General features: G+C 36.3%; 3 protein-coding genes and 1 non-coding gene across 4 annotated transcripts; 3 read left to right on the top strand and 1 right to left on the bottom strand.

The window, feature by feature from the left end:
- Nucleotides 1-16,827: 16,827 nt before the first annotated feature.
- LOC149002023 (CDPK-related kinase 1-like) lies at nucleotides 16,828-25,860 on the top strand. Its single transcript, XM_089136839.1, has 11 exons — nucleotides 16,828-18,187; nucleotides 18,816-18,946; nucleotides 19,953-19,994; nucleotides 20,087-20,195; nucleotides 21,138-21,216; nucleotides 21,296-21,592; nucleotides 21,678-21,787; nucleotides 22,850-22,957; nucleotides 23,036-23,098; nucleotides 23,203-23,370; nucleotides 23,854-25,860. Exons 1-11 carry the CDS (start codon nucleotides 17,693-17,695, stop codon nucleotides 23,989-23,991), a joined length of 1,740 nt encoding a protein of 579 aa, XP_088992965.1. The 5' UTR covers nucleotides 16,828-17,692; the 3' UTR covers nucleotides 23,992-25,860.
- A 4,414-nt stretch (nucleotides 25,861-30,274) lies between these two features.
- On the top strand, nucleotides 30,275-46,257 carry LOC149002022 (uncharacterized). Its single transcript, XM_089137807.1, has 6 exons — nucleotides 30,275-30,805; nucleotides 31,118-31,210; nucleotides 31,370-31,600; nucleotides 31,997-32,099; nucleotides 44,325-44,554; nucleotides 45,103-46,257. The coding sequence occupies exons 1-6, from the start codon at nucleotides 30,480-30,482 to the stop codon at nucleotides 45,317-45,319; spliced, it is 1,200 nt and encodes a 399-aa protein (XP_088993933.1). The 5' UTR covers nucleotides 30,275-30,479; the 3' UTR covers nucleotides 45,320-46,257.
- LOC149002021 (HIPL1 protein-like) lies at nucleotides 46,022-48,695 on the bottom strand. The gene is made up of 7 exons (XM_089137808.1): nucleotides 48,574-48,695; nucleotides 48,298-48,455; nucleotides 47,410-48,195; nucleotides 47,107-47,320; nucleotides 46,849-47,030; nucleotides 46,512-46,759; nucleotides 46,022-46,418 (listed from the first exon to the last, which is right to left on the bottom strand). The coding sequence occupies exons 1-7, from the start codon at nucleotides 48,671-48,673 to the stop codon at nucleotides 46,022-46,024; spliced, it is 2,085 nt and encodes a 694-aa protein (XP_088993934.1). The 5' UTR covers nucleotides 48,674-48,695.
- Nucleotides 48,696-49,590: 895 nt separating this feature from the next.
- On the top strand, nucleotides 49,591-49,663 carry TRNAA-UGC (transfer RNA alanine (anticodon UGC)). The gene has a single exon. It is a non-coding gene; the product is annotated as a tRNA-Ala (tRNA).
- The last annotated feature ends 6,893 nt before the right edge of the window (nucleotides 49,664-56,556 follow it).

Genomic DNA, 56,556 nt, shown 5'->3' with positions numbered 1-56,556 from the left:
TTTATTCAACTGTTTCTGTTCTGAAATTAAACAGTTTGGTTACTGTAGTCTTACCTATTTATAACGTTAGGAGAAAACGAGAAAACTGTTGAACTACCCCTCATTAAAGTGATCACATGGGGTAGTACCCGGTGGATCATCAATCCACCAATAAAATAAACAATAAAATAAAACAAGTGTGGACGTTTTTCGTTTGTTGTCATGTAGGTATCTTTTATGCGACACAAAATATTTTTGTAAATTTAATAGCTAAAATCTCTTCTCCCCTTAAATTACAATAATCAACTCTTGAAAAAACCATATGATATAATTTGAGAGCCACACAAGTGACAAAGACTCTCTCAGACCTTCACAAGGATGGCAATGGTGAAATGGGTAGGACGCCCTGTACCAACAATGGGTGTGGTCAAGGTTGGCTCTAGTTGTGAATCTCAGTTAGTCATCGTTAGTTTCATTTCAAACCAAGTTGGGGGTCATTGTAGTCCCTTCTGACTTAGATATTACTTGTGTGGTGTATCTGATGTGGTGGTATCTATGATGCCTACCATTTGATGCACGCCATTGCCACGTGGATTCTATTCAATTCTAACTGCTCAGCACATGATTTGGTTCATCTTAAACAAAAAATGGTTTTGTTTCACTTAATTTGGTTAAATGTGTACATGGTGTTTTGAGCGGCTATGATTTAATGAAATATATGTAGTGTGTATCCAACAATGGGTATGATAAGTACCACCATGTCAGGCGCACCACTGAATCACAATCACTCACACCTCTTCATTATACATTTAATAAGAGAACCCACCTCTGAACATTGATAATAAATAGAAGATTGTGTTCTCTTCACACACCTCTACCACACATTTAAGAAGAGACTTTACCTCTAAAGGATCATAAATTCTCAAAAGTAAGTCTTTCTCTTAAATCTATGGTGGAGGAGTGTAAAATGAACATAATTTTCTACCTATCAAAATAGAAGATCTAAACTTCTACATCAGTACTTAGAGATAGATTCCTCTATTAAATGTATCCTGGAAAAGTGTAGAAAGAGCAAAATCCAGTAAAACCAAACCTTAAAAGTCCCTAATCGAAAAAAATACTGGATGTTTCAAGGTCTAGATCGGTAGGTTCTTTTTCAGAGTCAAATGATGAATTCAAGAAGGCTAGTTGGAACCAAGGTCCGACATGTTGCTTGGTATCGCCGTGTCGGTGCCTAGTGACCTGGTGACATTTCGGGTGACTTTTTAAATGAGATTTGTTTCTTTGCCATGTAGTTCTCTCTGCCACACTTTGACTGTGCCGTCTTCGGAGCCTATGAAGACCAAACCGTCAAAACCTGCAATGACGGAGTTGATGGCGTCATCGTGACAATTAATCGATTCCAAGCATTTCGAATTGGAGACTCGCTACACTTTTAGGGTTTTATGAAACACCTGCAACCACCACCGGCGATGACAAACAGTTCCTCTTGTTAAGAGATGAAATCGATCAAGAAATTAAAAAAAAATGAAATTTCGATTGAGATAGAAGAGGGAGATGTTACCTGATTTTGGCCGAGAAGATCCAGGAGTGCAATTAGGTCGCCAACGATGTGAAAGGCGGTATAATTGGTGTGAGAAGGTGGAACATCGGTATCACCGAAACCACGGAGGTCAAGAGCAATAGCTTGGTAGCCATGGGAGGTCAGTGAAATAATCTGGTGCCTCCATGAGTACCGGAGTTCTAGAAATCCATGCAAAAGCAGCACCCTTAGACCTTCACCTTTCTCTGCTATGTGTTGTTTATTCTGTTCACACTCACCGTTTTGTGTTGAATTCCTTCCATTTCTCCCTCTCCTTTCTCCTTGCTCTTGCATATTTTGTCTCCTCGTGTTGTAGCCTTAATGCAGTCAGGGCAAAACAAGCAAAAACGCTAACCAATGTAAGCTCCTCAATCTTGACCCACTACAAACCCTGAACCTCAGCGTCGCTTTTATTCCTCGACTTTTTGATCGGTGGCGATATATCACCGATAAAGTGTATATGTCGTGTCGCTGGAGGGTTTCGTGTCGCCCTCCAACGACACCTCGATTTATCGTCATTATATCGCTGACACACGGTAGAGTGGTTGGAATTGAGCAAACCAGCTTTTTTTTTTTTATTGGGTAACAAAACTTAAGATGATAAACACGGGAAAAAGGGAAGGGTTAGTGGGTTGAACCAAGAAAAACCTTGGACACTGGGATCCACAAAATCATTTAGCAGTATTAGTGGCAGTGTTAGTGGGTTGACCTACCTTACATTTGTCCCATCTTTCACTTGAAATTGATTTAAAATAGATTTGAGTGGCAAACCAAGAATTAAACAATGGTAGCAAACCATCAAAGTTTCACCTTAGGAGGATTTGCAGAGCATTTCAAATCCCTAGAAATCCTCTATAAACCATGAAGCACATTCCAATAGATAATCCATTAAAAAACTGCTTGAACAGAAATAGGAACGGAAATTACTTGGATGCTACATAATTAATGTGTAATACTTACAGCAAACGGTAGAGATTGAATTAATCGTTTATTTTCGAAAAATATGTTTTTATATTTTTGAGAAACGAACGTCGTTCGCAGCATTAAAATCGAGTAGTACAGAGATAGAGACAGAGACAAAGAACTGTCATTTCCCAACAAATGGTAGGGCCTAGTTTTTTCCCACTAGTTGACACAAAGAAAGAGCTTTTGCTTATGCAAGTACCACGAGTTCAAGCGGGTCACCTAACAAGTAATGGTGACATCTCATATGTAGAAGATAAAGTGGGACTACCAGTTATTTACACAAACATACGATGGGATAGTTGTTTCAAGGCACCCCTTCGCACACAAAGAACCAAAATTTTCAAGTTCATGAATGAAGATATTTTAGTGGTATCTTCATATACAATCCAACCATGTAAGTCAAGATTTTTAAAGGTAAAAAGAGTTCTAGAAAACTATCTTCAACTTTGCTTTTTTGAGACTTGGGACACTTGTTCTAGGGATTAATTGATCTTGTGAACCCTAGTCACATGTAAAGAAAAAAGTAATTTCAAATAAGATTGTGTTTGGTGAAAAATAGCCGCAATGATTGGATATTATTTTGTCAAAAATGTAATTAATTACAAGAAAAAACTTTAAACTGTAGATACATATTCTTTGCTTTATATGATTAATTGTCAAAAGATTACTAGACAAGCTTGTGAAAAGTCCACTCTCGTTTACCAAAAAAAAAAAAAAAGTCCACTCTCTTTTTTTTTTTTTTTGGGGGTAGATTAAGTCAATGCAGGGTTAGTAGAGTGGTAAGATCCATACTTCTCAGGAGAGAGGTCATGGGTTCGACCTTTGCGGACGACAAGCATCCCCCTGAGGATGTAATCAAGGTGCACGCAAGCTGGCCCGGATGAACCTCAAAAAAAAAAAAAAAAAAAAAGTCCAATTGGGCAAATACTACCTTAATTGAACAGTCTTGCATTCAAGAGACAAAAAAACAGTCCAATTGAGCAAATACTGCCTTAACTGACCGTCTTGCATTCAAGAGACAAAAAAAAAGTTGCATATATGTTTCATGAAGATCAATTTGGCTAAGTCACAATTTTTTGAGGCGACCAGCACAGGTGGTTGTCTAAGCTCACTCCCATTTTGTTTGGTAGTTTTCACATCCTAGGTTTGAATCCCTTCTGCCCCTTTGTTTCTCGTTTGGGTAGTTGTATACTCTTTGATCTGGACATAGGATCACTATCGGCTTTTGTGGATTATACTATGCCTTCGGTGGGGCTAAACTGATTGGGCCAGTATTGCTTGCGCTGGTAATTCATAGACTGTGTAGCAAGAGGCACAAAGTCATCACTATTGCATCATCCCCTCTTTGTTTACTAAAATAAAAATGTTCCAAAGCCTATTTTGGTACTAAACATGCATTTATAATTGAAAAAAAAAACATAGAACACGACAAGTCGACAACTACTTTCAAAATGATTGGTTTGTAGACCCCAATTTATTTAGATGTGTTTTTTTAGCATTTTTCTGGCGTGGGATGATTTTTGTCTTTTTCCTAAGAAATTCTTCTTGTATTTATTATAAATGGATGCATTTTTTTTTGGGGGAACTGAGGATATTCCGAGCTAGCTAGCGCGCACCTCGACTATATCCTCAGGGTAGACGCCTCGGTAAAAGTTAAACCACAACTTCTTAACTAAGAGGCGTGAGTCTTATCGCTAGAGCAACTTTGTGTTAGCAAGGATGTACTCTTGTTTTGAGAGTGAAAAACATGAACTTATAGAGTCCGAGCTAGATCTCTTCTCTTTACGAAAATTCTTCCATTGAAGATGAATGTTACCTAAAAATCCATATAATTTATATTTTTTAGTGCAACAACCAATAGTAAACCTCATTGTTGTTGTTTTTTTTTAAAGATTCATTTCTTTTCTCCTATATCTCCTGCTCTTGTTGTTTGAACTTAAATTTATACTATGAAATAGTTCATCTTCACTACAATGCATGCACATTTTGATGGAATTAGGAAAGAAGAAGTAAGATCTTAAGAGGTAATTCATTCACAAACTTTCTTGATCTATGTCTACATCATATTTTAAATGGAGACGAATGGTACTCTTTCAAATCCAAAATTGATTCTAAAATATAGGGCTGCAACAGAGTCTGGCTAGGTTAGGCTTTTGCAATCCCAAGTCTAGCCCTATATATTTTAATTAAGTTCATTCATGCCCTAACCCTAATTTAGTACTAAGGATTACTATCCCTGACCCTAAACCCTACAGGGCCAAGCCACGCCTGTTCCCGCCCTGATTGTCTCTAATTGGGGCCAGTCAGGATGGTTTGGCCCTGGCCGTGCCTTGATTGGCTTTATACTTGGCCTTGTCCCTATCTTTGACAAAATATGTTTTCATTTACAATTGTTTGATAAATTAATATCTCGATTAAATAAATAAAAAACAAAAAAAAATCCCCGTTCAAAACTTTGTTAACAAATAAATCAACTGTAATAGTTTAAAAAATGGTATTTTAGTTACAAACATACCAGCCTATCCTTGATAAGCTTTTTTGATATACCACAATGCAAATGAAAGATGTCAACATTTTTTGGAACTGAAAATGATTTAGGTCAAACTTCAAGGGGTCCAAATAAAAATTACCCTAAAAAATAATATAAAAAGTAAATGCATAATCTAATATGATCAAAATAAATCCAGGTCAAAAATCAAGGTTTATATCAAGGTCAAGATTAAGGACAAAATTAGTGTCAAGATTAGAGGGTCAGGGTTATGGTTAAAATTAGGGTTAGGATCAGGGCCAAAATTACGGCCAAGATCAAGATCATAAGTAGGGGCAAAATAAGGGCCAAGGTTAGGGCCAAAATCAAGGATAGGTTGAGATAGGCCTGGTGGGCCAAAAAGTAATCCTAGGCCCTTGTCAAGGCTAAAAGATTTTGGCCCTGATAAGTAATCCTAGGCCCTTGTCAGGGCTAGAAGATTTTGGCCCTGACTCGCCATTAGGGCAAAAATCTTTAGCCCAAGCTCTGTTTGGACTTAGGGAGGGTCAGGGTTGCCAAGGCCAAACTTATACCCCTACTAAAATATAAGATTTTTAAGATATATTTGGCATTCAATATGGTTTCTTTAAATGAGGGTAATGTCATCTTTTTAATTTTTTAATTTAATGAAGTGCAAAATATACATTACATATTCAATCTTAATAGACACTTAACATCGTTAGAAGTGAGGGAGGGCAGTAGTAATTTTATAAAAACGAGGTTTGATTAGTCATAAAACCAAAGTACAGGGGGACAATAGTAATTATCCCTTAAATGTTCTTTGGTGCTTCAATATGATTTAAATGCATAACAAGAAAATTAAACATTACAAAGTTGTGCGTAACATGCAAGGTTCGAAAATTTTAGTTCATCTCTCCATCTCATCCTTTGGCTAGATGATTGAAATCCTGAAATTTCACTGAAATCTTGGCAAAACTTTCGTCTTTCTTTTTAATTCAACTTAATATCTTGGTGAATTTTTTGTGTTTTCTTTAGGTTGATTTCCAATGTCTAGCCTAACTAGGTCAATAAAAACAATAGAAGTGTTATTTTTGCCAAAAACGTAACCCAAAGTGGTGTTTTTGATCGGTACATGCCTAGGAGTATGAAGGCAAAACTTGAAGTCTGGAACATATATTTTCACAAATGTAAATATGAATATTATATATGCAAGAAAATACTAAGATTTGCATTAAAATACAACAACAAATACAACAAGTAGAATTTAATATATAAATATGCGTCGAGCTGGATCTATCCCCTACGCGTTACTACCAAAGAAAACCTCTAAAACCAACGGGGGGTTGGTCCAAGTGTTACAACATCAACATTGGTAGATATCCTAGCTTAGGGCAAGGTTCCGGTATCGAATCCTTGATGGATGTTAAAGATGGAATCCCAAATGATGCACTTGGGAGATCTCATACCCATATGAACCACAGATGAACCACCAGGTGCTCCATCGTTCTATGGTCATAACCATCGGTTTATAAACCGGGGTTGACAAACCAAAAAAAAAAAAAACCTCTAATTTCTGGCTAATATGAAATGGTAGGGTTCATAGAAAATGGGCATTGGCCAGTCACACGAGCAATTAAGGAGATTGCTTATTAATTGGACTTTTTTGAAGTCATGACTCATGACTACTCTTTAGACCTATTAAAGATGTGGGGAACTTAAATCAACCCCACCTCGCGTCAGAGATGTTGAAAAATGATATGGTGACCATGGTAAAACATGATTTTTTGTACAAGTATAGTTCTTGTGGGGTAGCTGGTCCTGTAAGGACAAAGGACCAATAGGAGGGAGAGTTAAAGCATCTTTTGGGGTTGGAAATTGCATTGATTTCTGAATGTCATAGAATTTCTGAATTTCGTAGAAAGTCAATCTGTTGGTAAAACTCTATATATCTCTATTCGATAATAGAATGGGAAAGATTCTTACCTGGGTTCGCTTTCCCAATATATAATAATTGTAGCGGAAGTAATTTGGATCCACATCCTTGTTCCTCCACGAAGTCGTCACCGGTTTGATTTCATAGCCCAAATGCCATGTGGATGGAAGAAAGCGGAGACTAAGGCTAGGAGAAGAAGATCTACAAAAGTTTCTCCTTCCTGTGTTTTCTTGTAGAGAGGGAGAGAGAGAGAGAGAGAGGGAGCCGCCTTTCAGGAAATCTCACGTGTTTGTAATGTGATCACCCAAGTGATGCGGTAGTTATGAAAATATATAACCATATATTTTATAACCGCCCAAAAAATGAATTTCTAATTTTGCCTTTGGGCATGTTATAATTAATAAAACCCAACACAATCAAAGGAAACACAAAACTCCTAATTTCACTTAAACACAATTGTAATGAGACATTTACCCTTAAATGGTGTTAGAGAGTGCAATTTATGCCATGCAGGATTGTCCTACTAATTTCTGTATACAATATGGATCATATTTAGTAAGTTTGGGTACGACAATAGTTTGGTGACGAATACGTTTGACAATCAACAACACCATATGGAAAATTGTACGTTTTCAATCAATCGGCTCAATAAGTCGTGTATGGCAATCATACTTTACATGTATAACACATATTTTAATACGACTCATTTGTATAAGTATTTCAACAAAAATACAGGGAGAAGGGGGTTTTATCTCTTTACAAATCAATAATAAATCGATCTTTTGCAATAAATTCAAAATTTTTATGTTTACATAAAAAAAAAATTTGGGTACAAAGGGGCTTTATTAAGCCGGGGGATGGGATATTAATATGCCTCAGCGAGAGTTAAACCCACGACCTCTTCACTAAGGGGTGTTGGTTTCAACCACCAGAACAACTCTGCGTTTGCATGTTTTCATAAATTTAAAAAATGACCTTTAATACCAAAAACCTAATTTGAGACATTTTCTCATTCTTTTGGATCTTTACATCTAAGACAAACAAGGAAAATATATAAAAAACATTTGTCATATTAGTCATCAAAACCCAAAAACATTGTTTAAGGAAAAATAATCATTTTTCATATAATGACATAATCTTTTAAATCCACAAAATAGTATCTTTACCAATAAAAATAAAATAAAATATAACTATCTATGTCAGATGGTGTTTGTCTTAAAATTATATGTGAAAAGAATACTAAAGATAATTAGCATTTGACTAAAGTACTACTATAGATTGGAGTATCAATATCATGAGAACAAAGTGAATACTGTTATAAAATAAAGAGAATATATCAGAGACAAAGAAGAAAAACTTGAACAAGATCAATCAGAAGTGTTTCATTCAGTTGAGTGCATTACATATTTATAGTAGAAGGAGCATCTACTCTGATATGTAAATACAATATATGATTCTTGCACACAATAATATATTCTTGATATGGAAAGATAGATTGCCGCCAAAGATAGAAGGTGCATAGAATGGAAATATTGACTGCCACCATTGCATGCTGAGATCACTGTAATCTTCAATAAAGATGGGAATGTGAATCACCAAGATTATATGCTGAGGTGGTTGAGATCTTCAATTGGAAGTATTGTCTATTAAGGGGTGATGGATATCCACAATCAATATTATTTATAACACTCCCCCTTGGATGTCCATCAATAGATAATGTACCTCGTTAAAACCTTACTAAGAAAAAACCCAGTGGGAAAAAATCTTAGTGAAGGAAAAGATTATACATATCTAAATAATACGTATCACTAGCTGCCTCATTAAAACCTTACCAGGAAAACCCAGTGGGATAAAACCTTGGTGAAGGGAAAAAGAGTGCAGCACGTATTTACTCCCCCTGATGATAAGATCATTGAATATCTTTGAGTCTACGCATCCCAATCTTATGTACCAACTTTTCAAAACTTGAAGTAGGTAATGCCTTAGTAAATAAATCTGCCAAATTATCACTTGAGCGAATTTGTTGAACATCAATTTCACCATTTCGTTGAAGATCATGAGTGAAGAAGAATTTTGGTGAAATATGTTTTGTTCTATCTCCTTTGATGTATCCTCCCTTCAATTGAGCTATACATGCAGTATTATCTTCATATAATACTGTTGAAATTCCTTTATCCAATGGAAGACCACATGTTTCCTGGATGTGTTGAGTCATAGATCTTAACCAAACACATTCTCGGCTTGCTTCATGAATCGCTATTATCTCTGCATGATTTGAAGAAGTGGCAGCTATAGTTTGTTTTGTTGAACGCCATGAAATAGCTGTACTTCCACTTGTGAATAAATAACCTGTTTGAGATCTAGCTTTGTGTGGATCAGATAAATATCCCGCATCCGCATAACCGGTAAGTTGATGTCCACATTCATTTGAATAAAATAATCCCAAATCAATAGTTCCTTGAAGGTACCGAAATATATGTTTAATACCATTCCAGTGTCTTCGTGTTGGAGAAGAACTAAATCTTGCTAATAAATTTACAGAAAAAGATATATCCGGTCTTGTACTATTAGCAAGATACATTAATGCCCCAATTGCATTGAGATATGGTACTTCAGGACCAAGAAGTTCTTCATTATTCTCATGGGGTCGAAATGGATCTTTCTTTATGTCAAGCGATCTTACAACCATTGGGGTACTCAATGGATGTGCTTTATCCATATAAAATCGCTTTAAAATCTCTCGTGTATAAGTTGATTGATGAACAAATATTCCATTTGTCAAATGCTCAATCGAAGCCAAGACAATATTTTGTCTTCCAAGATCTTTCATTTCAAATTCTTCTTCAAATAGTCAACCGCTTTGAAGCTCTTCAAGATTTCCAATGATATTCAAGTCATCAACATATACACTTATTATAACAAAGTTAGATCCATATCTTTTAATAAAAACACAAGGGCAATTGGGTCATTTTGTACCCTTCTTTTAATAAATATTCACTAAGGCGATTATACCACATACGCCCGATTGCTTTAATCCATATAATGATCTTTGAAGCCTTATTGAACAAATTTCCTAGAATTTTATATGTTTGCATTTTGAATCCTTCAGAATTCTCATATAAATCTCACTATCGAGTGAGCCATATAAATAGGCCAACAACATCCATCAGACGATGTCAATTTCTTATCACCCGGACTAATAAGATATCTAAGGTGATTCATCTACCACAGGAGAATATGTTTCCATATAATCAATGCCAGGCCTTTAGAAAATCCTGTGCCACAAGTCGTGCTTTATATCTTACGACTTCATTTTCTCATTTCTCTTTCACAAAAACCCATTTGTACCCCACGCTTTACACCTTGTGTTTGGACTACAGTCCAAAAACTTTACGTCAAGTGAATTCAATTCGCTGAATTGCGTCTTCCATTTGCCAATCATTTTTCGTTACATTCATCCATGGATTTAGGTTCAAGATCTCATCTTGTTTCATTATTTCAACCGAAGCATTATACGCAAAAATGTTGTCGAAACTATATCTTTCGGTTCCATCTTTTCCTAGTGACATAACTAATTGAGATTCTTCATTATTTTCAGGTACGAACCTCTTCTAAGGTTTTATGGAAAGTTATGCCTAGATTTTCATGATCAATTGTTTCATATCATAACCAATTGTTTCCATATTATGATCATCTTGATCATTTGCTCCTTTCTTCTAGGATTTTTATCCTTGAACCGATTGTCTCCACGTTTAAACGTGGTTTAGTCTCATTGCACTAATAGATTGTCCTCAGAGACATCAATTCGAATTGGAGCATTCATAGCTGAATATGAGATTTAGTAATTCTTGGCAAGTCAGAAAAGCATCCAGCTGATTTGCAATATTTTGTAAATGAATTATCTTTGAACTTCAAGTTCACATTGCTTAGTACGAGGATCTAAATGAGATAAAGATAATGCATTCCAATCAATCTCTTTCCAAACCGTTATTCTCTCCCCCTAATGTTGGAAAAATTGATTCATCAAAATGACAATCAAAATCTTGCTTTAAATGAATCTCATCATTGGTTCTAGATATTGAATTATAGAAGGAGATTCATATCCAACATATATTCCCAACTTCTTTGGGGACCCATCTTTGTCGTTGTGGTGGAGCAATTGGAACATAAACAACACAACCAAATATTCTAAGATGGGATATATTTGGCTCCCGACCATAAGCCAATTGTAATGAGAGAATTCGATAACTTGTTGGCCCGATGCGTACAAGTGATCTGCATGTAAAATAGCATATCCCATGCCGACATAGGAGTTTTGTTCTCATAACAATGGTCTAGCTATTAATTGGAGATGTTTAATAAATGATTCTGCAACCATTTTGGGTATGAACATGAGAACATTCAACCCATTCCAGTTGACATACAATAATCATTAAAAGCCGAGATGTAAACTCACCAACATTATCAAGACAATTGTCTTTATTGTATAACTGAAATTGTGCTCAATCGAATTATTTGAGCAAGCAATCTTGCAAATGCCAAATTGCGACTTGATAATAAGCATACATGTGACCATCTTGTAGATGCATCTAATAAAACCATATAATATCTAAATGGTCCACATGATGGTTGGATGGGTCCACATATATCACCCCGTATACGCTCCAAAAATGCAGATTCAAATCCAACTTTAGCTGGTGATGGTCTAGTAATAAGTTTCCCTTGAGAACAAGCAACACAAGAAAATTCATTGAATTGAAGAATCTTCGGTTCTTCAATGGATGACCATGTGAATTTTCAATAATTTTTCGCATCATATTCGACCGATGGCCCAACCGTCATGCCAAATAATAAAACTATTGGAATCAAAATTTTTGATTCACCAAAGCATTATTTCAACCATGCAATATTTGTGTAGTACAAACCAAAGAAAAAAGGTAATTTTTCCAAAATATATCTAACTGTCACTTTTGTAGTAATACAAAGATATTGTTTACCATCATATGCCCTCAATATGATAGCCATTTGATGAATGTCTTTGAAACTTAATAAGTTTCTTTGAGACTTACTACAAAATAATGCATCATTGATTACCAACTTGGTTCCTTAGGTAATAATAAATTAGCTTTCCAAGCCTTCAATTAATTTTGTACACCACTTATTGTATGAACTTTGCTTCTCCATCTTCAAATAAGAGAAATATTATCTCTTAGTATAGTATCGTAGCACTATCTGCGAGGCATATATCGTTCACTAATCTTGGATCCAATTGAAAATTGAGGGACATCCATATTCTTCATTAAAATGAAAAAGGAATATATCAAAAAAAAAATGTAGAAAATCATAAAGAAAGGAATAAAATAAACCGATTGAAAACATATCATAAATTTATTCGAACCAAATAAAAAAAAATCATCAAAATTGCTCAAAGAAGTCCGAGATCTAGATGTGTAATGTCCGTGAGACCACCAAAATCTCTTTATAAGCAAAATTGCTTCCATATCATTATTTTGGAAAGTCAAATTCGCTCACAACCGTTATTGAAGCTTGATAAAGCTTGACAAAATACGAGTACGACAAACACGCATCCAATGGCCTTTCATTCCACATCGGTGACAAACATTATCTTTACTCTTTGAAGAGCTACTTTGAGAATCCTTGCCTCTGCTTATTCCATCATAAGGACGATAATTATTCGTTCGCCATGTCCACGCAAACCACGTCCACGACCACACCATGGCCACGATTATAATTTTGTCCTTCATGCTTAACATGAATGCGCATCACCAGGGAATGGAGCAGAACCGAAGGACGAGCTTCATGATTTTTCATTAATAATTCATTATTCGCCACCACAAGGAGGCATGAGATCAATAGAATACTTCAAAACCCCACGATATTGCCGTTGTAAAAGACATTTGAAGCATGAAAAGTTGAAAAGGTTTTCTAATAAGTCCCATCAATAATTCCCACATAATTTCAACCGAGAACTAATTAAAAACGCAGAATTGTACCGCCACAGTTTAAAATCTTGCAACCTCAAGTCATCCATTCATAGCAGCTTTAGGTAGGATACCGTCTTTTGGTGATCATACCTCTCTTTTAAATTGATCCACAACAAGTGGATCTTCACACAGATACGCCAATCCTTCATGGAGATGATGGCGAAGAAAAATCATGGCCGCCATCTTGATTGGATGCATCATTGCATAATTGCATCCAAGACCGGCCAAGGTGGATCTCAGATCAAGGACCCATGACAAGTAATGCCCGATATCGAGGGCCGCAAACTCCAATTTGTAAGGTTTGACATCATGTAAGCAATATAAAAGATGAATAAAATATCAAATTAGATTTTATGTAAACATTTAATAATAAGTGCATCTTCTAATATTTGAAGTAATGAATATTAAAGAGAATATTTGAACATAAAACCAATATAAAATTTACCTCAAAACACAATAAATTGACGAATCGACACAATTGCTACGACAGATGTGCCAAAACACGAACCGAGCAAAGTCGATACAATTACTACGACAAATTTGTGCTCAAAACCCACTACTAGAGCGGAATCGTGCGATAACGTGTTATAAAATAAAGAGAATATATCGAGACAAAGAAGAAAAACTTGAACAAGATCAATCAAGTGTTTCATCATTGAGTGCATTACATATAAGTAGAAGGAGCATCACCGATATGAAATACAATATATGATCTGCACACAATAAATATTCTTGATATGGAAAGATAGATCCCCAAAGATAGAAGGGATAGAATGGAAATATTGACCCACCATTGCATGCTGAGATCACGAATCTTCAATAAAGATGGGAATGTGAATCACCAAGATTATATGCTGAGGTGGTTGAGATCTTCAATTGGAAGTATTGTCTATTAAGGGGTGATGGATATCCACAATCAATATTATTTATAACAAATACAAAGGTAGCCCATTTTTTATTAATTTTGCTATAGCACCAGCAAGTCAAAATGTATTCAGAAGACATATTGTGTGGTTGGTCAATGCTGTTTAAGGGTTAAATTTGATCTCCATGTTTGAATTTATTCTAATTTATCTTGACGTTTTGAAAAAAAGTATTTATGGTATAGAATGGAAATCCAAGACATTATATAAATAGTTTATGAAAAAGAAAGTAAGTTACTTATCGACAAATGTGACTAATGACCATGAGCACGTTGTAGGTTTTGAGAGTAATCACTTGTTAGCGAAAGAAAAATAAAGAAGAGAAAAAGAAAACAATGGTGCTAAGTTGTACTTTGGATTTCTATTTTCTATTTTTTATTTTTTTTTAAAAAGTAAAAAAAAATTCTAATTAGTATGCCAATTAAGACCCCAATTAAAATTATAATTAATAAGGAAATAAATACGGCTACTTTTAGAAATTGGGTATTGCATAAGTGTATGCTTAATGTACAAGAAATATCGTTTTTTCAATTATACGTTCGAATATGTGTATTAATATGGCAATCAATACATGTATGTACTCATTATGGTACCAATCACTGCCTATGAATAAATTACACTCAGCCCCTAGACATGGGTCTTGACTTTGAGGCTCTATTGCTGGGGTGCGTGGCTCAGTGACTCTGAGTTGTATTTTGGATTTCTATTTTATATTAAAAAAGAAAAACCCAAATTTGTAGGTCAATTAAAACACCAATTAACAATTAATAAGGAAATCAACACAACTATGTTCAAAAATCGGTTACAACATAATGTACATGAAAATGTCGTTTTTTCAATTATATGTTTGGATATGCATATTAATATGGCAATCACTGCCCGATGAGTAGATTCACTTAGCCCCTTAGACATGGATTTTGCCTCTGAGGCTCTATGGCTAGCGTGTGTGGCTTGATGGAGGAAATTAATTAGATCAATTTCTGAAATTTTCTTGTAAATATATGACATATGTCCCAATATCACATCAAATGATTGAAATCCATTTATAAATCACATAAAAAAGTTGATTGATGGTTGGTCTCAATCACTTCAGCCACTCACATTTGAGCGACTTTTGAGTTTTGACTTGTCTTCTGTAGTACAACGGTTTGAAAACGTAATCGACGGTTCATTCATTGGTTCAACCGGCACATTTTGGTATAACACCTGCATGGCTGTATCCCATGTTCTTGCATGTTCAAATGGAAATGTGGGGTTTTTTTTTCTTTCTTTCTTTTTCCTGTTTTGATGAATCACAGCAGCTACAAAGGAAGGCACTCTACTTTTAAGCTCAACCACATTTTGTCTATTAGCTTTATTCCATTGAACAAGTAAAAATAAGGTCAGGGTGAGAGAATAAAGGGTCAAATAAGAATTGAATTCCTTATCTCTATATCTTTCATAAAGGGGAATCATGTTAGGCATTGTATGTATGTGCTTTTTCAATGTGGAGAAGAAAGGTTTGAAGTGGGTCCCATGTCTGGTGGAGCCAAAAGACCATTGAAGAAATCTTTGGTCAGGTTCGTATAATATAGTTAAGACATACCTCTCCCTTTCAATCAAAATTGCCCCCACCTTTTTAGGCTCATAGAGATGGTTTGTGTGTGTCTTCTAATTTCTTTTGTTGTTTGAAGTGTTTGTCTCTGGGTATTACAGAGGGTTTTAGAAGATATTAGAATGAAAGACCATAAAAATATCATGTCACTAGCTTTTCTCTTAAACTGCATGATTTGAAATTTCTGAAGCACTTTTACCCACTACTAGTGGTTTTTGTTTATTTATGGAGAGAAAATAGCTTGATTCAATGAGAAAAATCTACAAATATAGCTCCTGGGATAAAGATTGATAGAAGCTAGACAGAATGTATTCAAATTTGGTCCCATCCAAGCAATCTAAGCCAAGATCTTATTGTTTTACAACCTGATCTTACTTTCTGCTAAGAAATGTCAGGTTGTTTGTCCTACTAGGGAGGAAGTTAGGACCAGATGATGTTAGGCAGGCTTGTTTCATGCTTCCCTCCTAATAATCTCATATAAATCTTTGGTTTTGGGTTGAAGCAAAATAACTACTCCTTACCCTCTTCTCTATTCTACTTTAATTTAAAACAGCTTGGACTTACTTGCTTAGCTATAGTTTTTTACAAACAGAGGTCAAGCATTCTTGGATTTATATAATATTCATAGAATATCACTATATGTCAGTGATCATACACTGATAATTATGATTGGTACAACCAATGAACTATCTGGATTACTCTATAAACATTTAACTAATAGCTACAATCCAAATTAAGCTACATAATTACTATTCTCACTTATAGCACAGATCATAGGGAAGATCCTATATAGGTAACCCACCAGGAAACTCATGCATTCAGGGTTCTATCATTGGGCAATCTTCTGTTTTCTATGATATGTTTGGCAATTTAGGTTAGCCCTTGTTGCCCAACCTTCCTGTTTTCTTTTAGGTAACTTAAAATGTTCAATTGTTGAGAACCAGAATGAATTTGGGTTTCTGATCCTAGCTGTGCATTACATTACCCAGTTGATCTAATTCGTTGATCTTAGTTGGGATATAGCAATGATTAGTTGGTTGTTCATCCAATTGATGAGTGTATTAAATTGAAGTACAATGTATATACAGGTATTCATTAGTTATTTTAATTGAATCATAATGTATAAACAGATCTTCATCAATTATTTTAATAGGATTAAGGACTTGATTAGAACAGATACAGTATTTGTTAATAAAGTTGTTTTCTGAAAGGCACCATGTCCTACCAATTAAGGGTTCGTCTGTATCACCTGAACTGAAATCCCCGAAGTGAGAAAAGGGTCTTCCAAGTTTCAAGGCTTTAAAGCTCAGAGCAAGTTCTTACCCAAAAAAAAAAAGCTCAGAGCAAGTCAAACCTGTGATGGAGGGATGCGAGAGTAGAGATACGTAATGAAGTGGCTTTAAGCTATAAAAGGGTTTGCTTTCTTAATCAATCTAAACTAAAATATTAATGGATGTTTCTCTGTTGCTCAGGGGGGATTAAAGGGACAGGCTGTAATGAGCATCCACTCCAATGCTCACATTATTAGAGGTACTGTAAGAAAGCTAGAATTTTTCTACCCGAGACCCTTGAGAAAAGCTAAAAAGCAAGAAGAAAAAGGAGCTTCGGGTTTCCTTCCCTCTTTTTTGTTTCTTTTCCTTGCAGCATCTGCATTCTGCAAGAATCCTTTTTTTATATTTTTAAAACCTTAAGAGGCTTCTGATTCCTTCTTCCTTCTTGGACTTTTCTCTGCATTTAGCTTATGGTTTCTGCCTCTGTTTTGCTAGTGAATCTGGTTCATTCTCCTGAAATTTTTACTTGCTTTCCTTCTGTGTCTTCCCCCCACGTAATCATTAAATTTTACTATCTTTTTCCATAGTTTGAAGCTTTTCTGTTTCCTTCTTCTTTATGCCGAAAGGAATTCTTGGGGAGTTCTAGCGTGTGGCAATCTGTGGGTTTAGGTTGTATTCCCATTGTGAAATTTTGGGCAGTCAATTTTGTGGTTTCTTTCTCCTCCTTTTCCCCACCCTTCTTACTGTAGCTACTCTCCTTGTTTAAAATTTTCTTGTACAGAAACCAGTCTGCACTTGGCGGTTAAACTTCTAAATTAAGAATCAAATTTTAGAACTTTAACATAAAAGGATTGGCTGGTTTTTGAGCTTTTCTCTCTCTGGGTCTTCTGGGTTTTTGGTTTCTGCTTTTGATCTCTTCTCTTCCTTAGCTGATTTCTTTTGGGTGCTTCCATGGGACTCTGTCATGGAAGACCCATTCTTCAAAACGATGAAGACAACCCTGGAGTTCCTGAAGATGCTTTCCCTGGAGCGAATTCTGAACCCACTAAAACTCCAAAATTTCCCTTCTACAGTCCAAGTCCATTGCCTAGTGTTTTCAAGAACTCACCCTTCTTCAAGAACTCGCCCGCCAATTCCAGTGTGAGTTCAACTCCTTTGAGGATCTTCAAGCGACCATTTCCTCCTCCTTCCCCTGCAAAGCACATCAAAGCATTGCTTGCCCGCAGACATGGATCCGTGAAACCGAACGAAGCCACAATACCTGAAGGAAGCGAGTGTGAAGTAGGATTGGATAAGAATTTCGGGTTCTCTAAGCAGTTTTTGACGAAATATGAGCTTGGAGAGGAGGTGGGTCGTGGGCATTTTGGCTATACTTGTTCTGCAAAGGGGAAGAAAGGGGAAATGAAGGGGCAGGAAGTGGCAGTCAAGATCATTCCCAAAGCAAAGGTTCGTTTGCTACTGCTTAAGTCTAACAGTCTTTGCTTTTTCATATATTCTGTTCTTTAGTTTCTTAGAAACGTTCATTTGAAACTTCCTTCAACCCATCTGAATTTCTGATGTAATTGATCTTTTCGTTTTACACCTTGTTTTGGTAGAATCTGGTCATGGTCACTGTTCCTGATTTTTGGCTATCCGTTTGGATCATGTCGGTACTGTGTCATGAATTGTAGAGCTTATGTTCTTCCAAGATTGAGGAATCAGTATTACTTTGGCGGCTACATCTCAGTTTTACTAGTTCTTTTTTGTCAGGATCTTGTGCTGGGTGAAATTAATATTGTTACATTGGATGCATATCTCAATTAATCTTACCACGGGTACTTATTTCAGTTTTTATTAAAGTTTGTGTCTTTCTATGTTGAGAAAAACTAATGTGGGATTTCAGGTCTATACAATTTGAGTGTCAAATAAATGTTATTATTCTCATTGTCTGTGCGGTATGGTGGATAAAATGATCTTTTACGGGTCCAGTTTGCTGTTTCCATCTGTTACAAAGCCCCTCCTATTCTGGAAATATGTATCAAGGAAGAATCCAGGTCAGATTTGTTCTGATATGCTGTTTGTGTTGTACTTTCAGATGACTACAGCTATTGCTATTGAGGATGCAAGAAGAGAAGTGAAAATTTTGCATGCTCTAACAGGACATGATAACTTGGTGCAGTTTTATGATGCGTATGAAGATGATGATAATGTGTATATAGTGATGGAGTAAGTCTACCTCCCTTCAGTGCAGCAACCCTTGTTGTAGATTTATGGTTGATCTCATTGATGTACAAATTTCCTGTGCATGAATGACTTGAGAAAATGACTAGATTGGGGGAGGGGGTTTGCAATGGAAACTTGGTCTTCCGTTTGCGACTTGGCTAACTGAAAAGCGAATGAATTAGCGATGTCTGGTTCCATTCTGTGCAGTATTTATCCTACTTCCTCATCCTTTTTGTTGAGAAGACTGTTACATTATTAAAATAGACAGTTGAACAGTGGGGGTGACCCTTAATATGCTAGCAGTTATTTGGGATAGTGCATGCTAAGGTAGAGAATGCCCTTTAGAATGAGGATATTAACTCTGTTTGATTTTCAAAATTTTTTCTTCAAACTTTTTTTTTTTTTTTACAGTAATCAGAATGGAACCAACGTAGAAAAATATACTCATTTGGTACAGATGATTAAGAAAAAAATCAAATAGAGAAGACATGGGAATTAAGTTGTAGAGATGGTAAAATATATAGAAAGCGTAAGAAGTAAAAGAGGCAAAACAAGGACAGAAATCTTGTTTGTCATATTTGGATTATTACCTTATTTCTTGTTGGAACTCTTGGAATTTGAAGAATTTGGGGTGAACTTCTGTCTGGCCAGGTTAATTTTTATTTTTATTATATTTATTAATTATTATTATATATATTTTTCTTGAATACCAGGTTAAAAATTACTGATGGAGTTGACTTGATTTTTAGAATTGACTTTTCCCTTTCCGATAAATAAATTCAGTGTTAAAATCACGATTAGAGCAACCTGTCCTGCATTTTTCAGTTATTTGCTCAGTAGGCTATTGGCTTCTCTGGAATTGCTTCAGTGGAATGTGAGATCAAAAAGATGATTGCATTTCTTTTATATTATATTTGAGAGATGCTTGTATTTTTGGAGGCTTATGGAATACTGAAATCATATTGTCTTGAGTCAAGAACCAGCTTTCTGATTTGCTAGTATTTTTCAGGTTATGCAAGGGAGGTGAACTTTTAGATAGGATACTCTCAAGGTATTCATGGTGACAAGATGTTGTACCTTGAACTTCTTTAACCTGGAACCATCACTTTCTAATGCAATGTAATATTTCATTAATATTTTCAGGGGTGGAAAATACTCAGAGGAAGATGCCAAGGTGGTCATGACTCAAATTTTAAGTGTTGTTTCCTTTTGTCATCTCCAGGGTGTGGTTCACCGTGACCTGAAGCCTGAGGTACTTCCTGTAGCTAGACTTTTTAGCTTATCCAAAAATTATTCATAATATTTTCTTACTTCAGTATAATATTTTCATACTTCAGTTTCTTTGCTGGTAGCATTTAACTTGTTGCTGCTCATAACTCAAGCTAGTCTCTCCTAGACTATGTCAGTGAAGAAACCATGCAGCCTTAATGTGTTTATAAATTTTCCGCCATTCTTTCTTTTGTTCATTGTTATGCCATTTTGGATCTACTTTTCAGCATATCATGTGCAAAATAGATTCCCAGCATTAGTCTTGAGAAAAGATAAGCTTAGAAATCCAATATGTTTTGATTGGTAATGGAGATAATCTAAATAATGAAAGAGAGGAAAAAGCCTGTAACAGGAATGATATCAGTACATTTATGATGTAATAATTGGTTGTGGACGAAGGTTGCTCTTGCGGCCATTTCTCTCTTCCATATGTCCAAGCTATCACTTTTGAGTCAACCTCCACATTAAGCGTGTTGAGTTATGGTCCATTGCTACTTTTAGCCCTTGGAGAATGTCATTAGCCCTTTGACTCAGGATCCAAACTAAAAAATTTGCCTTGGTTTATGTTTAAATCTGATGTGCTCATTGCCATATTACATACTCATCTCTCTATCCAGTTCCAACCATTTTAGGGGGTGAAAGTTGAAACTTCCACCAAAAGAGGTGGATATTTTGACTACCTGGTCCTGTGGGTTTTGGCCTCAACTTACTGTTTAGCAGTTATAGTTATCATTGTCCACTGAACCTGTGATAATAAGATTGTGGGACTTGATAGTCATGATCCATACTGATGACTGTTTTCTCCTTTCATTCCCAAAAACCAACATATTCCTTCTTTGATGGAAAATATTTCAAAAACTTCTCTCTTGTAGTGCTACCCCTAGATTTTCTTTATCTTTATCTGATACTTTGTCTGCTGCTTCAGAATTTCCTTTTCAGTATGAAAGATGAGGAGTCTCCCCTGAAGGCCATCGATTTTGGGTTATCGGACTTTGTAAAGCCAGGTTACTTTTGCTACTTAAGATTTTGTCCTCTCTGATTCCTGAGTTTGAGTTATTATCTGAGTTCTTTCTCCTTCTGCAGATGAACGGTTAAATGATATTGTAGGAAGTGCATATTATGTAGCTGCTGAGGTTCTGCATAGATCATATGGCACTGAGGCAGATATGTGGAGTATTGGCGTGATTGCTTATATTCTTTTATGTGGGAGCCGCCCATTTTGGGCTAGAACAGAATCTGGCATCTTCCGGGCTGTCCTGAAGGCAGATCCCAGCTTTGAGGAAGCCCCCTGGCCTTCCTTGTCATCTGATGCAAAAGATTTTGTCAAGAGACTGTTGAACAAGGACTATCGTAAGAGACTTACTGCTGCTCAGGCTCTGAGTAAGTAATGAATTACTCTAGGTAATCATTGACAAACCTTCTTGAGGTTCATAAGTTCTGAACCTTGCTGCCTGATTGTGCTTAGGTCATCCATGGCTGTCCAACTCTCAAATAAAGATCCCTTTGGATATTTTAGTTTATAAGCTTGTGAGAGCTTATATATGCTCATCATCTCTACGGAAAGCTGCTTTGAGGGTATGCTATTCTTTATTATTATTTTTTTTTGTCTTTGGTTATCCAAAAGCAAAGGACTGATAATTGTGTACACTACTTATAGCTTCCAACAATTGATCCAATTTTTAAGATATCTGAAAGAAAATGTTTGCAGAAAGGTGAAATGGTGTCGAAGGTTTCACTATGGCTACGTTAATATTTCTGCTTCCTTAATTGTATCATCTTGCTTATAGAAATCTCATCACTTCCATTTTTTTCCCTAATAAACAAAAAACTTTCCCCTTGCTTTTAATTGCCTTTCATGCCTGTACAAAATATTTTGTATTCATGTTGCAGTAAACAATAGATATTGTGTACTAATGTAGCAGAAGCAGGAAAATTCATGGAACTTCAGGTTTTTGCCTGGGAATAGCATGGTTTTCAAGTTGATACTAGGCTTATATGTATGCATTTATGGGGATGCTGCAAGATTATTTTAGAGAAAATGGAATGTGACATGTATCAATAAAAAAATATTATTGAAATATAAAATAGGATTGAATGGCCACAAAAGATCACAGAAGAGTTGTGTTTTGCATATAGTTTACATAAGCAGCTTAAGTATTTTGACTCAATTATGCACACTAAAGAGTTCATTCCTTGTCAAGCACTTGCACAAATCCGAAACCCTTGGAACCTTTATGCCTGTAAGATTTTTCTGTCTACTCTTGAAACTCACTCATTTCACATCCTGGCCATTCAAAGTGGGTTGGATGTATGTGCTCTAGCCTAACTTTTCTATGTGCTGTCTTGGCTTTAAACTTAAATATTCAGAAGTATTCACTTGGTCTAGACAATGGAAGAACCATTAGCAACTTACCTGAAAAATCTCTTGCCAGTTTTCCAAGAGAACTTCGACTCAAAACACTTTTTTAAGTATTCTATTATACTGTCACTTCTCTGTAACCTTAGTCTTCGAATCAATGACCTGTAAGGGGGAGTCAAACTGGGTTATGGCTCTTTCCAGTGTTATGTTGTACATGGTAGTCTTCCAGCTATTTCAGGGAGAATTTCATACTGATGTAGTTCAGCTACATCTGGCAGGCTCTTTCAAAGACATTGACAGTGGCTCAGTTATATTATCTCCGTGAACAATTCCAACTGTTGGGGCCAAATAAAAATGGATTCATATCGATGCAGAACTTTAAAACAGTGAGTCCTATATTTTGGTCCATTTCATTGTCTGCTTCTATCTCATTAGTGTCGTCTAACCAACCCTTGGATTTCCAGGCTCTGATGAAGTACTCTACTGATGCAATGAAAGATTCTCGGGTTATTGAGTATGCTAACATGGTAGTGATCCCTGCTCTTCTTAACTATTTTCCTCTTATAGTGTGAAGCTGTTGGTTCCCCCCTCAAAATGTCTAAAGTGGTGAATATTTCACGTTCATTTGCAGGTCAGTGCTCTTCAATATAAAAAATTAAACTTTGAAGAATTTTGTGCTGCTGCCATAAGTGTGTATCAGCTGGAAGGACTTGAGACCTGGGAGCAGCATGCACGTTCTGCCTATGAACATTTTGAGAAAGATGGGAATAGACCAATCATGATTGAGGAACTTGCCTCGGTATGTTATGATTTCTGTCTGTTATTGCATGCGTTTGCATGTATATTTGTGCATATTAGGGTGTGCTTTCTTATTTTCTGCACTGTGATTGTGCATACAAGATGACATAGGATAAAGATATCCAAAAATGTTAGTATTGATACTTTTAGATTGAACATAAAGAAGTATGGGATTATCAGTTTTTCTATTACAGTTCAGACTACAGTATTAAGATATTAACACCATCTGTAAAAGAATTAAGTAGGAAACCTACAAGACTTCCAAAATGTTTTTTCCCCCTCAAACTCCTGATTAGTTTTTAGGTGGTTGTCTGCTAATTCTATTGTTTTAGAACTTCCCAATGCCTTCATCATTACATTGATTTAGTCTGTTTCACATAGTTGGAAAGCTTTTTAATTTTTCCTCTGTTATTTGAATCCTTTTAACATTTTTACCACATAGTTGGATCAAAATTCTAATCCTATAATTATTTGCTTTCATCAGGAACTTGGCCTTAGTCCATCAGTACCTGTTCATGTGGTTCTCCAAGACTGGATAAGACATTCGGATGGAAAGCTTAGTTTCTTGGGTTTTGTCAGACTTCTGCACGGGCTTTCTTCCCGAGCATTACAGAAGTCTTGAAAAGGAATCCAGCTTAGTACGGGGATTTGTTATTCTTAGTCATTCTCTTGAATGAGAAGTCCAATCAGATGCCATGGATAAGTGTGTGGGTCTATCTTCTGCTCTGCTCTGTGAGAGAATAACTTAAGAATGGAGCTGGTGCCTGCCTGAGATAGTGTTTAAGGCATGTCTGGCATATTCTCATGTGCGGTATGTATTTTTTTGTCCTCATATTTTTTCTTCTCCATGTTTTGCGCATGTGGCTATAAGAGGATTGTACAGATGAGAGTAGGATCAAAATGTTTCAGGATGTAGAAGAGTTCTAATATGAATTGAGCCTGTGGTTTTATGGATCCATTCCCCTTGTAACCATTACAATGTTTTCCTAATAAATTACGCCAAAAAATTAAGTATTAGGCATAAATGGATGCAACACCGTGCTTAGTGTTACATCAAAGCATCGATTCTTTTTTATCGTTCTGGCTTCAGCCCTTAGGACTGTCTGGCTACCCAAAGCTCAGACAATGAATATGGGAAAAGTATCAAAGTACGTAATAGTTTCTCCCCTGAATTGAGACTGGTACTACACTGAGGAATCACCCCTTCTCTGGCTCACTTCATGCCATTTGTTATTCAAACTGAGCATATTCTTACCAAGGAGAGGGGAGGATAAAAGCAAAAGGTACATGGTTGGAGGGATCAATGTAGCTACAATTGAAGGGTTGACTTCAAAATCCTGATTTTTCACTGGAAAACATTCAGCCAGGTTGGTAGCCTGTCTTTGACATGATACAGACAAAGGGTCAAATGATCAGAGAACTCTTTTAAAGAGATTCAAAGGTACTTTTTTTTCCTATACTGCCTATTGTTCTGGTGTTATATATGTACTTTTTTTTGTTATGAGATACCAGTACTGTGCACAAGAATCAAGCATGCTAAGACAAGTTTTAGCGCGATTGGTTGTGAGCCGTGCCAGTTGGTACCGGAGTCTTAGAAGGTCATGGAATTCAAGGCCAAGCTTGATATGGTCTATCTTGGCTGATTGTTTTACAGTGTGGTGACTTTTCACCAAGATACACTGTCATTATAATCAAGCATGATTCAATGTTTAGCACAATCTGCAACTAAAAAAGGCATGGTCAATCAATGATTAATGAAAAAGAGGTGTACACCATCCATCAGGAAAAATAACAGGTTTGGTTAATGGTTCAGCAACAGATATGAGAGATTACTTGTAATGAAATAGTAGGTAGGTTCTGAAGGCTTAATTATATGTGAAGCTGATAGCTATTGCTCCAAAATCTGTTAGTTCCTTGTTTGGTTTGAAGATGACCTGAACCAGCTATCTGTGGACAAGAAAAGTAGTGAGAGTAGGCTGCCTCTTAGGACAGGAAGCCACTTCTAATGATAAAGTCAAATCCTGAAGAACACAAATCCTCGTTGAGAGGAGTTAATGCCCAAAGAGTTCTGGGTCTCTTGGGTAGGTGCATGAGAGTAAATGCTTGAAGAATCTTCTCACCCTTATATGTGAATTTTAGGTTCTTTCTAGAGAAGACCCACCTTGACCATTGGATCCCTTCTATAAGGATGAAGGGCTAGGATTGAATGTGACACTCTTTTTTTGGATGAATAGTGACACCAATCTTGCTGGAGAAGCTAAGGGCTTAATACACCTTCTCTCAAATCTATTAGTGATCCTGACTTACGTGGGCTTTGGATGTGACGTGTTTCCCTCTTGAATTCCACATAAATCGTAAGGAAGCAACACCCAAGAAGATTTGGACGGATTGTTGCTCCCTCGATAAGCACTAAGCATTTAATGTATAAGACTAGAGCATGAAACGCTGAATTTAATGCTTTGACATGCATGCAAATAGAAGCGGGCTGTTTCTCATCGTCTCGCCACTTTCTCCGAGAAGTAACATCTTAGATATCCATTGAGCGCCCATACCGGTATGTTAAAACTTCCGCATGGCAATCTCATGAAGGTAGTCCCAAGGATGAGTCATTTCCCGGAAAGTGAACACTGAAATGTAACTTGCTGGCTCCTTGACCCGAGTCAAAATTAGATGCGTCAAGCCAAACGATTCATACCAGTTCGGTGGTCTAAACCAGAATTTAGTATGACAACAGCGAAACAATAAATTTTCTTTTCAATGTCTGGTTTAACCACCATATGTATTTGAAACTTCTCATTAAATTTTGGAAAACAGCTTCACTAAATCTCCCTTCTAAGGTGAGGAAATGTTATCTTTTCTAGGGCTTTCAGTGCTATCTGCTTGGAGAGGGTTTCCCCATGAATTGGGCGCAAAAGTTAACTCTCTTGTTTAAACAACCCATCAACCATAATCTCTGCTCTGGAGTTTAGACTCTCTAGAAATGGATTTCATCACATGTAAAAGATTCCCATGTGAGCGCATCAACTAGCTTGTCTGAACAACCAGTCTACTAGAATATCTGCTTTGGGGTTTCAACTTCTCTACCAGTGGATTTGATCACATCAAATGTAAAAGCTTTCATGCTTCTTCCTGTGTGCGTTTTCCAACCATTTTGATTAAACAATCCATCTACTTTAATCCCTGCTTCAGAGTTCCAACTACTCTGCCATTGGATCTGGTCACAAGTGAAAGCTTTGGTGTTTCTTCCAACGTGAGTGGTCCTGCAAGTCTTGTAGAAGCTAGTTTAAGCAGTGATGTTTACTTCTACAGTGTACCAACTAGCCCCACTGGTGAACACAGAAAGATGTTCCATCTGATTTGGAATCAGAGCTAGGAGATCTCAATACAAGCACTCTGATTAGTTTTTTCAGCTTCTGATGCCCTTCAATTTTAGAACAAGTTGCTAGTTGACTGTGTAAGTACCTCCACAGAAACTTCTCCCACGTCTTCAATTGTGTAAGGAAAAGGGCAGCAGTAAGAGTTCCAAAAGCTATTACCCTGGAGCCCCAAGTTCATATCTGAGGTTGCCATTTTTATGCTGCAATCTTAGGAATGAAGAATTTGATGCTTTCATGGCTGCTCTGGAGTACGTAATGAAGAGTAATGATAACCACTAAAAAGTATATTAATTCATTTTTGCAAGTAAATGGAGGATCATAAGGGTTCAGCAAAAATATAGGATCAAATGATTTTCTGCTATGCAAAATGGGAAAGCTAAGAGATTAGATTACAATCCTTAAAAACCAAATCAGCTATAAAATCTATTGATGCAACTAACCACATTGCTAACTTCAGATCATTCAAGCAAAATCTGTCTCTTTACTTGGTGTTGATTCCAAATATCAATAGGAAGCCAATTGAATGAATCAATGGATTTAATATATATGTTGCAAGTAGGAGAATCTCTTCTCTTTTTTTAGTTACAATCTTGGTAACGAAGGTAAAGAGAGAGAGACACATGTGGTGCTAATATATTGTATATCGTTAAAATTGCCTTCAATTTTTTTTCTTCTTTTCTTCTCATCCTCCTTAAATTTAACACCACGGTGGGAGAATGGTTCAAACACAATCCGCGGTCCATTTCATTAAGTCTTTATAAATGACAAGCAATGATATTTTTGAGTGCATGTATTTACAAATGGACACGAGTCCTAATCCTTTATCTTGATGGCTAGAGGATTGTTATGCTCTTACACCCTTTCACCACAGATTCAGGAGCGGCCCACCCCTGAGGATTAACAAACTGGACTTACAAGGGGGTTGGCCTCCTAAAAATGTGATGTCAAGGGCGTAAGGGGAGCACGATTCTCTATCCATTAGGGTGTGAGGATCCCACACCTTTTACTCCAAAAAAACTGATCCATGCGCAATTATATCAATATCGATAGTTTATCCAGGCTCAACCAGACAGTAAAACCAAGATTTTTAATCCACTTGATTAAGGAGTTCTTCATTTATCATTAAACTTGAAAACTAAGTAACTAATTGGTATTGGATTTCAATTATTGGCTTTGATCAATAGGATTTAACCTAAATATTTTGTTATGCTTAAAGTTGTGAAAATCACAAAACTTGCTTGAGTACCTATAATGATTAATGCTTTAGCTTTAATCAATGTTGGGCTAACCATCATAATTGTGGAGGTTAAGAGTGGTTTAGAAGCACAAGAGTTGCATTAACCAAAAAAAAAAGGGATTTATATGAATACTATAAATTCTTAAACAATTTTTTTCTTTAAAAATTGATTAAAAAAAAAGAAAAAGAAAAATTGAATAAGCAACCTCGCAACCAAATAGAAAATAATATCTAAGATTTTTTTATTTATTATTTCCAAAAAAGAAAAAGAAAAAGAAAAAGAAATTACTATTTAATATCAAATAAAATTGCACCTCTACCAATAATAGAAATAGTAGAACTTCGCACCGGTAGGCTTTGATAATATTCATGCTGTCACTAGAATGAACTCATATCTCCGATAGTCAATCCATTAGAAACATATAGGATCTAGAAAGAAAGAACCGTTCAACTTCAATGTTGCACATTTAATACGCAATACTGTGTTTCAAATGGTCAAGAAAGAAATCTCGACCGTCTATCGCACTTTCAACCACCTGAGAGAAGGATGGTCAAGATTTTGATCTCGACCGTTGCAGTAGGTGCTGTGCATTTAATGCGCAACATTCAAGTCTCGGCGAAGAAGCATATGGGTGGGTTGTGATTAGGATTGCCTTTTTTTTCTTTTCCATTTATTTGCTCAATAATTTAATGGCCAACAATCAGACTGATTCAAATCCTATTTGGGGAATAAAGAAATACAAAGTAGAAAGAAAACATGAAGATGTATAAGAAAGATGATAGCCATGTTGCACCTAACATTAAAAAGAATTATTATAATAATTAAGTAATATTTAATTTTACTAACAACTAATTCCAATAAATATCTCCATTTTTTATGCAAATATTACAAGTTAGATCAATAAAAATGAAAACCATTAACAGATTTTGAACTATTTGGAATTATTTTTTTTTCAAAAAATACAGTAGATGCATAATGCATTGATTAATGGTGGGACTTACCCTATGTAGTTGAAATGGACCATTGATGTTGAGTGCTGGTCTTCTCCATCTAATTGTCTATTTGTGCATGTTGCTCCCTTTTGAGTTTTCACACCTTAAGTCTTATAATAATATATTATTTTTAATTTCAATAATATATATAAGGGAGAGATTATGTACATGCCATACATCTAATATAATCATGTTTTCGACCATTAAGTAGCATGTGTACATTTCTTTATTCCCATCCAATGGTTGTAGACACGATCATGCATCAATATTTGCCATACATTAACATTCAATATAAGCCTAAATTTCATTTGGACCCCTTCAACCTTTAGTCCATAGGAAATGACATTTCCCATTTATTTGCCTTGTGGTATCAAAAAAGACCAATTAAAGATATATAATCCGTTTTATAACCAAAATACCTTGTAAATTTTCAATTTCTATCTTTTAACTGGTAGCATATTCATTTAGAAGTTTATTTGAATACCAAAATTATCAGTACCTGACTGCCTCATACCTCTGGTATTTTTTTTGGTAAGTCAAAATTCATTCCTCGCTCACAAACTGAAGCATGAATGTCGAATTACACTTGGAAATCCAAGATGTGGAAGTAAGTCAATCCCTACTACTTGGTAAGGAGGTTGCCATCTTAGTCAGGGAGCCAATACAACTGTTAGTCTCCCTACGAGAAAAAACGAAAAGAAACAAAAAACACAATATAAAACTCTACTAGCTAGATGCTTGATATTCCAATCAAGGGGTTATCTTCCACTCCACTCACTACCTTTATAAGAGATGTACAATTGAACTTGTCAATCAAGTTATCAAAACTTTCAGCCCTACAATGCAATAGATCCTCCCTTGAAACCAATGCTTCACCTTCGATTGCACTGTTCAAGTTTATGGAATAGATACTGCAAAAGAGGCTAGCCATCATGCCCTCAAACTATAAAACCGAATTCATCTAAACATTTTGTATATGTTGCATCCGAATTCAATTTCACCAGTGTGGGAAGTGTGCCTATTCTTCTTTCTCTTTTTGTAAGATCTAAGTAACTTGAAGAAAAGAAAGTGAAAAAATGTTAGAGTATTTTGGCCATAAAAATGATAGTTGACTTAATAACCATATGCAAAATATCATTTTATTTGTAAATGACTTCATCAAAACTCAAAGGGTCATCAGTTTACAAAAAAAAAAAAAAAAAAAAAAAAAAAACTCAAGGGGTCAAATGAAAATAACCTTCAATTCACATTATAAGATTGTTTGAAACCTACTCAAGCAGGACCTATCTTCTCTCCTTCCCTTTATGCTTTAATCTTTAATGGGGCAATGTGAGAGAGACGGATCTGAATTTGCTGATTACAGATGGGTCTGTGTTCACTTCTGCCTGGCGTGTTACACTGCTATAGGAATATTTACTCTATATGGGCATGTGAGAATGTGAACTCTTCAACGACTCTCCTTATTCTTCATTGCTTCTCACTCTTCTCTCTGAGATCACAGTAATGGCGATTCAGAGGAATTCGAAGTACTATAAGCACAAGCCCAGATCTCCAATTCTCATAGTAGTCATCTCTGTTAGTGCCATTTTGTTTCTCAGCCTTCTTTCCACTTTCATTTCTCCTCCTGGGTTCTCCTTCCCTTCTGCAGGAGCCGTAGTTCTACAGAAGTTTGTGGAGAGTAGGTATCAAAGGCACCATGTCTTGGATAAGTACTTGTACTGGGGTGACCGAGTCGATTGCCCTGGCAAACATTGTGATTCTTGCGAGGGTCTTGGTCATCAAGAATCAAGCTTGCGTTGCGCTCTTGAAGAAGCAATGTTTCTCAATAGGTAATTCCTGTTTCTGGGTTTTAAGCATATCTATTTGAAAGGGAATTTCCGGTGTAATTAAGCCTCAACGAGTTGGGTCTGCGCGTTAGATGTTCTTTTTTTTCTTTCTTCCATTTAGTTGCGGCTCCCAGTCGTTCGATCTGCAGGAGCTTTGATTTGAACCTATTTACATTTTAACATGCAATAAAAAAATTTGGGTATGGTTTTTTGCAGGGTAATACCCAAATGTTTGCTTGGACTTCCTTTTGAACATTGTGTGATATTTCATCATTTTTTTTCATAGTAAATTAAACTTTCTGTTTTCATATGCAGAACTTTTGTGATGCCTTCAAGGATGTGCATTAATCCAATACACAATAAGAAAGGGATTCTCCATCAATTGAGTAATGCAAGTTCAGAGGAAAGGTGGATTCCCGCACCCATTTCTTTAGCATTTCAATGTTGTAAAATCAAGCCTACATTTGTAACAGTTTGTTTCAAAATTTGTTTATCTACGTATTTTTGAACATAATCTTCCCTGGGAGTTATTGCTGTGACCTGAGGCCTCCTCGTGTTATCCTGCAGATGGACAGCAAGCTCTTGCATAATGGATTCCTTATATGATTTGGACCTGATATCTGAAACAGTACCAGTAATCCTGGACAATTCAAAAATGTGGTATCGGGTCCTCTTAACGAGTTTGAAGTTGGGGGAAAGAGGGGTTGCTCATGTGGCAGGAGTAAGCCGGACTGAACTCAATAGTAGCCAATATATGAATCTCTTGCTGATAAACCGCACTGCAAGTCCTCTATCATGGTAAGCTTTAAATTATACCTTTTTAAAGATCTAGACTTTTTCTACCAGTTTACTTAATCAGATTCTGGTAATGTGATACCACATATTTTAGTGATGATCTATTAGAGAACCATTTCATAGTTTGTGAATTCAATAATTTTTTGGCCAATAAAGAATTTCATGATTCAGTTTGAGAGTTGAGCCAATATATATTTGATTGGATATTATGCTGCTCAAACTTTACGTGACATGGTTTATATAGAAATCATTACATGGATTCCATGGTGCTGGCTGTCTTGAATTCTGACTGAGCTGAAAGTTCTGTATAGCTAATCATCCATGTGCCTTCAGAAACTGTAGATAATTGTTAAAATCTTGCTAGTTCTTGAATAGGTCTTGATTTCAGTAATAATCCAGGTTCATGGAGTGCAAGGATCGAAAAAATCACAGTGCTGTAATGTTGCCGTATTCATTTCTCCCTTCAATGGCAGCTCCAAAACTCAGAGATGCTGCTGACAAGGTGTGTAATCTTGAAGCTGACTTCTAAGTTCTGAAATTTTGTGTTCTTAGTTATTTTTGAGAGAAATACAAGTGGCAGCAAGGTTTCTTGCTCTTTGAAGTTTTACGTTGATGAGTTAAACTGTATACTTTAGCTTGACGAGTACCTGCATTTGTAGTGTGCCCCTCCACCAAGATCAAAGGTGATAAACAATTCCTTGACTGGTCGATGCGTATTTAACCAATGAAAATGTCTGTCAATTTCTTCACCACCCAAGTCAGTTTGGTCGTTTTTTTTCTACTTTGTTTGTAATAAATGATTTTTTATCCAGATAAATCTTATCTGGTAACATGTCCATGCCTGTTTTGGTTCCTTGAGTGTATGATTTAGCGTTTACGCATAAAAATCAAACCCGAGTGTTGTGAGTTTTCCTTGGAGGTAAATATGTAGAATTTGATAATGGAGAATTACAATCATGGTTTAGATTGAAACAGAGATTCTAATTTAAGTGTAAAAATTGTTTAAATAAAGGAATGGAATCAATAATATGTAACAAGTAGAAAAACTTATATGTACTGCTAGTAATTTAGTTGATGTGTTAACTGAGTCTGCTGTGGTTTCTCCCACCCCACCTTCAAAATGGGATTTTTTAGAGAATGAAATGACCACAACAATGAAAAAAATTGTTATTTAGTAAAACAGTAAAATTGAACTTACTACTTTGTAATAAGTTTCTGATTTAACCTTAAAATAGAAGTTCCTAACTAAATGATTACCTTCTCATGAAGCTGTTAGATTGCACTGGTCCTTGATCCTGTGTTCCTATGCTGATAAAATCTGACAATTCCCATAGTGCTAATTATCCATAAAAGCCATTGGACTATTCCTCACCATTTCCCACTGTATTAGACATCATCAAGTATGTACGACCACATATCTGTATTGTGATGTGAAAGTACCATAAATTGCTATCATGGGGATGGATGAAAAATCTAATTTACAGTGGTTATGACCAACAGGGTCATCATTCAACTTTGTAAGGAAAGATAACTCAATCGCTCAACTGTCTAATGCTTTGATTTCTCCCTAAGATTTTCATGGTTGGTTGTGCAATATTTTATAGAGAAAGAGAGATCATCATATTTGTTTCAGGATCAGTAATTAGCTCCAATGCTGGACATGCTTGGCAGATCTTAAATATTGTGCTAAATGATAAATGCATAAAAACAAACTCTTTTTTCCATCTGTATTCTGTAATCTCGGAACCACATCATTAAGTGATCTAGGGTCCTAAAATTTTCTGGAGATTAGAATATTCTTGTCAGATAAAAATGTTAGAGGAAAAGATTTTGGCTGTAAAGATGGGTTAAGGTGTAAGAATTGAGAATGAGGAAAGCAAATTGATTGAGGAATTTCAGATCAAGGGTCTGATCTGTCTTGATCAAACCTTACCAGATTTTGGCTAAGATAAATTGGATCCTTAAAGCTAACTTGAATAAGTTGGTGGTTTAAGTCCCACTAGGTTCACTTATTGAGTATTGTTCAACAAAAAAGCACAACAAATCTATAGGAATTAAGATTAGTTTTTTTTTTTTTTTTTTTTTGTGTGGTTTTCTACCCAAATTCCTTAGAACTTCCACAAAAGCATTCCATAAATATTTTCCCACTTCTGGCCAAAGAGCAATGTAATTTCGTGAGAGCTTTGAGGCCTGTAAGAGTGAAGCTTGTGTTATCACCAGTGCAATAATTGCTTCTTTTGAGCCATTTGGTTATCCAAAAGCAAGAACAAATCCAGATTTTGATGAACAACAGTGATACTGATGTATCCAGCCCTAGCCAGCCCCCAATTAGGACTCGACCCCACCCGTGAGCCAGGGCCCCACTAAGAGGAGCCAAATCCATCCAAGGGTCAGATTGGTCATTTCCTACCTCTAGATTGAGTATCCAAGTCAAGTCTAATTAGTCAAGTCAGTTTTATTTCCTAATTTGGAGTCCTAGATGTTGGGTTATTGTTGGTCATTGATTATTAATTGGAGCTATTAGTCAATTTGGATAAGACTCCTAATTTCAAGGAAACCTTATCTTAAGGAGTTTGAGTTGGTTTTAGAGTCCAAATATGGTAAGTATCAGTTTGTTTAAGAGTCAAGTTATTTCCTTTAAAAGAGTTATATTTTGAGTTGTTTCAAATTAGGAAAGACTTCCCTTGAGCTATGGGTAGCTATAGAAGTAGCTTAAGAATAAACTAGAATTTTGGAGAATTGGCTTGTAGAAGTTGTGGGATCCTGAGGGACACCCTATGGCTGGGATTTGTGAGTTGTTTCTTCAAAGCTCAAGGCTTCCTTCACTTCTTCTAACTTTCAATCACAGAATTTCTGCAAGGATCTTCATTATTAAGTAAGAGACCCCAACCCCAACCCTAACCACCTGTTCCTCTGTCCGCAGCCTTCTCAGCCCTTCCTCTCTGTTTCAGACCTTGTATACATCCCCATACCATCGTACATCATCCCTGCCCCTTCCCCTCACCCTCCCCTGTACCCTAGACCTTTCCCTTAGGCCAAGCTTCCACCCCTCTTCTTCTTCCCCACACCTATCAGTCCTAACCTGAGTAGGAACTCCTAAGTCCCAGCCCTAAACACCCCACTTTCACCTTCATTGGAATCACAGACACCCCTAATCTTCATCTAACTTCAGTTTTCCAAAAGTAGCCTTATTTTCTGAGTTTGAAAATTCCTGCACTTCTTCTTTGCTGAGAAGTTGCAGAAATTTCAAAATTTCCAGGAAATTCTAAAACTTCTCAATTCCCATCCCTTTCTTCTTAGTTCATTTCTGGACTACGAAAAATCTACAACAGCACCTTAAGCCACAGAACCAGCGGCCCTAGTCCTAATTTCAACCCTAGCCAAAAGGCCCAAAACCCTAGTTTACCCTAATAAGTAAAAACCCTAATTTAGTGCTAGCCCCATCCTGGAAGATCCTGGATATCCAACCTAAACCCTGGGTTGCATCACAGTCAGACCAACACCATGGTTATGACAGGGAAGAATCTAGGCTCCACAGGCCACCTGTTTTCGTGTTTCCATGATGTCAACTGGTTTTCCAGAGAACCGCCACCTGGGTCTTCTGCCTTAGAGGGAGGGTTTCTCTTTGTGGGCCCATAAAAATTCCATTGGTATGTTGTACAAGTCTTGAAGCACAGCTGCATCAGGAACTTGGCTAATTCCTGATCTGTTACAGATTCACAGATATCTGAAGTATTGGATAAGAGCAGAAGATTTGAATTTTGAATCTTGATAACTCTAGATGTGTTCTCACTTTATCTGTTTTTGGGCTCAGTCAGTGGGCAATTTTGGGTTTGTAATTCCTGCCTGGGTTACCCCAGTCCAGTTGTCATTCAAAATACTGATTTGCATTATGTGGCAAACCAGAAATGATTGACCAACCAATGGGAAAAAGAGAAAGCCATTGTTTCCTGTTGCAGGCAACCTGCTTTTTATAAAGCATTATTTCCTTCATTAAGAGATTGGCTGATCAGGAATTTTGATATTACCCCTAATGTCCTCACTTGTTGAAAATTACAATTAAGGACATAAAATATGATCAGTAATGGTGGAACACAAAAACCTAACTTTAGAGACCAAATATCCCTAGTTTCCAACACCAATGATTCTGAATATATGTTGCTGGATTTCAAACTTCTTCCCTATTGTCTTTACTTTATGTCTTCATTTTAATCACCATGACATGTATTTGACTTACTCCCTAAGATAATTTGCTGGACTCCCCATGATGTAGAATTAAAGACATATTTAAGAGTCAGGCCCATCAAAGAACTCATTGTCAAAAGAGTTTTTGTTGTCAAGAGTTGGGTAGTACTTGAGTTATTAATAGTTAGGTGGTGTTAGCTAGTGGTTCGATGTTATCATTAATGTTTATGTCTCTGTAGAATGCTATATAAAGAGACTTATGTAAGAGGTGAAGAAAAAACTCATCAATTGAAATCAAATTGCTTTGTTAGCTTTCCTTCTCTATGGAGAACCCTTGTGTTTGATCAAGGTAGGTTGGTGTTCGATCCAATCGATGCACCTTGCGGTGTGAAGCTTGGGTGTTACATTCGCAATCCCCTCATATTGTCCCTTCAATTTCTTCATCATAGTTCTGCCCCTGTTTTGAAGATCTATTCAGCCCGTATTGTTATGCTATTATCCTTATAATACCACTCTAGTTTTAGCCCTCTTTCACATCTGAATTCTTTTTTTCGCTAAAAGGATCATTATATTAAGCGAAGAAGAAATATTAAAAATACATCAATTAATACCGTATAAAGAACCAACCTCCCTTACCCGCAATAACTGTTGCCCCCAATACACCCTTCCTCACTGGTTCCTGCTCAGATTAGAAACCACTAACTTATAAAACGAAATCTAGGACGTCTAGAGGCATCCACATCAAGTTCATTAAGGATTGAAGTTGACCAAGGAATGTTAATATCAGAAATTCCTATTCTAGCTGCCGAATTTGCCAAAAAATCTGCCACTGTATTAGTTTCACGATAGCAATGTGAAATCTTCCAATCTATAGTCAACAAATATTCTTGTAACTCTCTCCACATATGAAAGATATACCAAGGTATTTTCTTCTGCTGTATTAAAGTCACCACAGCTTTTGAATCACTTTCTACCCAAAGCTTATTAATTTGTAAATGCCTTGCCCAACGTAATCCGTGAATGAAAGTTTCCAATTCAGTCTCAAAGTTGGTTTTAACATTTAAAAAAATACTGAAATTGAAAACCACCGCAGCAACTTCATTTCAAAAGACTCCTCCACCGCCAGACCTTCCTGGATTGCCTAAAGAAGACCCATCAATATTTAGTTTAACCCAACCTACAGCAGGAGGACACCAAAAAATTTCTTGTGGAGGAGCAGCACTAAAAACAGAGAAGTGAAGGCCCAGTCTTCTTGCATCCGAAAAAATGGTAGGAGTTACTTTTCTTCCATCCATTTTAAAGCCAAACTGTACTAAGTCTGAATTCTATTTCATCTTAAATCTATCAAATCTGAAATTGATTCCCTGTGAAAGGTCCTATTTGGCTACTGTTTTGATCAATCAAATACAGTACTACATTACCCCATACATGAAAATTGTTGAAGTATACATCAATTTGGGAGTTTTACTATTTATGTTACTGTTCACATGAACATTGTTTTTACTGTTCACGTGAACAGCAAAAACAGCTTTTACTGTTCACGTGAACAGTATTTTGCTATTGTTTTGATTATATTGTCTATTTCTAATGTGGGAATCGTGCTACATAAGTTTTAGGAGTTTTTAGAAAGCATAGTTTATATTTTGGTGGTAGTTTCTATTTTCAGAACTTTCTATTTTAGGAGTTAGGAAGTTACTAAAGCTGTAATATTTTGTTTCCTTTTTCTAGAGGACAGTTACTTGTCTCTCAAGTTGTATTAGATTCATTAGAAGCTATAAATAAAAGTGCTCTGTGATTCTAGACTCTTAAGCAAGAATCACAAGCCTCTTCTACTAGTTCTTCATCTCTCTTCTCTTCTTCTTCTTCTCTCTATTATTTGTTTAAGTTCAGTTGCTGTTTTGATTATTTAATGCGTGTTTTCTAACATGGCATCAGAGCAAGTTTAATCAACTTAGGGACCGTTTTCTCTCTTGGTTGCCCCGGTTTTTTTCTTCTTTTTTTTTTTCCCTTTTTCTTATCTAGGGCAGCCCCAACCTTCGCTGCAGTAATTGTGCATGGCTGTCCTTCTTCTTTAACTTTTGAAGCACCAAGTATTTATGTATTAATACTACAAAAAGGCCCTAAGCTTTTTGGGGATATGTCTACCTATTTGATTCAATTGAGGCTGCTACTACCATTTTTTTGTGTGCAAATCTGAAGTTCAATCTGCACTATATTGATGTCTTGGGATTCCTCTTGATTCTTGCAAAGATATGCCCATAATTCGGATTGCAAGACCTAAGTATTGTCTTCCATTGTTTGTGCTATAAGTTTAGTTGCAAGTCGTATACTAGTACCCCTGTTTCATTGAATTTCTTTCTTCTAAAAAATTCTGCTGCTACCTTCTTGCTTTACTACTTCTTCCATTGTTTATTTTAGAATCAAGTTTAGCCTTCTTTTTATCTAATACTTCTACAAAGACCTAGAGGACTACTTTTCCGTCGTATCAAGATCTGTTAGAGTTTCAAATCTAGCACAAGTTTGTTGCTATGGTCCGAGGTCTGATATTATCTGCTACTGCAACAACTATTATTGCACTTCTTTTGAGTGGATTGCTGCAGCGACTACTGCAATTCTGAGATTCCTAGCTGGTTTAGTAATTTTCTCCTGGTCTAATTTGCTCCTACCCTATTTGAGGGTTAGTGGTGGTCCAGAATTTGTTTTCTTCTCCTGGTGAACAAGACTTTGTCTTATGAGATGATTTACTGCTGTTTGTTTAGCTTTATTGATGAATAATACACTGCTTTGTGGCTGCTACTTTTCCTTTTTGGGTTTCTTTTGTGCTCATACTTTAAGATGCTTGTCACTGGTCATCATTAATTGTCACGTGTAATGCTACACGTGAGGGGGAGAATGGTACCTTATTTTATATCTACTCAAGATGGGCTGATGGATATTATTTGTGAAGATCTTTGTCCTCAACTTATGGCATTCTACAACAATATCATTACCTATATTTACCTATATTGTCTTTTGCCTTGCCTATTTGGTTCGCAGTAACCCATACTGTCTTTTACCTTACCTACTTGGTCCGCAGTAACCCATACTGTTTTCTACCTTACCTACTTGGTCCGCAGTAACTCATACTGTCTTTTACCTTACCTACTTGGTCCGCCTGTTTTTTACTTTACCTACTTTGCCTACTTGGCCCGCAGTAACCCATACTGTCTTTTACCTTACCTACTTGGTCCGCAGTAACCCATACTGTTTTCTACCTTACCTACTTGGTCCGCAGTAACCCATACTGTCTTTTACCTTACCTACTTGGTCCGCCTGTTTTTTACCTTACCTACTTGGTTCGCAGAACCCATACTGTCCATTACCTTACCTACTTGGTCACAGTAACTCATACTGTCCTTTACCTACCTACGTGGTCCGTAGTATCCCATACTACGTTACCAACTTGGTCCACAGTAATCAATATTGTTTTTTACCTACCCATACTTCACCTGTTATTTGCCTTCTTGTGAAGCATTTATATGGACATTGGAGTTGCAATTTTGAAGATTTAGTGTGGATATTTCTCCCTGCTACCAGCATTACGTGGATAATGCCTTTTGCCTACCTACTACTTGCGTTCTTGTGAAGCATTTATATGGAATTTGGAGTTATAATTTTGAAGATTTAGTGTGGATATTTCTCCCTATTATCGGCATTATATGGATAGTGTCTTTGATCCTGCTATACTTATGGACTTTGTTCGTCTTCAACATTGTCGATTGTTTTCAATATTGGATGGTTCTATTGCAATGAAGAATTAAAGTTTTTTTTTTTAAGTTGGTGTTGATTATCTCTTGGGTGAAGTTTTCTCAGTGTTTATCGACATCTACCATTGCTACACGATTCAAGATTGGTGCTACTTTTCAAGTTTATTCTTATTGTGCAAGCTGAAGTTTTCTTTGTGTACACTTCAGCTTGAGGGGGAGTGTTGAAGTATACATAAATTTGGGAGTTTTACTATTCATGTTACTGTTCACATGAACATTGTTTTTACTGTTCATGTGAACAGTAAAAACAGCTTTTACTGTTCATGTTTCTGTTCACGTGAACAATATTTTGCTATTGTTTTGATTATATTTTCTATTTCTAATGTCGGAATCGTGCTACATAAGTTTTAGGAGTTTTTAGAAAGCATAGTTTCTATTTTGGTGGTAGTTTCTATTTTCAGAACTTTCTATTTTAGGAGTTAGGAAGTTACTAAAGCTGTAATATTTTGTTTCCTTTTTCTAGAGGACAATTACTTGTCTCTCAAGTTGTATTAGATTCATTAGAAGCTATAAATAAAAGTGCTCTGTGATTCTAGACTCTTAAGCAAGAATCACAAGCCTCTTCTACTAGTTCTTCATCTCTCTTCTCTTCTTCTTCTTCTCTCTATTATTTGTTCAAGTTCAGTTGCTGTTTTGATTATTTAATGCGTGTTTTCTAACAAAAATGATTCTTATAAAACCATATACTACCTCTGTCCGTCACTTCTCACATAGTAGTGCAACCTATCCTATAAGAGTGCCCACTGCATCTTCCTGTCATACAGGTGTTAATTCTCAAAAAACATAGGAGTGCCTGTGCATATCTTTCCTTTCTTATGTGTTGAAGGGTTGTTTATATTTAACAATGCATTTACAGTGTCATCAACACTCTTTTTGGTGTTTGATGGAATTTCCCAGATGATGAGTAACTTAAGTAAGCTTTTTATTGACTAAATGGGGGTGGTGATGCAAATCCTGGGATGGCAGCCAACTCCTTTTGAGTCAATGTTTATGGTAAACACAAAGCTTTTCATATCTTTTCTCACAACTTCTTCCCAAAGTAATTATTGCTCTATCCCTTTGTCTTTTTAACCTCTTTAGTTAGCCCCCCCCCCTCCCCCCTTTTATTTTTTAAATACTTTAGGACTGTGCTCAAAGGCTAATGCAACCTTAAGTTTCAAAATCCTAAAACATGGAATTATGGACCCATCCAATGACAAGAATCTAAACATAGGAAGGTTTTGGAGATTCTGTAATTGTGGAGACAAATCGGGCCCTTAAGAGAGGTAATAGAATATGGAAATGTCAACGATTGACTCCAAAGAGGCTAGGACAATTGTGGAAGTTAAATAAAGATCGGGTAGCATAGAAACAACTTTTAGAGTATGAAAGCTATTTGGTAAATCAGCAATTAAAGAGGCTGTATTTAGACTTGAACTTGTCACCACTTGGTCATAGTGGAGCAACCTTACTATTGACTAGTTATAGTTGCATTTGGATGTTGATTTATGTCAGTCAATAGAAGGGTGTTCTTTATGGTGTAGGATTTTTGAGGTACTATATTAGTAGTAGGTGTTTGTGTAATTTTTAGTAAATTTACCTGCTTTTGGAAAGTTAGATCTTTTTTTTTTTTTTTGGGGAATAACAAAAGATTCATTACCCAAAGGAAAAAGGAGGGGGGTGTTAAGAGAATACCTGAGAAAGACAGACACCTTCAAAGCCAGCAAGACACAAAGGAAAACAACAAGGCAAAGGAGAGCTAAGCACAAAAAAGGCCTAGAAGCGAAGGCTGAAAACAAGAAACTGGATTAGCTGTATTTTTCCCCGTTATTTTTTTCTTTTTCTTTCTAGAGGTTTTGAAATTGACAATGAAGTCTCTGTTAATGCAGTAGCACCCTTTAGTGGAATGGTTGCTTCTCTTAAGACCATCACTCTCTGAAGTTTGTGAGAGAGAGGGAGAGCCAGTGTTGAAGGGTCTCTTAAGCTTGGTGTCAGAGGGGCAACCTACTCGCAATCAAAGGTGTCCTCATTGGAGAGAGAGGGGCTAGTAGCATTGATTGTCTTGTGAGAGGGGGAACCACCCCTTGTGACCTCCAAACACTTATCCACATGTTTGCCAATAATTGGGGCCACTAAGTAGACTAGGATTCTCGTTAAGATAAGAAGTTAGAGATAGCTAGGTTGGATGGAAGAGAGGAAGGGGAATGGGTAGGGGGTCTAGGCCTAGATGAAGGCGAGAGGGAAGGGGAGGAATGGGCGGTGGCTAGAGGCAAAGAGAAGGGAGGATTATGGAGAGGTGGGTTGGGATTTAAAAGGAAGGAGGAGTTGGGCCTAGTAGAAGGCTTAGGAGGGGAGAGGGAAGGGAAGGGGTATTGGCCAAAAATTAAAAGATGGCCCAGGCACAAGGGGGATGAAGGGAGAAGGGGCGGGCTAGGAGAAAGGGAAGGGGGAGGGCCCAATTGGCCAAACAAGAGAAGGCAAAAGGGGAGGGAAGGCCCGAGAACTAGAGGAGGGAAAATGTGAAAGAGATTACAGGAGGAGAGAGACTTAGAGGATCTTATAGGGGATTGGAGGGCAAGAGGTGAGGGGACTAGGGGAGGGCTTGTGGTAGGAGCATGGTTTTTGGATAGGATTTCCAAAACGGTGAAAGGGGCAAAAGGAGGGTTCAAAGCATTAGGGGTAGAGGCCAAAACGGGATGGAGACAATAGGCATAGGGTTGATAGGGGGGGGGGTTGTGCAAGGCTTTAGTATGAAGCCAAAGGAAAGTCTGCAGGTGACAAGGGGGCTGCGGTGGAGTCAGCGAAGAGGATAAAGGTAGGGAGGGGGGATGCAGGGGTTTTAGTTGTGGCCAGAATAGAATACCAATTCTGGCCATCGAGGGAGACCACTGGTAAAGCCAGCCAAGGGGTTCTAGACTGCCAACAATAAGTTAGTAGGGGCCCATTTTAAACGCTGGTGGGAGGACTAGCGGTGTTGGGAAAGGGGGGGGGGATTCTAGCAGAACCGAAGAGGAGGGAGGTTAGAAGGGGCAATCGGCTGGTTGAATCACAGGGCTGATGACCAAAAATGCTGCAACAAAGGCAAAGTGGGGGCACCCAATCAAACTTCACTTCCTGCTTGAAATATTGACCATTGTCCTCTGTAACAAAGATTGAAGAGCGCAGAGGAGAACCAGCAGATACTTCAATGCACAGGCGAGTGAACGAGAACCGGTCCTTCAATTTGGTTTTGACGTTGGAGAAGAGGGGGCGGTATGTAGGGTGGATCATCAGCCCTTCTTCACATTAGTAGTGAAGTGGTAACCTCGGGAATGATACCCAAAAGGGAGGGTAGGGTGGTTCTCACGGCTGAGTTGAAGCTTCTTGTGCTATTTTCTTAGGAATATTAGACGTTTGCCAACCATCCAAGGCCCTTCTTCCCTGCTTGCGCAAGTCTTCTTTGTCGGAGAACTTAAAGAGGAAGAATCCTTGATCAGGCAAATACGTTTCCAATGTCTTAGAGACCTTTAGTTGTTTGTTCACCGAAGAATGGACAATATGGAAAGGAGGATGGGAACCGAGGAAATGTCCCACGAGACACCTACTCTAGCTGGATACTTCATCATCAAGAATGCCATCAGGGCAATACTCGGTGATCTCACTGTCAACAACAATTTTTTTTTTTGGGGGGGGGGGGCGGAGGAGGGGTGATTGGATGGGAGCATGGCTGTCAAAGCGTTCACCTAGGCGGCTAAGTGGTTTTTCAACAGCTTTGTTTTGAACCGTTTAATTGACGCCCAACTTGCAAAGGAACTTCAAGGCCCAAAGTGACATAGAACTTATTTTTTGCTCCGGGGGCGCTATCCCCACACCCCCACTGGGGCGGCCTCCCCACCCTCTCACAGGGGACCAGGACCCCGTGTCCGTCAACAACAGAATGTGAAGCATAAGCCATATTCAACATCAAGAATCAATGAATCAGTAAATGCCTAGGCGGACGCTTTGATAATCATGATTTGATGAGATGAACTTATGTTTGTGTTCTTTTTTTGAATAATTTTTCATAATTATGATTCTTGAATGCTTGTTTTTTTGGGAGGAATGTGACTATTGAATATTTGTTTAGTTTATTATAAAAAGTAGTTGTATTGAAAATTTTTGACCCAACCGCATTGGTCGCCTTGCCGCCTTGACAACCATGGATGGGAGACCTTCGGAGGCAGGGGGGGGGGAGGAGAGGGGAGGGGGAATCGGCCATGGCTCCTCTCACCATCTTGACACTTTTTATCTTTATTTGAAACTAAACTTTACTCCATCTGTTCGTCCCTTGTGAAGCTTCCAAAGTGAGAACTACGTCTTTTTAATTACTTGCTGCTTTATTCTTTGTTTAATTTTGAATTTTGGGATGCTGACAGTTCAGCCAAAAGGTTGGATGTTTAGAGTATTTAACCCTAGGCCTTCGACCATTATGTTGCATTATTGATTGAGGTTTTGTTTTATTTCATGTGGCACTATAAATGCATAGTAAGGTCTCCAATTGTAAATTATAAGGAAATGACTAGAATCATCTTGACTGGGCCGTGGAATACGTCATATTCTTAGTTTATAGTATCTAGTTGTTTTAGTCTTGGTGTTCATCATGTAGTGTTATTTTGTCATGCTGTTTCTTATCACGTATCCTCTAGTGTGTTTGATTGAACTCGACTACAAGGGCTTTACATTGTTTAATTTCCCCTGTTCTCGACCATTCCGCCTCTGAAGCTATATTAATGCCACAGATTAAGGGTCTTCTTGGTGATTATGATGCGATTCATGTTCGTCGAGGCGATAAGATCAAAACTAGAAAAGATAGATTGGGTGTTGACAGGAGCCTCCATCCTCATCTGGACAGGGATACTCGTCCTGAATTTATCCTTAAAAGAATTGAAAAATGGATCCCACCAGGACGCACCCTTTTCATTGCTTCAAATGAAAGGACTTCAGGATTCTTTTCTCCTCTTGCTATCAGGTATATTTCTTGGTGCTCTTCATGTACATTTTCTCCCCATAAATTCTCTATGTATATGATATAATACACGAAAAGTCTGTCCCATGTATAGTTTCTCTTATTTTTTGGGCCATTTTATACCAATGCATATTTTGCAGGGAAGTGTCCTCTGGCTTTTTGCATGGAAAAATGGGGCTTTAGTTATTTGGTTTTCTTTGGTGATTGTAGGTCCCATTAATTAGCAAATCTGTGGGAGAGGTTTCCCACAATATATATATATATATATATATATATATATATATTTTCTATGGTGGGAGAGGTTTCCCACAATGTCAGACTGCAATTTCCCACCAATGGGTTTTGTGGAAATGGCTCATATACATGGTGCATAAGATGTGAAGAGAGCGGAGGGAATCTGTGCACTGGCATTGTCGGCATCCTTTCTCCATTGTCTGAACTTAGAAATATATTGTTTTCATATGCCTCAGGTGTTATACACCTGGGAAATGATTGTCATTGCAAGCATGAACAATGAAGTTGATCTTAAGAACACATACTAATTTCTGCAGGTACAGATTGGCATATTCATCAAACTATAGCAGCATCTTGGACCCGATAGTTGAGAACAATTACCAATTGTTTATGATAGAGAGGCTAATCATGATGGGAGCAAAAACTTTCATTAGAACATTCAAGGAAGATGACACAGATCTCAGCTTGACAGATGATCCAAAGAAGAATACTAAACTTTGGCAAAAACCTGTTTATACAATAGAGGAAGAGTGAAGCTGATCTCCCTTGATGTCAGTTTCTTTTGATTAAGCCTGTTAAATGTTGGCTATATCTGTTTGCTTCTTATTCTTTGCTCTCATGGCCTTCTATCCTGCAAATAGCAAATGGAGAACGAATTCAACACTATGAATCAAACTTTCTGGTCTTTGGTACTGAAAGAATGGGGAGAAATAGAAGTCATGTGGACGACGTTGTAAAGTATACTTCGGTGAGTATACTTCGGTGAGATCTACTGAAGAAGCTTCCTCTGAAACAGACCAAGATCTTCTGCATTCTTGTCCTCTAAATTTTTGTAATCTATCACCTGTAGTCAATATGTTCCTCTAATGCAGATCAGATGTGCTTTTGTATTAATTATCCTTGAAAGTGGCTTTTATTTTAGTATTGAAGGGAATCAGTTTTCTCTCAAAGGGACTGTGGCTTACACCATTACTCCCATATCTCTTTTCTCTTTCCCTTTATTTTAGCAGGTGAAGTGTTATCTAGGTTCCTCTTGATGGTGCAGTGAGAAGAATGAAAACCATGACTCTTATAGAGGAAAAAAGTGTAACACTTTGTTTTAGTCAGGGATCAATTATCTTCTGGTTCAAAAATACTGCAACACCATTTAAGTGATAACCTCAGATAACACATTGCACATAAATGATAGTGCAAATTAACTTCATTCAACAGGCAACAAGCACATCAACCAAAAGCTCAGAAAATAAGTTCCTGTAGAAGCACTAATACTGAAAACAAAAGCACCAGATTACAATGCTGAATCTGCAATGAGCTTCCAGATGATGATTTCGAAGAACCAGAACTTCCAGTAGCTGTACCATTTTCCTTGGAGCAAATGTAGTTGCAGCGACTTGGACGAGCGATTCTATACAGACCGCCGCTGGCAAGAATGTAAGCATCTTTCCTGTTATCCTCACCAAATGAGATTATGAAACCCAAAGTAGGAGTGCTACTTTCATCTATGAAGTTGCATTGAGTTGGAGAGTCATGAGCGCACGCAAATGTAACTTTCTCGTTGATGAACTTTCCACTGTTCTTTGGGTTTTCAGTTCCAGTCCATATAGCTTCACCATAGAAATCAGCATAGAGGTATCTGAAACTCATTTGACGACTAGCATGTAACAAAAGAAGACTTGGATTTCTACAACATAAAAACAATATATAATTTGTACACACCCAAACTCACCTTCCATATGTGCATGGATCAGTCATGGATCGATAGAAGTTGCCTCCCATGACTGCTGCTCCTTCTGGTTTTATGTCCTTATTTATACTAGAATGATGATAACCCATCACAGGGAAGATCGGATTGATTGAGTTTGCAGAAGTATTTCCACCAGGTGATTGTTCAGGAATGTAAAGATAGGGTCCTTCATAGACTCTCCATCCATAGTTTCCACCCTTTGTGATAATATCCACCTCTTCATATCTATCCTGTAACATTCTAATGTCGTTAGCAACATTTTGACTTCGTTAGATCTACGAGAAGAGAAAATGAGTTACAAACAAGTAGGTTTCTGAACCTCGCCGACATCTGCACAGAGGAAATATGAAGGTCTCTCTGAGTCAAAAGTACATCTCCAAGGATTTCTTAGCCCCAGAGCCCAAATTTCAGGCCTCAAGTCACTGTCTAGATCAAAAACTGGATTATCTTTAGGAATAGAATAATTTCCCCATAAACCAAGTGAATCTATCTCAGTTGCACCTGGAAAATATACAAGAACAGTAACTGTGAGAAACAACCCAAATATGTTCTGAACTGTTCAGAATTAAATACTCACTTGGAAAGTTATCAACATCAAGCCTCATTATCTTCCCAAGCAAAGATTTCTTGTTCTGGGCAAAATTGTAAGGGTCACCTACACCTCCACCATCTCCCATCGTGAAGTACAAGTATCCATCAGGTCCAAATAGAATTTGACCTCCATGTTGAGTACTATATGGAAGTCCCATAGTAAATATTCTTCTGACTTCTAACTTGTTACACTTCATTGCCTGGGGAGAAAATAATGATAGAAATCAATTAGAAAAGCTACTGTTAGCAAGAATCATAACAAATAAGCGTGAAGTATAAGGAATCTTACCGAGTTAACCTCTGTACCATTTGCTGTGTATTCTGAGACAATACTATAAAATTGGCATGCATAACCCTCATAGGAATTAGAAATATCTGAAGGATTACAATTTACATCTGAATTACACGAGCACAGTCCATTACATCCTTCCCATTTAGACTTATCACAATTGAATGAAACAAAGAAGCGACCATTTTCCATAAATTTGGGATGAAATGCAATGCTCAGCAACCCTTGCTGGTAGTCAGCATAGACTCTATCTGTTAAATCTAGAAATGGTTTCAGTGCATCAGATCTTAATTGCTCCCCGGATCCTATATCAGGAACAGTTGTTATCCATATTCTACCCTGTTGATCAGATATGAAGACGCGGTTTGATCCATCAGGATGAGCAATTAAGTTAATGAAAGATACATCAGAAATTTTCTCGAGGCACAGAACATTGGGGGGTTGCACAGTTTCATTCTTTAGCAACACTTGGTCACCATCAAAACATACTGAATCAATGCTGGAAGCTCCACCATATGCTTTGCAGAACCCATTTTTTGAATGCCATAGATCAGTTAACTTGGAAGAAGTGGAATTAACTAATGTTCTAGCAATGCCTTGTGATGGTGCAAATGGAGAATTTGACATTGAAACACAGTAGCATGCTTCCCAGACCTTTTCACAAAAGCTAGTTCCTGCACTGATAGATTGAGTTGAACCTGCTGAGATGGTGGAGTTGCATAGGACAGGAACTGATTGAAATCCAGCATCAATCTTAAATAACTCAGCCGAAAATGGATCACAAACCTGCAAAGCATGCAAATCTGAATTACCATATTTGGTTTCGTATTTAAACATCAGTGGTATAGCATCTTGGAGTCAAAAGTTTGCATGGCCTGGAAAGCTTACTGCACAGAGAACCGATTTCATAACAGAAGCACAATTAGAATCCAAAATTTTCATAGACTGAAACTGTTTCTGCAATTGAAGATCCTTGGTAGAATTACAGCATGAACTTCCTTTATAAGGACAGAAAGTGAGAGGAGTCATTAGAGTCAAAGGTGCAGCTGTTACAGTCAAGAAACTCACAGTTCAGTTTGAGAATTTGCAAATCAAAGCATTAGCAAAAGAAAAACAAATAAAAAAGTTCAGTAAAAACAAGAGAAGATAGAGAAGGAGACCCACTATAGTCAGTACATAAGGGATGTGAGGAAGAAAACCCAGAATGAAGAAGTAGCAACAGAGCATACAGGATGGCAATGTAAAGTTCAAAACCTAATGCCATCCCTCTAGGTATAACCAGAAGAAGTAATCAAGAAACTCAGATAGCCCATCCTGTGCCTTTGTCTTCTGATTTATAACCAGTTGATCATATGATTGGAAAAAATAAAATTGCAGAACAAGACTACTGGGAGGCCAATTGGCTAGCTTCTGAGCTTGGAATTAAGCTAGTCTTTCAGAATTAAAGAATCATATTAACTGTATGTGTACGGATATATTATATTAGTACAGTTATGTAAAGGACAGAGCTGAATTAACAAACCTAACCTAACTGCCAAAGAAAGAACTTAATCTTTGAAGATTCATTTCAAGTTGGTCAAGACCATGGGAAGAGACAAAACAAGAACAGGGAAAGAAGACAAACTACAAAAAAGAAAATCATGTCTCCAGATTAAAGTGACCTATTTTGTATATGCTTCTTCTTTGTCTTATTAGAGTGACTTCTAACATAAATAAGAAAAATTAATTGGACTAAGTCTCTCTTCAAAATCATGACACCTGGGGCTTTGACTGTTGAAATGAATCTGGAAATGATATTTGTGATACCTTTGAATCTTCGGACAATCAAGGAATGAAAAATAATTTTTTCTTAGGTTTTAGTTTGACAGATCATGGCTTTTGTGATTGACCTCTGCAAATAGATTGCTTATTATTCAAACAGAAAAACAGGAGTGGCTTCCATTTCTTTTTATTTTATTTGAATCAATTCCAACTTGATATCAGTTGCAGAATCAACTATAATTTTCAAAGAAAAAAAAAACAAGTCAACTCTTGGAATCCATTTAAAAAGATTCCAACAACAAGATGTCCACAATCACTTACATTGCCCACTGGGGCTTGAATAAAAAAAGCTTAATGTGTTTTGCTGACCATTTGAAACTTTTATCTTTTAAAGAAATAACAGAGGACAAATTATCAATTGGGGATGTAGCTCAAATGGTAGAGCGCCCGCTTTGCATGCGGGAGGTACAGGGTTCGATCCCCTGCATCTCCAGTATTATAAAGAAAATGTTAATTTTTTTGCTTGCGTGGAAAACCATATAAAGGCACGTTGAGAGAGAGGGAGGATAATGAATTCTTAGGGTAAAAATTATCGTTGTCAGTAATCTATCTATATTTTAGTATGTGTGGTGGGCCCAGTTTTGCTTATGATAAATAATTTAGAGGTGGGATCCTAGTGGGTTCCACATGACCCACATAATATGAACGTGGAAAAGCATCAATGCTTCACCGAGAGGGAGGTGATCCGAACTTTCATTAGACTTTAGGGAGTTTGAGGAAAAGCATCAATGCTTCACCGAGAGGGAGGTGATCCAAACTTTCATTAAATTCTAGGGAGTTTGAGGAACGATTTATATTATAATCAAAATATTGGATTTTAAAGCACAATACATATAATCTTTATAAAATTATTTTATATATTTATAATTTAATAAATACATTTGTTCTAAGACTTTTAGTGCTTCTCTTTGTTCATCTTTCTTTTTAAAATTAAGATCTTGTCTCGTAAATAATTGTCTTATATAATTTAAGAATTTAAATTGATTATTTTCTAGAGTTAATATATATTGGTATTATTCAGGGAATTATTCTTTAATTCTTCAATTTTAGTTGACCTCCTAAGTATGTTTCTAATTTGGCAAATAATTCTTCATTGTTTAAGTATAATTCACATTCGTACTCTAATTGTTTTGTTTATAATAAAACTAGTTCTAACTATAGTATTTCTAAATTATTAATGTTAGGATTTATAACAGATTTTAAATATATTATCGGATTTTTCATTTTATGTTCTAAATTCGATTTTTAATTCATCATCAGTATTGGTTCCTTTTGTTGGATTATTTTTATAATCTGTAAATCTTAGTAAATAATCTCTTTCTTTAGTTTGATAAATTATGGAATTAGTTGAAATAGTTATAGTGCTTTCTTCAGATTTTATTATTTAGAATAAATTCCATAGTAATTCTGTTAGGGCCTGTTTGGTTACATGAATCTAGAGATTTCAAATCTCTGGATTCATGAATCGAGAATTATACCCCGCTTGGTAGTAAAAACTCTAGATTCATGAAACCCACGATTCACGGTTAAGTGTAAAAAGGGCATCAGAGATTTAGGTAAGGGGTGAAATCCAGAGATTTCAAAAAAGCTATATAATTGTACATTCACAAAAATCATGTCGATCAAATAAATTTTTAGGATGAATTCACAGATTTCATTCCACAACCAAACACTTATTTTTATAAATTATAACTCCATAGATTTGAAGTCTATAGATTTGAAATCTCTAGATATTTGAAATCTTCAAATCATGGTAACCAAACAGGCCCTTAATTCTTTTGATTTTATTTTAGGAGAGACTATTGTTTTTGTTCCTTTATTAGTTAAATTTTCAATTGTCTTTTATATCTATTTTATAATTTATAGTTAAAATTTCCATTGCAGCTCTTAAAAGCCATTGCATAATTGTAAATTGTTGCTTGTGAATCATTTTACTTGTATAGCTAATTTTATGAATTTATTTTTGTCTAATAACATATTTGGTGTAAATATTACTAGCTCTACATGATCATTTATGTCTATTTTCATTAGCTGGATTATTGTTTTTGTGTTTTTCTATATAGATTGTATAATGTTACCAAGACTTTTGTTCCTAGTCATTGTCTTACAAAAGATTTAATGCATTATTTTTAAATATATAAATATTTGTATCAATTATATCTGTGATTGTATTTTCTTGAGGTGTTAACATATTCATATATTGATAAAACTCTCAAAGAAACCTTAACATATTCAGATATTAATAAAACTCTCAAAGAAACTTTATTGTAATAAGAACACTTAATGATTTAATATTTTATCATTTATTTAACTTTAAGATTTAATAAATCACATACCTTAATCACAATGCATTTGCGTTGCAAGATAGACTAGACAAACTCATTGTTTACAGAAAGAAAGCATGGGGAAGTCGATTATCTTTTTTACTTAAGAATAGAAAGTATAATGATATATAGTTTGTTATATTTTCCCTTAACGTGTTATAAAATTGAGAAAATATATTAAGGACAATGAAGAAAATAAAGACAAGACAAATTGAATTATCTTCATTGAATTATGTACATTACATATTTATAGTAGAAGTAACATCTTCCCTTCTATGGAAATATCAAAATCTAATAAAGAAATACAATATATGATTCTTGCATAGAATAAGATGTTCTTGATATAGAATGATATATTGTGGTAATCTTCAGTTAATATGAGAATGCGGATCACCAAGATTGCATACTGAGGTCACTGAGATATTTATTTGAAAGTTATATCTTTGAGCAAATTGCACTGGTACCCTAAAATGGAGGTCTTAAAGCACTGACACCTCACTGTATGTTTAAAAAACACAAAGACCCCAAAATTGGATTTTCATTGGATATATTTGTCCAATTTATCACTGAAAACAGTCCAAATACTATTTCTTATAGGGATATTGTTGGAATTGAAAAAAAATAAAACTATTTTCAGTGATAAATTGGACAAATATATCCATTAAAAATCAAGTTTTAGGATCTTTGTGTTTTCTAAACATAAAATGAGGTGTCAGTGCTTTAAGGCCTCCATTTTAGGGTGCCAGTGCAATTTACTCTATATCTTTTAGTATTATCTCTTTGAAGGTGATGGATATTCACAATCAATATTAACAAAAAAAAAATTAAAATATATATATATATATATATATATATATATATATATATATATATATATATATATATATATATATATACAAAATTTACATAGTTAATTGTTGATGTTTTCTAGTATATTTAAGGACAACTTAAGTTTTCCTATAGATATCTGAATTTTCTCACGTAAATATCGTCATTGTCTTTCAGCCTATGACACCATTGTGCCATGCCTCACCACTTTACGTATACCTTAGTGAAGATGTCACATAACTGACTCTCCTTGTGGTATATGTAATTGTTCCACCCCTTAATGTATGTAAAGCTACCAATAATCTCTATCTGGTTTTGCTAGAACTCGTGCAAACAAGAAAAAAGAAATTTGTTGTTATTTACTCTATAAGTGAATCAAATCATTTAAGATTTTATGATTTTTCCTTTAAAATTTCATTTTCTCGACCATTTGAATATTTTTTTTCTCTAAATAAGATCTATTATATTAAGAATATAAAAAAAATTACATCAAAAAAGAAAAATACAAGACTTGTTAGAACAACGAAGGCCCAAAAAACAAACCAACAAAACTGTTACTGTGGTTGTTTAGATTCCCCCGTGAGATTGAGTTTTAAATATATGTATCACAAATCAAACCTTATGCGCAGGGATGTAGCTCAAATGGTAGAGCGCTCGTTTGCAGATGAGAGGCATAGGGTTCATCCTTACGTCTCCACTAGATAGTTAAAAATATTATTTTTATATTTTCTTATGAGAAATTGTTGATTGACCTCTCTACATTTTTTTTAGGTAAACATTGAAAATGAATGCAAAAATATCAAATTCTCTTCTTCTTTTGGAAAACTATAAAATCAGCTCCATCACTATTTGATGCACTTAATATATTAACCTAATATCCATCTCCCCACCGCCAAAGAGTTACCAAGCTCTTTTTTACGGAAAGAATCTTCCAAGAAGTGACTAATGAGTTGTTGGATAATGCACCCATAATATATTAATCTAATAGCTATCTCTCGCTATCAAAGAGTTTGTTCAATTGACAATCATTAAAATAAAATCCATTTTAACCTCGAGAGGTGGCTCAGTTGGTAAAAGACTAACGCTTCCAGGTAGAAGGTCAGAGTTCCAATCCACTCGGAGCTAGGGGTAAAGCCCACCTATATAAATTAAAAATTTCCTTGAAGACGTAGTCAAGGTGCGTGTAAGCTGGCCTGAATGAACTTAAAAAAAAAACAACAGGGATATGTGCACAACAAATAATTTTTTCTCATGAACCTCAGATCCTTTCATCCCCCCCCAAAAAAAAAAAACCCATTTTTCAACAAAATTTGGGTAAATATCTGTTCAAACTTAGATGGATTTCTTTGATAACAACAGTGTCTAAGGTCTGAGTTCTTTTGTTTCTCTTATTATTTTTCTTCTTGTTTCAGCTTTCCACTTAATGATGCATAAATTCCAAAAGCTATAAAAGTTCTTCTTTTCCTAGTTTTAACCTCAGAATCAGATGTTACCATTTTTAGCTTTCAAATGATCTAATGATGCCTTTGCGAAACCCCAAAGATCCAATACTCATTTTTGAGAAGTGGCGTGTTGTTTTCTTGGAAGTGAAAAAGAGAACAACTAAGAGAGAATCGATTTAATACCCAGAATTTCGAGTTCGTATCCTCTACACAAATTGGGAGAAATTTTTTAATTCACATTGTTGGATTCTTGATATGTGTTCATTGTTTAAAAAAAAAAAAAATTCAATAAATCTAATCTTTTTAAATTTCAAAGATATAGGATTTTTTTGTGTGATTATACACGTGTCGAGCATTCAACCATGTTGATTGAATTTTTTTACTCAGCATGTGGCGTAGAGGATTCAAACACCAGAATTTCTTGCACGAAATCTAACTTAATATTCTTTCCAGTTTGATTGCAGTTCGACCGCTCAAGTAACGTTGTCAACACTTAGAATAGAGGTGGTAGTGGTGGTGCGGGTGGAGGTTGGTGGTGGTGGCCTTGCTGGTGGCGGAGGCAATAGACAGTTGGAAGGTGGTTGAAGGATAAGACAAAGAAGAAGAAAGAAGAAACTGAGCGTATGATGTCCAACTCCATGCCATGGTTTTAGTTGCTGGAGTTGCCACTGTTGTGGCTTCGTTCCTGATTTCAATCACCATTTCCATAGGTTTGAACATAGAACTACTTGGGTTTCAAGGCTGCAGATAGGCATTAGATTAGGGTAAAAATGGGGGGAAGCAATTATACTAACTGTTGGATTTATATATCACGGGTAGCAGAATCCAATAGCTCATTGGAATAGATTTCCTCCAAGGAGAGGAGCCGAACTCTAGGGCGTGTGAATGAAGGTCACAAAAATTTTCTTTTCACAACTATTACTTGTTCTCGTAGATGTACCCAAAATATGATGGCACTCCATTGCTAAAAGCTATCTCACACAGGGTGTCGTAGATTTTCAATTCAAGCAAGCTGTCGTATAGCACTTCTATATTGCTCCTAGTATTCCTTCGCTTGAAACTATTTACTTTTGTTGCTTTACATATTTTGCAGTTCTCATAATGTCATAGATAGTCGTGTACACACTCTAACTAAACTCAAAGGTTTTACTGAGTATTTAGACCCATTTTACAAATCACACGCTTCAAATACAAGATAGAAAAAACATCTACAACACAAGATATACGTGGTTCGACAATTTGCCTATATCTATGGAGTAATGGTCACTCATCAACGTCTACTCATCACTAGTGTCCTCCCTTAATAACACAAGGGCAATGTCTTCATCCATTTACCTAGAATGAGTCTTGGATGCCACATCAACGACACAAGATGTCTTAGTCACAACCATGAATCAGGATATCCAACTTGCTTCCACCCCTAACAATAGAGGCAAGGGTGTCACTCCCAATGGTTTTAGCACCCACTAGTAACCGAATACACAAACTAGATTTATTGCCCTACAACGAAAGCACATCTAGCATAGGTTGGCAGTAATTCAGCTTATCTAGCATACAAAGTGAACACACATAATCAAAATGACATGCCAAGAGATCCAGAGATTAGATCACCTTTTCTTTCTATCCCTTATCTCTTTGGTCTCTTTAGATGACTTCACAAACACTTTGTGTGCACAGCACAAAGCACATCTCTCTTTCTTTCTTGGCAGGTTTGCCTTCTCTGCTTCCTTTTTCCTTTTTGCTTTCTGCTCCTAAACTTTCCACTTTTCTTCCCTTTTCTTCCACTCCATTTTTGTCCAATAACCTTCTCAAGTTCGGGTACAATTCCTTTCGTTTTGACAGTTTTAGTGGAGGATTATAGATACAAGAATGTAATTAGAGATGGGTTGACGTGCATACAACACAAGCAGGGGACAAGTGTTTTCTCTATTTCTTTACCAAACCTAACTCGAAATGCGTCACCTAACCATTAAATGGAGCATAACCATCATTAGAGCACTTCAAGATATCCTCAAACACTCAAGAAGATGAATGATGATTTCTTTGATATATTTTGCAAGGTTTGAGACTTCAACTTTTTATCAAATCATGCCTCTGGCCTTCTTCATGTTTTTCTCTTGGGTACATAAACCCCCCCCCCCCCCCCCCAAAAAAAAAAAATATCCTATGCTTTTTCGCTCGAAGCTGTGATTTACAAGAAATGGAAAGAAGAGCTCTGTTAATAAGCGACACTTCTAGATGAACCCCAAATGTAATCTGACACTTAGAACTGTTGGGTTAACTCTTTAACGAAGCAGGTTAAATTTGGATTGTTGCATCTTTTGAATTGTGCAGATCAGCACACATTGCATGTGATTATTTCAAATTGAATATTTTATGATCATTCTTTAGATCTATAATATATTGAACCCTTTGACTCACTATATACTCAAAGACAAACCTACCCAGCGGGGAAGACCAACCCGCCTCCCTAAAAATAATTTGAAAAAAATCTTAAAGTAAGTCTATTTTGGGTTTTTTTTGTGTGTGGCTATTTTTTTGGTATTTTGACCCTCTTCTAGAGTGAAATATCAGCAATTGCTTCCCCTTTGGCATATTAAGAAGTTTTTTTAAGGGTAAAGGCAACGGGTGGAAATGTCATTATGTCCCCCCCAATAAAAATATTGAATTTTGGTTTCACCCTTAATTATATTCCATAGCGGACAATAATTCGATGCTCTTGACCAACCAAA

Source organism: Hakea prostrata, chromosome 10 (assembly GCF_041222555.1).
Source record: "Hakea prostrata isolate BN-2017 chromosome 10, UWA_Hpros_2, whole genome shotgun sequence".
Classification (NCBI taxonomy): domain Eukaryota; kingdom Viridiplantae; phylum Streptophyta; class Magnoliopsida; order Proteales; family Proteaceae; genus Hakea; species Hakea prostrata.
The sequence above is the reverse complement of the archived record's forward strand: the minus strand, read 5'-3'. Positions and strand labels throughout refer to the sequence as shown.

Excerpts from the sequence above, each read along its gene's own strand:
- LOC149002023 (XM_089136839.1), top strand. The coding sequence starts at position 17,693 with ATGGGACTCTGTCATGGAAGACCCATTCTTCAAAACGATGAAGACAAC. Across the intron at positions 20,196-21,137 it reads ACCGTGACCTGAAGCCTGAG|AATTTCCTTTTCAGTATGAA; the intron begins GTACTTCCTGTA and ends CTGCTGCTTCAG. Across the intron at positions 21,788-22,849 it reads TACGGAAAGCTGCTTTGAGG|GCTCTTTCAAAGACATTGAC; the intron begins GTATGCTATTCT and ends TACATCTGGCAG.
- LOC149002022 (XM_089137807.1), top strand. The coding sequence starts at position 30,480 with ATGGCGATTCAGAGGAATTCGAAGTACTATAAGCACAAGCCCAGATCT. Across the intron at positions 32,100-44,324 it reads TCAGAGATGCTGCTGACAAG|ATTAAGGGTCTTCTTGGTGA; the intron begins GTGTGTAATCTT and ends TTAATGCCACAG. Across the intron at positions 44,555-45,102 it reads TTTTCTCCTCTTGCTATCAG|GTACAGATTGGCATATTCAT; the intron begins GTATATTTCTTG and ends TAATTTCTGCAG.
- LOC149002021 (XM_089137808.1), bottom strand. The coding sequence starts at position 48,673 with ATGGCATTAGGTTTTGAACTTTACATTGCCATCCTGTATGCTCTGTTG. Across the intron at positions 48,456-48,573 it reads TCCCTTATGTACTGACTATA|CTGCACCTTTGACTCTAATG; the intron begins GTGGGTCTCCTT and ends TGACTGTAACAG. Across the intron at positions 46,760-46,848 it reads TCTGTGCAGATGTCGGCGAG|GATAGATATGAAGAGGTGGA; the intron begins GTTCAGAAACCT and ends AGAATGTTACAG.